Raw genomic sequence first — 69,882 nt, 5'->3', positions numbered from 1 at the left:
AAAGACCCTATTTCCAAATAAAGTCACGTTCACGAGGTCCAAGGGGCAGGACTTGGACATGTCTTTTGGGGAGCACAATTCAACTCGCAATATGGGCCATGTCCCATGTTTTGGTCCCCTGGCACACAAGACGCAGCCTCTCCAAGCCCCTCTCAGTGTCAAAGAGTAGGTGCTCAATAAACAGAAACACTATTTCCATCATGCCTGTCTGGAATTTCTGCCTTCTGCAAGTGCAGCCAAAAAATTTAAAAAGGAGATAGGAGTTCCTGTCATGGCACAGCAGAAACGAATCGGACTAGGAACCATGAGGTTGCGGGTTCGGTCCCTGGCCCTGCTCAGTGGGTTAAGGATGCAGCATTGCCGTAAGCTGTGGTGTATGTCACAGACATGGCTCGGATCTGGCATTGCTGTGGCTCTGGCATAGGCCGGCAGCTGTAGCTCCAGTTAGACCCCTAGCCTAGGAACCTCCATATGCCCTAAAAAGCAAAATAAATAAATAAATAAATAAATAAAATTAAAATGTGGTTCTTTGATCATATGGAATTTTTTAATGATTTTGATTTTTTTAAATATTGCATTGGAGTTCCCTGGTGGCTTAGCAGGTTAAGGATCCTGTCACTGCCATGGCTCTGGTTACTACTGAGGTGTGGGTTCAATCCCTGGCCCCAGGAATTTCCACATGCCACAGGCACAGCCAAAAAAAAAAATGGCATTAAACAGAGTGTAATCTATAAGAATATCAAATCACTATATTGTACACCTGAAAATAATATACTATTGTAAGTCAACTATACTCCAATTAAATATATAATTAAATATATATATAATGTCTGAGTTCCCATCGTGGCGCAGTGGTTGACGAATCCAACTAGGAACCATGAGGTTGCAGGTTCGATCCCTGGCCTCGCTCAGTGGGTTGAGGATCCGGCATTGCCGTGAGCTGTGGTGTAGGTTGCAGACTCGGCTTCGATCCCGAGTTGCTGTGGCTCTGGCTTAGGCCAGTGGCTATGGCTCTGATTAGACCCCTAGCCTGGGAATCTCCATATGCCATGGGAGTGGCCCTAGAAAAAGGCAAAAAGACAAAAGACCAAAATATATATATATATATATAATGCCATATATATATATATATATATATATATGTATATATGGCATTAAAATATTTATCCTGATGACCATGTTTCTTGACACTCCCTTAAATTTTATTCTTGAGGTCATTGCCTCACTCGCCTCACTTCGTCCCAGTCCCAGCACACGCACACACACACACACACGTGCACATCTACATGCATGCACATACAAGTCCACATATGTACGTGAACACACAGGTACATATCTGGTCACCCATATGCACTGCAACCCAGTAGAGGAGGTGAAATCAAATGAGTGCATTGGAACCATCACCTTCCACTGTCCCATCCACCATTTTATCAGTCACTATTTAGACACCAACTTTTTCTGGGGGCGGGGGGGGGGGTGGTCTGGCGACATCAACCAGAACCTTGGAGAGGAAAACATTGAGCTTATGAGAAAGGCCTCCTTTCAAATGGAACAAAGGAGAATAGAAAATATCAGAACCCACTGCACAGAGAAAGGATAAATGTCACTTGATAAAACTTTTGTTTCAGTTCTGAACCAAGTAGACTCCACTGCAGTGTGAAAAATTAATTCCTTGATTCTTGACCAAAATGCTTGAAATCTGTGGTTACACACAATGTTTTCCTTTTGTTTCTCACTGAATAGATTGCAGAGGTCACGTGCCGCCAGTAAATACAGGTTTGCTCATTTTCATTCTCTACTGTGCATTTGGGCAACCTGTTAATCACAGACACTTCCATTGTTACCCAGCTTTCTTAAAGGCTTTCACAATGATGATAATAATAGCAAGCCCCTACTATGTGCTTGGCAAGAGACTCTGAATCTTACACTCATTAACTCATGGAGTCTTCATGATACACCCATTGTACAGATAAGAAAATGGAGGCTCTATGGCATCAAACCATGTGCCTGAGGTCCCAAACCTTGCAGGTGGTGGAGCCAGGATTTGAACCAGGATTATCTGGCTCTGGGGCACTTAACCACTCTGCAGTAATCTTTATAGATCTTTGCATAACTCTAGAAATGGACATCTTGGGTCAGAGAGTTGACAAACCTAACTAAATGTTTAATACAAATATCTGCACTGCCCTCCAGTGTATCAGTTTACACACCCATGAAAGTGCATGAGTAGGTATTCCCAAAATTTCACACATGCTGGTTAGTTTGACAAGTAAAAGGGATTCTTTAGCTGATGTATCATCAGATGGCACATCTTTACAGAGGTTTTTTAAAATTTTTATCATTTCTTTGTGATCCCTGTGCCAATTTCACACTTGGGATGTTTGTCTTTTTCTTATTGATTCATATGGGCTCTTTGTATATGAAGGCTCTTAATGCTTTGTCTGCCATATATGTGGTCAACAAACTAATCTCTCTTGAGCAGGGAACATTTTGAAAGGCCAGACAAGCCTGCTTTTATTCCACTTCTGGCCTCAATGAAAATTTCTGTTCTGACAAGACTTCACTGCAGCCTGCCCTATATTGGTGGTGCCTCCGGAAGCAAAAGTGGAGACTGTGAGGTCTTATAAATCTCAGTCTTATCCAACCAACATTTTGAAGAATTCCTCAGCTATCCAAACAGCAAGAAAGTTCAGGCCTGGGAGTCAAGCTTTGTGTTCCAGTTCTGCAGCCTATTGCAATGCTTCAGCTTCCTCCAGATTCAAAGAGATTGGTAAATCTGACCACGTCATGGCCTATCTAGCCCCGCTCACTGCCCATAACGTCTCCCACTCAGCCACACCCACCTTGCCACCAGTCCACACCCACTGCCCATAGAGTCTCCCTATTCGGCCATGCCCATCTCCTCTAGTAGAGCAGAAGCAGCAGTTAGAGAGGAATGGTGGCTCCTCAAAGAAAGTCAGGGAAACTGGGTAAAGAGGAGGCAGGCAGGGGGTGCCTCTTGGCCTTGATGGCTGGCAGCCCCTTGGTGCCCCCAGAACCCACCTCGTTAAGGAAAGAAGCCAGCCCCTGGCTACATGAAGTGACCTTTTTTAACCTACTCTTTAATTAACTTTTTTCTAACCCACTCTTTAATATATTCCTCTAGGGGCCCATGGTTTCTCTGTGCCTCAGTTTTGCCATCTGTAAAATGGAGATCATTTTAAGGATTCCATTAGTTAACCTCTGTACAGGGGTTGGAACAGTGCCTAGCATAGAGTAGTTCTTCAATAAACAATACCACTGTCTCAGTTCCACTGTTTGCTTTATTATTATTGAGGATATGGTAGGTATGGGATGGAAAAGCAGGGTCTCTGGCACCTAGAACCAGCCCCAGGGAAGTGAGGCTCTGCACAGCATTGTTACTGATGCCAATGGGGAAGGAACTTCGGGGGAAACTGAGGCCCTGACAACACCCCTCTCCAGCTTCCAAGTCCTCCTCATCCACGTCCCTGTCCCAGCCCCTCAGAGAACCAGAAGGGGCCCCTGGGAAAGTGGCACCGTGGGGACCGCAGCGCTGCCCAGCACAATTACCGTTTTCATCCTCATTAAACCACATTTTCATTCTAATTAGAGTTTCACCGCCTCCCAGAGAGAAGGGCCGATTACTTTTCACATCATTACCAGCCTCTCCCTCCTTCCCTCTCTCCCTCGCCACTCTGCCCAGGTGCCTATTTCACACCGCTGGTCTCTCTCCCCATCTCTCCACGGACTCAAGAGTAGCGCAGAACATTTATCAGTCGCTTACAGGATGCCAGGCTCAGTGTTAGGAACCCTAGCCCACAGCATCTTTTGCCTTAGCTTTGCCCTGCTCTCACTCCCCTTTTTTCTCTAGCACGTACCCGCATGAACATGCCTTGTGATTTATTTCTTCTGGTATTGTCAGTCTCTCTTCCCCCAGAATGTCAGCGCCTACTTGTATTCCCAAGGCACTCCATTCCTGGGAACCCTGACCACACAGCTTCTGACAACCGGACCCCAGCTGCTGGACCATTCCCAGGGCAGGCAGGAAGGGCTAGAGAGCAAACACACCAATGGAGCAGTCTTTGCCCAATGACTGGGGTGGAGCGGAGAGGAGGGGCTAAATACCCCAGCTCCCTCGCCCCTTGGTGGGAAAACTCTGAGGGGCTGTGTTCTACTTAGAACCTCAGCATTTCTGCCTGCAGTGGAGACTCACTCATGAACACGATTTCCTCCACCGCCTTCCTTCCCCTCCCTCTCCCCAACCCATGCTTCCTGGGGTCACCTTCCAGGTCAACCACATCCTGGATCACCAAGCTTCCTTGGAGTCCTGAGAAACCCGATCTCTGAGAGGGTCACTTCAGTACTCAGCACCCAGGGGGATAGGTTAAGAAAGTTTCTGGAGCTCTGTCTGAAACAGAGGCTCCATTTCAACCAGAATGGAGCATCACTGGGCAGCTCTGTCCCACGTGAGAATTAAACTCTCCAGAAGCTTCTGTCTGAAGTGGGGGTAAACTGCCCAGCACTTTTGGAAAGCACCCTGACAGTATATATTAAAATGTAAAGTGAACAGGAGTTCCCGTTGTAGCTTAGCAGGTTAAGAATCTGGTTAGCGGAGGAGTTCCCGTCGTGGCGCAGTGGTTAACGAATCCGACTAGGAACCATGAGGTGGTGGGTTCGATCCCTGGCCTCATCCAGTGGGTTAAGGATCTGGCATTGCCATGAGCTGTGGTGTATGCAGGTCGCAGACGCGGCTTGGATCCTGCGTTGCTGTGGTTGTGGCTATGGCCGGCAGCTGTGGCTCCAATTGGACCCCTAGCCTGGGAATCTCCATATGCCGGGAGTGCAACCCTAAAAACCAAAAAAAAAAAAAAATCTGATTAGTATTCATGAGGATGTGTTTTCTAACCCTGGCCTTGCTCAGTGGATTAAGGATTCGGCGTTGCCACAAACTGTACCGTAAATCACAGATGTGGCTGGGGTATGGTGTTGCTATGGCTGTGGCATAGGCCAGCAGCTACAGCTCCCACAGATTCCTAGCCTGGGAACTTCCATATGCCTCACCTGTGGCCCTAAAAAAAAAAAAAAAAAAAAATTAAATGTAAAGTGCACAAATTCTTTTCTGGGTAGCGGGGAGTAACTGGTCTGGAGCATGGAAACAGGAGCCAGGAGGTTTGGGGCAGGCCTCTTTGTGACCATGTGAAACAGGAAATAATCCATGAGCCCATGCATAAAGGATGGAGAAATGACACTGTGGAATAATATAAAACTTCGAAAAAGGAGCTGGTTGCCTGTGTTACTGACCTGAGGCTGACAAAGTACAGCAAAGCAGGTGAATGGAAAAATAAGAATTTCTTCTTCCATGGTTATGGAAGCCAGAAATCCAAATTCAAGGTGTAGGCAGGGTTGATTCCTCCTGGAAGCTCCGAGGGTGGCTCCTGGCAATCCTTGGAGTACTTGGCTTGTGGCCACATCACTCCTTCTCTGCTTCAGTCTTCACGTGGCCTCTCTGTGTTTGTATCTTTGTGTTCTCTCCTCTTCTAACTGGACACCAGTCGTACTGAACTTAGGGCTAACCCTGATCGGATATGACACCATTTGAACTTAACTAATTACATCTACAAAGACCCTGTTTCCACATAAGGTCACATTCACAGGTACAGGGTGTTGGGACTTAAGAATATACATATATTTTTTTTGCCACACCCATGGCATGCAGAAATTCCAGGGCCAGGGATCGAACCTGCACCATAGCGACAGCAATGCCAGATCCTTAACCCACTGACTCACCAGGGAATTCCTTAAAGGTATCTTTTTTTTTGTCTTTTTTTAGGGCTGCACCCACGGTATATAGAAGTTCCTAAGCTAGGGTTCAAATTGGAGCTTTAGCTGCCGACCTACGCCACAACCACAGCAATGCCAGATCTGAGCTGCATCTGTGACCTACACTACAGCTCATGGCAACACCGGATCCTTAATCCACTGAACAGGGCCAGGGATCAAACCTGCATCCTCATGGATACTAGTCAGGTTGGTTACCAGTGAGCCACAACAGGGAACTCCACCTTAAGGATATCTTTTGAAGGGACACAACTCAAGCCACAACAGTGCCTGAGGGACCAACCTCAGCATGGCCCGATTCACTTTATGTGATCACAGTTGACCTTTATCACGAGGTTAATATTCTCCTCTTGACACCCATCCCCCCAAGCCTTAGCCCAATCCCAGCTGTTTCTTTCCACCCTTAGTTTAGCCAATATTCATCATGCACTTATAACATGTTCCGCACTGTCTTAAATATGTCAAGAGCATCTTTTTATTTAATTTTTTGCAACAATCCCATAAAGCCTATATTGTGTTGGCCCCATTTTACAGTTGGGGAAATGGATACCCCAGCATAATGAATCCCAATTTCCAGGTTCCTCAACTAGTGAGTGGTGGAGCTGACCCTAGCAGTCTTCTGTCACCACTGTGACTCTTCGTTACAGACTTTTCTGGTGACAGTGTGTACCTTCCACGAAACACACAGGGTCGTTTTGTTTTTGTTTTTGTTTTTGTTTTTTTCAGCAACTCTGCAAGGCAGAAATTATCCTCATGTAATAAATGAGGAAATGAGACAAGGAGAGAGAAAGCAACTTCCCTAGGGTCATGCAGCAGGTGCTAGAGAGGGGATGCCAGCCGAACATGTGAACTTTAGGGGGACCAAAAGCTCCCCCCCCTGGTTAATGGGGTGAGGGTCACCTCCAGCCCAAATGCAGATACAGGAAATCCCAAGGCCTGGGTCTTGGCCTCCCAGATTTGGGCTGAGGAGCAGCTGGACTGATTGAGGCCAAACAGTGGTGCCATCTGTGGGTCCTGCTCTCAGAGCATCCTGGGACTGGTAGCCCTTGTCCACTCCAGGCTCTGACTGCCATGCCCAGGGGCCCCAAGTCAGCTTCTCAGTCTCCCAACGTTTGGGGATCCATAGGTACCACCCTCACCCCACAGGTGGTTATTAATTAATGCTAATTAATATCTGTGTTCATAGAGCCAGCTAGGCCTGGAGCACTGAGGAAGGAAAGTATGAGAAAACTGGCACCCTGCCAAACAAGGATTGGTCAGACTCTTGTGCACTAGCTAGCCGAGAAGGGCTCCAGGTAGCCCAGGGTGGCGGGGAGAGACAGAGGCACAGGTGAGGACAAAGCAGCCCTGGGCAACTTCAAAAGCATTTGCCATTTGAAAGCACAAGAAGACCCAAACGCCTCTGGCTTCACATCAGCTCTGGGTCTCACTCATGAGCCTCAGTTTCTTCATCTGTAAATGGGCCGATAATTCTTTTTCTTCCATGTGTGGGGAAACCCATCAAGTTTTTATGCATGTCAAATGCTTTGCGTATCAAACTCTTTCCCTGGCTGCCTGCAGAGAGCTCTTCTGTAGCTACAGGCCTCAGTTTCCCTCTTACAAACCCAAGGAGCAGGCAGGACACCCCACCCCCCACCCCGCCATGTTCCCCCCTTTGGAAGCATCCCAGGGCCAGGCCGGACTTCACAGAAGGCTCTGAAAGATCATTTCTGATCGGCCTTAAATTCACATCGCCATCGCTAATGTGGCGATGAGACAGCTCCCTGGCCCCTGATTAAAAACAGAAGTTTCCCCCACGTTCGAGGAGACGGAGCAGAAGGGAAAACAAAGACGCGCACACTCGCGCCAGATAAATACAGACGCAAACACATGCACAGCAGATAAACACACACTGGCACAGCAAATATACACACAGCCGGCTGCAGAATTCGGAGTGGGCTGGCACAGCCTGACTCAGGCAGCCCAGAGACCCCCAGAATGGCCACACGGAAGGTAAGGAAACCCATGTCCCATTCCCACCCCCACTGCTGCACAGATGCTGCCAAGCCTGGACCACATCCGGGCCCTGACCACTGCCGTGCATGTGGCCAGGAGCCAGACTTGCAGGATGGAATGTCCCCAGGAGCAGTTCTTGGTGAAAGGTGGAAGGGACGTGATGGATAAGTACCACTGCTCCCTCTCCAGGCAGATGAACCGTCCATGAGTCATCCAAGGGCTCCTGGAAGGTCTGCAAGCCCTGCCTCCCCTTCCTGCTCCCCTCATACCCCCCATGTTTCTCCCATCATCTCCTGTTTTAGTCTGTTTTGGCTGCTGTAACAAATATATTATAGGAGTTCCCGTTGCATCTCAGAGGGCTAAGGACTGACATAGTGTCCATGAGGATGTGGATTAGATCTCTGGCCTTGCTGTGGCTGTGGTGTAGACCAGCATCTGCAGCTCTGATTCAACCCCTATCCTGGGAACTTCCTTATGCCACAGTTGTGGCCCTAAAAAGAAAAAAAAAAATACTGTAGATTGGGGTGGTTTCTAAACAACAGAAATTTATTTCTCACAGTTTGGGAGATTGGAAGTCTGATGTAGGGTTCTACTGAGAGCGCTCTTCCAGGTTCATAGAAGGCCACCTTCTCACTGTGTCCTCACATGGCAGGAAGAGGGTGAGGGACTTCTCTGGGGTTCCACTCCCCATTTTTTTAATGGCCACACCTGAGGCATATGAAACTTTCCAGTCCAGGGATTGAATCTAAGCCAAAGCTGCAACATACGCAGCAGCTGTGGCAACACCAGATTTTTTTTTCTTTTTTGTTTTTTTGCCTTTTCTAGGGCCACTCCCGCGGCATATGGAGGTTCCCAGGCTAGGGGTCGAATCAGAGCTGTAGCCGCCAGCCTATGCCAGAGCTACAGCAACACGGGATCTGAGCCGTGTCTGCAACCTACGCCACAGCTCACGGCAACGCTGGATCCTTAACCCACTGTGTAAGGCCAGGGATTGAACCCGCAACCTCATGGTTCCTAGTCGGACTCGTTAACCACTGAGCCATGACGGGAACTCCAACACCAGATTCTTTAACCCACTGCACCTGGCTGGGGATCAAACACGCACCTCCGAAGCAACCCAACTGCTTCAGTCAGATTCTTAACCCACTGTGCCACAGTGGGAACTCTTCCGGGCTTCCTTTTATAAGCCACTGATCCCATTCACAACAGCTCTACCCTCATGACCTAGTGACCTCCCAAAGGCCCCCTCTCCTAACACCATCACATTGAGGGTTAGGATTTCAACATAAGACATTGGGGGAGAGAATAAACATGCATTTTATCTCCTGAATAAGCCATGTGCCTGCCATCCTTGTGTCACAGTCTGCTTCTAGGGGGAAACCAAACCACGGTACCCATAGAGAAGCAGAAACGCATAAGTGTACACCTACCACGTGTGTACCTATCAGAAGGTTCTACACCTGCAGTTCTCAGTGAGGGTGACTTTGCCCCTCAGGGGATGTTTGGCAAGGTCTGCAGACACTTTTGGTTGTCACAATTGAGGATTGTGCTATTGGGATCTAGTGAGTCAAGGCAAGTGAGGCTGCTGAACACCTTACAGTGCATGGAACAGCTCCCCACAGCAAAGAATGATCTGGCCCCCAATGTAAAGGGTGCTGAGGTTGAGAAATGCTGGTCTACAGGAACCCCTCTGTCTCATACACCCAGGCACCCCAACTGACCCCTCCGTAGAAACAGCTGAGTACGTACACATCAAGTGCAGATAGGCAGTGGGGTTCACGGCAGCCTGAGACCCCAGAGATGACCAGTCCATCATACTAGGGAAAAAGCAGGAATGTTCAAGAGTGGTGTATTTCCCACCAGGATAGGCAGACTGATGGAGGAGGCCTGGATGGTCTGGGTGCAGCCAAGCTCTGCTCTGAGAGCTTTTCATGGGAATGATCCTTTGGATCCTCACAGCCATCTGGGGAAATGATTCAATGACCATTAAGCCCATTTTACAGATGAGAAAACTGAGGCCCAGAGAGAGGCATTTACGTCCAGTGACCCAGCTAGAAATCCAGGAGCCCCCAGTAGCATGTGTAGATGATAGTGAAGGCAGAAAAAAGCAGCCTGGATTGGGACCCTCCCCACCACCCTCCAGGGGCTGAGATGAGGAGGATCAGGGCTGACTTTGACTTTCCAAAGGGATTTCTCTATCACTTTGGGTGCTAAGAAATGGGGGGGGGATGTCATTTGGAGTTTTTGTTTGTTTGGAAAGGGGGGTTGGTCACATCCATGGCATATGGAAGTTCCCAGCAAGGGATCCAACCAACGCCACAGTAGGGATCTGAGGCACAGCTGTCACATTGCCAGATCCTTAACCTGCTGAATCACCAGGGAACTCCAACATCCAGCTGGGGTTTTTTGGTTTGTTTGTTTGTTTGTTTGTTTGTTTTTCCTGCTTTTTAGGGCAGCACTCACTGAATATGGAGGTTCCCAGGCTAGGGGTAGAATCAGAGCTACAGCTGCCAGCCACAGCCACAGCCACAGCAACGTGGGTTCCGAGCCACGTCTGCGACCTACACCACAGCTCACGGCAACACCGAATCCTTAACCCACTGAGCAAGGCCAGGGATCGAACATGCAACCTCATGGTTCCTAGTTGGATTTGTTTCCACAGCACCACAACAGGAACTCCCCAAATCCAGGTTGAATGTTCTTTAAAACAGTTCTGGAGTTGAGCACATCTAGAGCTCCAACCCCAGCCTCACTATTTAACAGCTCTGTGAACCTGGATGAGCCTTGTAGCCTCCCTGAGCCTCGGTTTCCCAATCCGTAAAATGGGGGTTCCTCCATTCACTACTTCACAAGTGTGCTGAGAGCCCACCAAGAGCAAGTGCCGTGCCAGCTCTAGTCCATGAAGGATTAAGGCAGAACACGTGCATATTAAGCGCTTTCCCGCACCACGTCCCCCTCCCCCAGGCATGGGGCTGCTTAGCTAGTTTTGTGTGCAGAGCGGGAGCAAACGGACTTGGTGAGAGAGGTGGAGGGTGGCGGGTACGAGAGGTAAGGCGGCAGAGGGGCGGAGCCCCCAGCTCCTCCCAGCCCTTAGCCCGTCAACTCTCGGATCCACAAAAGTTATGACCCCAAGTGCAGTCCAAATTGAGGCCAGGGGCTGGCCCCAGGAGGCAGAAAGAAGAGTGGGTTAAATCCGGTGCCTCCCCAGCCACCAAACGCTCCAGTTTTCCCACTTCTGCTTCCCGAAGCTGCAGCGCGCGGAGCGAGCGCCACCTGTCGGTCGCCGGAGGATGGTGCGTGAGACTCCCCGGAAAGTGGGTCGCCCTTCTCGGTTCTCCCCACCCAGGGCACCCACACACACACACCGAAAGGCGGGGAGGGGGGCTAAGCAGTTTGGGATGCAGTCCCCACCTACACAAGGTTCCTCCACGTTCCGCTTTTCCTAGCTGCTGTTTCTGCGCTATAATCTTGTCATCCATTCCCCCCACCAACAGTTATTGAGCACCTACTGTGTACCCGGCTCTGTTCTGGGCTCAAGGGACACAGAAGAAATATAACAGATAAAGCTCTCTGCTATTCTGGAGCATACAATCCGGGGGAAGACAGAAGAGAAAAGGGACAACAACCCAGGAGGCCATTGCTGGGTGAGATAAGTATTGTGAAGGAGAAAGTAAACAGAAGGATGTAATAGGACAAGGACACTCCGCTTTGGATAAGGTGAGTAGGGAGGACTCTCTGAGGAGGCAACGTTTGCACTGAGGCCTCAGCGGGATAAGGCAGCCATGCTGAGACCAGGGCAAGGTATCCTGTGGAGGGCACAGCAAGTGCAAAGGCCCTGGGGCAGAAAGGAGCTTGGGGTGTTCAACCACAAAAAAGGATCAGGATGGCCAAAGCTGAGGGATGGAGGGAGAGGTGGAGGGGGGATGTCAAGGTCCCTTTTGGGGACAAATCCAATCGTCACTCCCTGCTGAGGAGTCATCTCCTAAGAGCCTGAGAGGAAAAGAGTAAACCTCAGACTGAGCCCAAAGCATTCTGTCACCACTCAGCATCATCCAGATACCCTCCTGTCACACCCTCCCCACCTGCCATGAAGACCTGGGACCAAGTGTCCCCCACAGAGAAAAGCCCCAGATCATGTGCCCTGCCTCCCTCCCTGGGGCTTTGCCGATGACGATATTGACTCCAATTATTTGGCCAAGGGGCATTTGCAGAAGTGAAGAATGGACCTCTGTGACTGTCCAAGGGCTGGGGGGACCTAGAGTTGGCCTTAGAAGGCTCCTTGGGGGTACCAGGGGCTAGATTGATGGGGCAGAGGCAAAGCGGGGGAGGGGGGTGGCATGTGGAGCTGCATGTTCCAGGCTTCCTTGTGTGCCATCTGCTCTGGCTGTGGTGAACACCCCCACCCCCTGTCCTCTCTGAGTGCCTGCAGGACTGCCCCCATTTCCCTATGGCCAGCCTGCGTCCCTAATGTCCTCACCCCTTTGAGGCTGGAGTCTCTGCTTCAGCTGCCCTTGGCCAGAGAGAGAAGCCCTTAAGGGTTGTCGCCACCCCCGCCCAGCTCTATCTCCCTATCTTTGGTCCCTCCCTCCAAAAAAAAAGCAAAGTCCCCTGTGTCACCTGACAGTCCCAAAAAGGACTTTCAGGGAAATGCTTGGGTTCCATGAACCCTGTTCCCTGAGTCCCTCCCTTGGTGGGGGGAGGAGGGGGCTAAGGGAGGCTGTGGGTCACCCTCAGCCCTGTGGAGGGAACAGATCCCTGTCCCCAGTCCCAGCTGGCCTCAGCTTTGGGGACTGCCTGCCTCTTGGGGAGGGGGCGGAGCCTCCTGGAGCTTCTAATTACGGTTTCAGAGGCACAGACTTAATTACTGCCTTGCGAAGGGTTAATTACCCCTAATCGGTTGGGAATCAGGCAATTCTCAGTGTCTTCTGAGAACCAAAATATTTCCCCTCCCGGAAGCACCCCCTGCTTTGGATCTCCTCGAGTTCCCTGCGTGGAGGTGTGCGGTGGGCTGGGCAGAGTCAGGGGTTGGGGGCATCTGAAACCACCCGTCTACCAGCAGAAAATCCACTTTGTGGGCAGAGAGGAGACCCGGGTGGACCCAGAAGTGGCTCGCTCAGCAGAAGCTCACTCGCACCTGGGACCACACAGTTCCTCCCAGAGCCCTCTGCCTGGGCTCCTGGCCATGTGAGTGTCAGGAAATGCCCACCCACCTCCCGCAGGTGCTTCCTACCTCAGGCCCTCTGCTCTTGCAAAGGTCCCACCAAGTTCTCCCCGCCATGGTGCTATGTCTGGGAAGTTTTGGCTCTAAAGTGTCATCTCTTCCAGGGAGCCCTCCCTAACCACTGTTTCCCCAGACACCACTCCCTTCCTGGGAGTTCTCCGGCCTGTCATGCTTTTACTCCTCCGAGAAATTGCCTGGTTTCTACCCTGGCTAGGTGACCTGGGGTTCCGTTTCCTCATCTGTAAAGTAGGGGTGCTGTCAACAGTCCCATTAGAATCCTGGGCCCTGATTGTGGTGATCCCAGGGTTCAGGGTGAGTTGGGACCTTCTTCTGCAGGGTCCTGTGGGATGGACTTGAAGATGCTGAGCAAAGTTCAAGGGCCATGAGCCAGAGGGCAGGCAAGAGTGAAGTTCAGATGAGCAGTTCATCAGAACAGGTTAGACAGAATGCCAACCTGGGAACTGCGGTCAGGCTTCTTTTGCCTGACAGATGGGGAAACTGGGGCTCAGAGAGGTGAAGTCACTTAGGGCACAAAGTGGGAGATGTGGGATTCACACCCCCATTTGGTGGAGTCCCTTAGGCAGAGTGTGGAAGGGATAGTCTTGGGAGGCATCAATGGGAGGAGGGTTGTTTTCAGGGAAGGTGAAAAGTGACGTTTTGACTCGGCTAGGGGTGGGAGGAATGCTGGCTGAAGCCAGGATAGGGTAAGGATTACATTAAAGATAGGAAGAAGGAAGGGAGGGAAGAAGGGAGGAGGAAGAGAGAAAGAGAGAAGGAAGGATGGAAGGAGGGAAAGAGAGGGAGGAGGGAAAAAGGAGGAAGGAAAGAAAGGAAGGAAGAGAGAAGAGAGAGAGGAAGGAAGAAGAAAGAGGAGAGGAAAGGAAAGAGGGAGGGAGGGAGAAAGGAAGAATTAGTCAGGACTAGTTCAGCTGCAAGTAAAAATCCAAAGTCAAACTGTTTGAAGAAGAAATAATAATAGCAATAATTTATCGGTTCATGTAACTGAAAAGTCTAACATGAGTTGACTTCAGGTACAGCTGGATCCAGGGGCTCAAACAAAGTAATCTCCTCTCAACTGAGCTCTCCTCTAGGGAGCTTCTTGCTCAGGCAGCCATTTCCCATGGGAATTAAATGGCCTTACAAATCCCTGGCTTATATCTTATCAGCCCAGAAACTTCAGGGGAAATGGCCATTTTGCCAATAGCTCTGGCAAAAATCCTGTGCCTACCTCTCCCAGGACAGACTGGGATCCATGCCATTTAGGTACCAATCACCGTAGCCAGAAAATAGGCTGGCTGAAATGTGTCTCTTGGCCAGGCCTGGTCATGTGATCACTTCTGGTGATGGGGGTGGGGCTGGACAAAGGGTGAAACAAAAGGGGATAACTCATTCAATAAACATTTATTGAGCTCCTGTTGTGTTCCCCCTTCTGGTCTAGTTGCTGGAAATACAGCAGAGACATCCCTGCCCTTGTGGGGTTGATAATGTAGGTAAAGACGAGGATTACAATATCAGAAGGTGCTATAGAGAAAATTAAAACAGGGGGAAAGGGTAGAGACAGCCGGGGGAAGGAAGCTGCAATTTTTAAATAGGAGGTGATATCTGAGCAAGGACTTGAGGCAGAAAGAGTGGAAATATCTGGGAAAGAGTATTCCAGGTGTAGGGACAAGCCCGTGCAAAGGCTCTGAGGCCAGACTGTGTGTGGCGTGTTTGAGAGACAGCGAGCAGGCCTGCGTGGCTCAGGGGAGGGTGGAAGGTGATGAGGCAAATTGTTCAGGGCCTTGTAGGCCATGAAGAGTTTACCCTGAGTGAGGTGGGAGCCTCAGAGAGTTCAGAGCAGAGGAGGGATGGGACCTGACTGGACTCAGGTGTCCCCAGGAAGAGCAGCTGGTTAGACCAACAAGGCAGCTGCCATAGATACAGAGAGAGAAGCTGGGTCTCTACCTACCATGAGCTCCTCCACTCTCCCCACATCTCCCTGAGGTTCTGTTTGTTATTGTTTCCCATAACCAGTGAGGAGAAGGACAGGTGGGGTGAAGGGCTCAGAGGACAGGGTACCTCGAGTTTCCCCCTCCCAGGAGCCCCCAGCCCCACCCTGATCCAGGACTTGTGCTTGGGCAAGGCTGCTGGGGAATGTTTGTTTTTTTGCCTTCTCCAGCTTGGTGGGAACAGGCGTGGCTAGGGGCACGGGGAGGCATGACCTAGCTTGGCTGGGGAAGGGCTGTGGGGAAGGAAGCTGGGTCACTGAGAGGCCAACCCAACCCCAAAAGCCCTGTGGAGACCAGGGTTGCCCCCTCGGAGAAGGCGCAGGGGTCTGGAGATCAGTTGGGGCCTCGCAACTTGATCTGCTTGGATCTCGAGGCTCTTGCTCAAGCCAGGGACCGTAGGAAGGGGCCAGGGTGGGATGGCAGGCCCTGTGGTCGAGCTGTCGATGGCAGTGGCGATAAGGACCCTTGAGGTTGGATTTCAGCCCTGAGAGGGTTGAGCAACATCCTGTTTGGGCAGGCTCCTATGGTTTTCTCTCCTGAAGCCCTGCCCAGGCCTTGGTGGGAGAATTACAGGCAAGGGAACAGGAGCCAAGCACCAACTCGACCAGAACAGAAATAACCCCCCTTCAAATTTCCTAAGAATAGAATACACACATGCAAATGGAAGAGGAAGGAGAAGACGAAGGAGAGGAGGGGGAAGAACTTAGACCCTATTTCACGTGCTACACAAATAGTAACTCTAGGAGTTCCTGTTGTGGCTCAGCGGAAGCAAATCGGACTAGGAACTATGAGGTTGCGCGTTCGATCCTTGGCCTCGCTCAGTGGGTTAAGGATCTGGGATTGCCATGAGCTGTGGTATGGGTCTCAGACGCAACTCATATCTGGTGTGGCTGTGGCAGTGGTGTACGCCAGTCCCTGCAACTCCAATTCAACCCCTAGCCTGGAAATCTCCATGTGCCAAGGGTGCCGTCCTAAAAAGCAAAAAAAAAAAGCAAACAAACCCCCAAACAAATAGTGACTCTAGGAGTTCCCTGTTGCGCTGCAGGCTGGGGATCCAACACAGGTTCTATCCCCCAGCCCAGCACTGTGGGTTAAGGATCCAGCATTGCCACAGCTGTGGCATATGTCTCAGCTGTGTCTCAGATTCAGTCCTTGGCCCAGGAACTTCCATATACCAAGGGTTCAAGAAAAAAAAAAAAGTAACTCCAAATAGACAGTAGACCTATATGTAAAACCTAAAACTATAAAACTTTTGGGAGAAAACATACAAGGCAATCATCATGACCTTGGCTTAGGCAAAGATGTCTTAGATATGTCACTAGAAGTGTGATCTGTAAAAGAAAACATGATTAATTTGGACTTCATCAAAATGAACACTTTTGCTCTTCAAAAGACTTTAGGAAAATGAAAGAGGAGTTCCCTCTGTGGCACAATAGGTTAAGAATCCAACGACAGCAGGCGAGGTTGCTGTGGAGATGCAGGTTCAATCCCCAGCTTCGGAACTTCCATATGCCGTGGGTGCAGTCATAAAATAAACAAATAAATACAAAATAAAATAAAGCTTAACTTGGAGTTCCCGTTGTGGCTCAGTGGTTAACGAATCCGACTAGGAACCATGAGGTTGTGGGTTCGGTCCCTGGCCATGCTCGGTGGGTTAAGGATCCGGCATTGCCATGAGCTGTGGTGTGGGTTGCAGACGTGGCTCGGATCCCATGTTGCTGTGGCTCTGGCGTAGGCTGGCGGCTACAGCTCCGATTTGACCCCTAGCCTGGGAACCTCCATATGCCATGGGAGCAGCCCTAGAAAAGACAAAAAAAAAAGGACTTGCATTCAGATTATGTCGAAAGCTCTCAAAACCCAATGTCTCAATGCCCATTTATGTTTAAAACTCTAAGCAAGGTAGAAATAGAAGGGAATCTCTGAACTCTGATACAAGCTACCTCCCCAAAACCCTACAGCAGATATCAAACTTAATTGTGAAATAGTGACAGATTTCCCTGAGACTAGAACAAGAAAATGATAGCTGCTATAACCATTTGTCTTCAACATTGCACTGGAGGACCTAGCCAGGGCAACAAGGAAAGAAAAGGTAATAGAAGATTTAGTTAGGAGTTCCTGCTGTGGCGGGGCCGAAACGAATCCGACTAGGAACTATGAGGTTGTGGGTTCAATCCCTAGACTTGCTCAGAGGGCTAAGGATCCTGTGTTGCTGTGACTGTGGTGTAGGCTGGCAGCTGTAGCTCTGATTAGATCCCTAGTCTGGGAACCTCCATATGCCATGGGTATGGCCCTAAAAAGAAAAAAAAAAAAAGATAATAGAAGATTTAAAGATTGAAATGCAATAACTAGGAGTTCTGTAGTGGCTTGGCAGTTAAAGTTCCAGCATTGTCACTGCTGTGGCTCGGGTCACTGCTGTGGCGCAGTTTCCATCCCTAGCCTGTAACTTCCACTTACTGCAAGCCAGGCCAAAAAATGAAAAACAAATTAAAAAAAAAAACCCACATGAAATGCAATAGCTAAAACCTTTGCTATTAGTGAGTGACACTATTATGTACTAGAATATATAATTAAATCTACTGCTAAACGGATAGAACTGGAGTTCCTGTCGTTGCTCAGCGGCAACAAACCCAACTAGCATCCATGAGAATGTAGGTTCAATCCCAGGCCTTGCTCAGTGGGTTAAGGATCTGGCATTGCCATGAGCTGTGTTGCAGGTCATAGGCGAAGCTTGGGTCTGGCGTTATATTGGCTGTGGCATAGGCCAGCAGCTGCAGCTCTGATTCAACCCCTATGGAACTTCCACATGCCTTGGGTGTGGCCTTAAAAAACAAACAAACAAACAAAAGTTAAACTTATAGGTACTATACGGTACAGAAATGAAGCCTCCTCTACACAAAAACTTGTATGTGAGTGTTCACAGCAGCCTTATTTGTAATAGCCAAAAGGTGGCAATGACTCAAATGTCTGCCAGTGGATGAATGAATAAACGAATATGGTGGATCCATACCATGGAATACTACTCATCAGTGAAAAAGAGCAAAGAACTGATCAACACAGCAAGATTAATACTCAGTGAAAGAAGCCAGATACAAAATACTACATTTTATAGGATTCTATTTATGTGATATTTTTAGAAAAGGCAAAATTGGAAGTTCCTGTCGTTGTGTCTCAGTGGTTAATGAACCTGACTAGCATCCATGAGGCCTCGGGTTCATCCCTGGCCTTATTCAGTGGGTTAAGGATCCTGCGTTGCTGTGGCTATGGTGTAGGCCAGCAGCTATAGCTCTGATTAGACCCCTAGCCTGGGAACCTCCATGTGCTGTGGGCACAGCCCTAAAAAGACAAAAGACCAAAAAAAAAAAAAAATAGAAAAAGAAAAAGGAAAAAGAAAAGGCAAAGTTGGAGAGACCGAGGGCAGACCTGAGTGAGGAGGCAGGGGATATGGGCTACAAAGAGGAACATGGGAAATTTTGAGGTTTTAAAAGTGTCCCCAAACACCAGATTGTGGTGATGGTTGCACAGCTTGGTGAATTTACTCACCTGATTGTGCGCACACACCAGGTGAATTAAACAATATGTAAATTAACACCTCAATAAAGCTAAGAAAAAAGGTGCCCCAACAATCTTCAGATGGGGTTGTCCACATTCAGTCAATTAAGTCAACAAATACATGTTCCCTGAGCCCTGGGAACACAGGAATAAAACAGACAAAAAGCCCTGCCCATGGGATAGATATCCTCATGAGGAGACAGACAAGAGGCAAGCTCAGAAACTAAAATCTAGGAATTCCCATTATGGCTCAGTGGAAACGAATCCAACTAGCATCCATGAGGACGCAGGTTCCATTCCTGGCCTCACTCAGTGGGTAAAGGATCTGGGGTTGCCATGAGCTGTGGTGCATGTTGCAGATGAGGCTCAGATCTGGCAATGCTGTGGCTGTGGTGTAGGGCCTAAAAAGACAAAAAGGTGAGTTCCCATCTTGGTGCTGTGGAAATGAATCCGACTAGGAACAATGAGGTTGCGGGTTCAATCCCTAGACTTGCTCAGAGAGTTAATGATCCGGCATTGCCGTGGGCTGTGGTGTAGGTCTCAGACGAGGCACAGGTCTGGTGTTGCTGTGGCTGTGGTGTAAGCCGGCGGCTGTAGCTCTGATTAGACCCCTGGCCTGGGAACCTCCGCGTGCCATGGGTGTGGCCCTAAAAAAGACAAAAGAAAAAAAAAAGGGAAAGAAAAGAAACTAAATCTACAGAGTTGTCACATGGTGATATGTTTTGAAAAATTAAGCAGGGATGGGGAGAGTGCGATTTTAAGTCAGGGGTCAGGGAAGGCTCTCTGAAGAGGTGATATTTGAGGAAAGGCCAGAAGGAGGTGAAGAGAGTAGAGGAAGAGGGTCCCAGACAGAAGGAACAGCAAGTGCAAAGGCCCTGGGGTGGGAGCATGCCAGGATCACTGAGGAAGCCAGCGGGCAGAGGGAAGAGTGAAGGGGAGAGTGGGAGGAGGTGAGGGCAGAGTGTGTGGAGCCTTGTGGTCATGGGGTGGGGGGGGACTTTGACTTTTGCTCTGAGTGAGGTGGGAGCCAAGGAGGGTTCTTGAGCAGAGCAGGGCATTCAGGGGTGTCCTCTGGTTACTGTGGGGGGAAGCAGTCTGTAGAGGGGTGAGGAACAGGAGCTGGAAGGTCAGGAGCATGGGTCCAGGTGGGAGATGAGGGGCTGGTCCAGGTGGGGCTGGGAAGGAGATGACAAGTGGTTGGACTCTGGATAGATTCTGAAAGTAGAGTCCTCAGGGTTTGCTGATGAAGGAGGAGGGAAGGGGGAGAGAGGAGAGAGAGAGACAGAGGGGGAGGGAGGGAGAGGGAGAGAGAGGGAGGTAGGGAGAGAGAGAAAGAAGAGGAGAGAGTGAGCGAGAGAGAACAGCCAGAAGAGGCACTGACTCCAAGTATTTTGACCTGAGCTGAGCATCTCGGCCACCAGGAAGGAAACTGAGGCTCAGGGAGGTAGGCAGAGGTGTCAGGTTGCACGTGGGTCCATGGTGGCCCCCATCCCCAGCTGAGGCATGATCCTGATTCAAGAGCTCTGGGGCGTGGGTATTGCAAGGGGCAGAGGGGGTTCAGAGCCCGGCACCTCCTCCCCTCTGCCTCCCCAGATGGCATTCCAGTAGCCCCTCTGGCTCTGTTCTCTTCAATTTAGTCTTCTTTCCAGAATTTCTCCTCCCTCGGGAATCCAGCCCATGTGCTTCTGATTCCTTTGTCCTGAACTCATAAGGCACAAGCACCCCCCAAAAGCCTTATGTGGAAGCGTGCAGAGGCAGGGGAAGGGGAGGGGGCCACATTCCTCCCCTGGGGAGGCCAGGATTGTGTCCAGCAGCCCAGTAGCACGTCCAGGACAGCCAGCAACAAGACAGGCATCTTCCCAGGCCGGGCCAGACGGGCTGCCGTCCCACACAGACTTTCTTTGGGGCCTGGCCGGCATCCGCCCACAGACAGGGCTCCAGCTGCCCTGACCCCCCCGAAAGGCCTCCCACGCATTTCCTCCTAGGAGCCACGACTGTGGGATTTGGTTTCTACCACCCTCTCCTTCTCTACGTAGCTTGGCCACTCCCTCAGGTCACCTCCCTTGTGGCCACAGTGGCCTGGCTCCCCAGCCAGCTATAGATAGCTTGTGTGTGGCCAGAGCCACAAGGAAGGCATCAGACCCTCCTTGGCAACTCTCCCATCCTCTGGCTTCTGTGCTCCATCCTCCTCCCCATCATCCGGCCCCCTTCTGCCCCTCCAGGTCAAAGGCCTCAGAGGGGTCTCATTAATTCATTTGCTCTTTGCTAAGCACTGACCCTCCAGACCCTGCTCTTGCTGTTGGGGAGACAGAGTTACCAATGCTTAGAAGCTAGTACTCATAAGAGACCTCAAGTTCCCACTGTAGCTTAGTGGTAATGAACCCTACTAGTATCCATGAGGACACAGGTTGGATCCATGGCCTCACTCAGTGGGTTAAGGATCCGGCGTTGCCATGAGCTGTGGTGTAGGTTGAAGATGAGGCTCGGATCCCCCATTGCTGTGGCTGTGGTAACTCCAGTTCAATCCCTAGCCTGAGAACCTCCATATGCCACGGGTGAGGCCCTAAAAAGCAGAAACAAAAAGAAAAAAAAAAAGGAAATAGCGAGCAAGGCTATCATTCAGGGACAAGGCTGATGAAAATCTCTTAGAGGGTGGCTGGAGGGGATGGGGTTTTGAGTTGAGGATCCCCAAGACTTTCCCCTCTGGGTAAGTGATTCACTAGGACTCACAGGACTCAGAAAAGGCTGTTCTACTCACAGTTGTGGTTTATTACAGGAAAAGGATACAGATTAAAATCAAACCGAAGGACAACGGCACATGAGTCAGAGTCCCTGGAGCCAGGCACAGGCTTCCAGTGGTCCCCTCCCAGTCACGAACACAGCTCTGAATTCTCCCAATAACCATGTGTGACAATGCACAGGGAGTATTCCCAATCAGAGAAACTTACCCCAGCCTGGGAGTCCAGGGTTTTAGTGAGAGCCAGTCACATAGGCACTGCTGACAACCAGTGTCTGATCTCAGGCCCCAGCCCCTCCAGAGGCCCAGCTGACACTGCATGGTGGCCCAAGGCACCTGACATAAATCACAATGGGGGAGTTCCCATTGCAGTTCACCCAACTAGTAGCCATGAGGATGTGGGTTCAATCCTTGGCTCCGCTCAGTGGGTTAAGGATCCAGCTTTACTATGAGCTGTAGTGTTGGTCGCAGACTGTGCTCAGATCCTGTATTTCTGTGTCTGTGGGGTAGGCTGGCAGCTGAAGCTCCAATTTGACCCCTAACCTGGGAACTTCCATATGCCATGGGTGTGGCCTTTAAAAAAATAAATAGGAGTTCCTGTCGTGGCTCACTGTTTAACAAGTCCAACTAGGAACCATGAGGTGGGAGTTCAATCCCTGGCCTCGTTCAATGGGTTAGGGATTCAGCGTTGCCATGGGCTGTGGTGTAGGTCACAGACATGGCACGGATCCCAAGTTACTGTGGCTGTGGCATAGGCCAGTGGATACAGCTCCGATTGAGCCCCTCGCCTGGGAGCCTCCATGTGCCATGGGTGCAGCCCTAGAAAGAGACAAAAAGACAATCAATCAATCAATCAATCAATCACATTGGGAGCATTGGCTACTGGCAGTGGCTAAGGTCCTAGGTATACAGATGGCCTTAGCAGGCAGAACATTCCAGGAGCTTAAAGATGACATCCCAGGAGCAGGGCAGGCCAGTGCTGCAGACAGGTCTTTCTTTGAAATGTGCAGAATTGGAGCACCTCAAACCTGCTGAATTAACTCCTTATTGTGCAGGACTAAAGGTTACGGTGGACCAAAAATGCATCTTGAAGGAGTTCATGTTAAAGGTAAGGCCAGAAGGAAGTGGGTCCTTACCTGATTGAGCCTTCAGGTGATGCCACCACCCTAGCTCTTACTTGGATGGCAGGCTGGTGAGAGACCCTGAAGGAGGAGCCATGCCAATACCTCCAGGCAGAGAATTCCAGGCAGAGGGAACAGCAGGTGCAAAGGCCCTGAGGTGGGACTGAGCTTACAAGAAGAGAAGGAAGGTCAACATGGCCATCCCAAGGACTGGAAGGAGGTGAGGACAGAGGGGCCAACTGGAGCCAAGTTAGAGGGCCTCATGGACAGAATGACAGGAAGAGGGGAGTCCAGAAGGACACCCCCATTTGGGGCTTGAACAACTGAGCTGGAGTGGAGCCATACACTCAGAAGGGGAAGATCAGTGGACAGACTCCAAGATGGCTCCTATAGTCCTCACGTCCTGGTATCCACACCCTGTGTAATCCCTTCTCCTTGAGTATGGACAGGACTTTGTAACTTGCTTCTAACAACAGAATAAAACAGGACTTCCCATCATGGCTCAGAAGGTTAAGGACACCATATTGTCTCTGTGAGGATGTAGTTTTGAGCTCTGACCTAGCTCAGTGGGTTGAGGATCCGGTGTTTTCCACAAGCTGTAGTGTATGTTGCAGATGCAGCTCAGATCTGGAGTCGCTGTGGCTGTGGCATGGGCCCAAGTGCACCTCCCATTTGACCCCTATGCCAGGAATTTCCATATGCTGCCATTTAAAAGAGGGGGGGTGGTAGTTCCTTTTGTGGATCAATGGGTTAAGAACCTGACAGTATGCATGAAGGTGTGAGTTCAATCCCTGGCCTCACTCAATGGGTTAAAGGAACTGGTGATGCCATGAGCTGCTGTGTAGGTTGGAGGTGTGGCTCAGATCTGGCATTGCTGTGGCTGTGGCATAAGCTGACAGCTGCAGCTCTGATATGACCCCTAGCCTAGGAACTTCTATATGCTGCACATGCAGCCCCCTCCCCCCCCCAAAAAAAAAACAATGGGATGTCATTTCCAAAATTTGATTGCAAAAGATTGAGATCTCCACCTCTCTCTCTCAGTCATGTTATAACACATAGCAAGGAGCTGAAAGCCACCTCCTCCACAGCCTGTGAGGAACTGAATCCTTCCAAAAGCACGTGAGTGAGCTTAGGAGTGAATCTGTTTCTTATCTAGCCTTCAGATGACACTGCAGCCTCAGCTGACGTGTGGATGGCAGCCCATGAAAGACTCTGAAGCAGAAAACCTGGTGAAGCCACGTCTAATTCCTGACCCACAAAAACTGTGAGAACTGTTTGCTCTTCTTTTAAGCCCCTACATTTGGGGTAGCTTGTGACACAGCAATGGATCACTTATGCATAAGTTTTGTCAGAAGTCAAGAGGGGAATCAGGAGTTACAGTGTTGGCCATGCTAAAAAAAAAAGTTGTAGGGGGTTCCCATCCTGGCTCAGCGGTTAACGAATCCGACTAAGAACCATGAGGTTATGGGTTCGATCCCTGGCATTGCTCAGTGGGTTAAGGATCTGGCATTGCCATGAGCTGTGGTGGAGTCGCAGACGAGGCTCGGATCCCATGTTGCTGTGGCTGTGGCATAGGCTGGTGGCTACAGCTCGGATTAGACCCCTAGCTTGGGAACCTCCACATGCCACGGGAGCAGCCCTAGAAATGGCAAAAAGACAAAAAAAAAAAAAGAAAGAAAAAGTTTTAGGAGTTCCCGTCATGGCGCAGTGGTTAACAAATCTGACTAGGAACCATGAGGTTGAGAGTTCAGATCCCTGGCCTTGCTCAGTGGGTTGAGGATCTGGTGTTGCTGTGCGCTGTGGTGTGGGTTGCAGACTCAGCTCTGATCCCGTGTTGCTGTGGCTCTGATTCAACCCCTAGCCTGGGAACTTCCATATGCTGCAGGAGCGGCCCTAGAAAAGACAGAAAAAAGAAAAAAAAAGTTGTCATAAGCCTCTGCCTTGACTTCACTTCCCCCAGTCGGAGAGCCTGAGACAAGGATTTGAGTTCAGGTGCTTCATTAGAAGGGGAACCTGGAAGGCATGAGTAGAGAAGAAGGGAAGTGAAATAGGGAGGGGTGGGTAGCCAATACCTAGAATTTGAATGGGCACATTTCTGCTGTGAACATTTGGGACTCAGCCCCGTGGGGCATCTCCGAAAGAGTGGGTAGGACTCACACCTCAGTTATCCCACATGAAGGGTGAGGGAGCTGGGGTAGTGATTTACCAAAAGTGATGGGCAGTTATTCCCAGGGATGTTAACACCCCCTGTGTTTGGACCTGCGCCCACGTGGTCCATAGAAAGCCCCCAGGCACAGCATCTCGAGTGTTTACCAGGGCTGGGACTAGAGTGAAACACACAGATTGATTTTTCTTGGCACATCACTGTAACAGATCTCGTCTTCATTTAAAATTTTTCTTTTTTATTCACCATGAATATTTTGCATTCATTGTGATTATTTTAAACATTGCACTAGAATAATATTCATCCTGACTATTGAGTTCTTTGATGCCCCCTTACATTTTGCTCTCTGTGATGAATGCCTGGTTCTCACCCTAGTTCCTGCCCTTGGGGTTCACATTCCAAGGTCATCAGCACCCACAGGAGAAGACTCAGGCGCCCGTCGCCATTATAAGAGTCAGTGCAACCTCACTTTGCACTACTGTGAGCCTCAAATCGCAGGGGTTTAAACTATTAGAGATTTTACTTGCTCATTCGGCCACTGTCTGGCACATTGCAGGTGGCCTGTTGCAGAAAGAAAAGGAAACACAGTTGGGCCACCACTAGCTCTTAAAGCTTCCACCCAGAAGTGGCACATGTCATAACAACTCGCTTCTCATTGGCCAAAGCAAGTCATGTAGCCATACAAGTGGGTGGGGCACTGCCTTCTTACCTTTTGCCTGGAAGGTGAGAGAGCTGGAATGATAGTAACTAACCCCAGTGACCACTGAGCAGCCCCAGGTGAGGTTGAGTAGGGCCGGGTGTCTGAAACTAGATGGGAAGGTCCAGGTGGGGATGGAAGCATATGAGGGAGGCTTCAGGGTATAATTGGTATTAACTCCCTAGAGAGGCTGTCCTGCCTAGACTCTCACTTGACAGACCCATGGGGCTGGTGGGTTCAGCCTCAACTCTGTCTTAACCTTCCACCCTGGATTTTTCATTTTACTGTGGTGAAACACACATAATAAAATTGACATCTATACCATTTTAGAGGTCCCATTCGGTGGCATTAAGTACATTTGCATTGTTGTGCAACCATCACCACCATCTATCTCCAGAACTCTTTTCATCTTTCCAAACTGATTCTGTCTCCTTTTGATACTAATTTCTGGAGTTCCTGTCGTGGCTCAGTGGTTAACGAATCCCACTAGGAACCATAAGTTTGTGGGTTCAATCCCTGGCCTTGCTCAGTGGGTTAAGGATCCAGCGTTGCCGTGAGCTGTGGTGAAGGTCGCAGATGCGGCTCGGATCCCGCGTTGCTGTGGTGTAGGCCAGCAGCTACAGCTCCGATTCAACCCCTAGCCTGGGAACCTCCATATGCCGTGGGAGCAGCTCAAGAAATGGCAAAAAGACAAAAAAAAAAACAAAAAAAACAAAAAACAAACTAACTTCTTCCCTTCCCCAGCCCCTGGCAACCACCATTCTTTTTTCTGTCTCTATAATTCTAACTGTTCTCTGTGCCTCACATAAATGGAATCATTCAGTATTTGCCTTTTTGCAACAGGCTTATTTCACTCAGCCTCCTCAAGTTTCATCCAAGTTGTACTGTGTGTCAATTTCCTTCCCTTTTTAAAATTTTTAAGTGGTTACAAAAAACACGTAACATAAATTTTACAATCGTCACCATTTTCAGGCACAGTTCAGTAGTGTTAAGTATATTCACACTGTGGTGCAACCAACATCTAGAACTTTTTCATTTTGCAAAACTGAAACTCTGTACCCAGTAAACAACTTCCCTCCCCCACTCCCCTCAGTCCCTGGCAACCACGACTTTTTTTTTCTGTGAATTTGGTACTTTAGTTACATCACATGAGTAGAATCATGCAATATTTGTCCTTTTGTGACTGGCTTATTTCATTTAGCATAATGTCCTCAAAGTTGACGCATGCTGTACTGTGTATCATAATTTCCTTCCTTTTAAGGGCTGAATAATATTCCATTGCATGGATCTGCCACATTTGTTTATTCATTCGTCCCCTGATGGAAACTTGGGTTACTTCCACTTTGGGGCTATTGTAAATAGTACTTTTATGAGCATGGGCATGCAAATATCTCTTTGAGACCTTGCTTTCCATATTTAGTTAGTACTTACCCAGTAGTGGGATTCCTGGATCAGATGCTAATTTTTTAAGGACCTGCCATACTATTTTCCACAGCATCTACACCATTTTACGTTCCCGCTAATGGTGCACAAGGGTACCAATTTCCCCCCATTCTTGCCAACACGTGTTATTTTCTGTTTTCTTGGTAGTAGCCCTCCTAAAGAGTGGGAAGGGGCCTCTCATGGTAATTTTGATTGACATTTCCCTGATGACTTAGTGAAGTTGAGCATCATTTCATATGCTTATTGGCTGTTTGTCTCTCCAGGGATTTAAACAACTCGGTTTCAAAGAAAGTTCAGGACATGGGTACCAGTCTTCTTGTCAGTGCCAGGGCCTCCTGGCCTCCTGTGAGCCAGGTGGAAGCTAGGCATAAGAGGCAAGCTTGGTGGTGGCATATTCACAAAGGGCTTCATCACTTGGCACCAAGACCCACGCCAAGGGCCACAGAAAATCCCAGTGACATTCTTGCCCCCAAATAGGGGGGTGCTGACAGGAAATGGTTTCAGAGAAGTTATTCCTCCAACCACTCAGAAAAGACAATACTGTCTGCCCAGAGGGGCCCTCTCCCCCTCCCTCACCCTGCCTCCCAGTGGCATCACCTACAAGACACTTTTGGCCCAGGAGATGTCAGTCCTGCACACAGCACACAGGTCCACAGCCCCATCTCTGCCTCCTGCAGTGTGGAGTTGATTGACAGCTCACAAACATCATTCATTCCTCCCTCCATCGACCACAGGTTGTTCTTTTTTCAAGTAAATTTTCCTTTAAATTAATATATTGATTTTTTTCTTTCCTGGGGCATATGGACATTCCCAGGCTAGGGTCTGAATTGGAGCTGCAGCTGAGGCCTACAGCACAGCCACAGCAACACTGGATCTGAGCCACATCTGCAAACCTACACCGCAGCTTGTGGCAATGCCGAATCCTTAACCCACTGAGCTAAGCCAGGGACCAAACCTGCATCCTCATGGATACTAGTCAGGTTCTTAACCCACTGAGCCACAACAGGAACCCTTCCTTCTTAAAATTCTTTTTTTTTAAGTCATTGAAAGCTTTTATTTTATCTTGTTTTATTTTATCTTTTTAGAGCCGCACCCATGACATACGGAAGTTCCCAGGCTAGTGTCTGAATCGGAGCTGCAGCTGCTGGCCTACACCACAGCCACAGCAACAGGGGATCCCAGCCACGCCTGCAACACAGCTCATGGCTTAACGCACTGAGCAAGGTCAGGGATCGAACCCGAGTCTTCATGGATACTAGTCAAATTCTTTTTTTTTTTTGGTCTTTTTTTTTTTTTTTCCTGGCTGCACCCAAGGCACATGGAGGTTCCCAGGCTAGGGGTCAAATAGAAGCCATAGCCTCTGTTCACTGCCACAGCCACAGCAACGCCAGATCCGAGCCACATCTGCAACCTACACCACAGTTCAAGGCAATACCTGATCCTTAACCCACTGAGCAAGGCCAGGGATGGAACCTATGTCCTCATGAATGCCTTTCCACTGAGCCATAAATAGGAACTCCAACTTAAAATTCTTAAACGAGAAGTTCCTGCTGTGGGTCAGTGGGTTAAGAATCCAACTGCTGTGGCTCAAGTCACTGCGGAGGTACAGGTTCAATCCCTGGCTGGATGCAGTGGGTTAAAGGATCTGGCATTGCGTCAGTTGTGAGCTAAGTCGCAACTGCAGCTCAGTTCAGTCCCTGGCCTGGGAACTTTCATATGCCAAGGGTGTGGCCATTAAAAAAAATTCATAAATGAATTTATTCTGAAAGGAACCTTTGGGGTTTCCTGTTAAGGCTCATCAAGGTTAAGAACCTGACTAGTATCCATGAGGATGTGGGTTCAGTCCCTAGCCTAGCTCAGTGGGTTGAGGATATGGCATTGCCATGAGCTGTGGTGTAGGTCGCAGAGGTGGCTCAGATCTGCCATCGTTGTGGCTGTGGTGTAGGCCAGCAGCTACAGCTCCAATTGGACCCCTAGTCTGGGAACCTCCATATGCTGTGGGTGAGGCCATAAAAAGCAAAAAAATAAAAAGAAAAATAGAAAAGAGGAGTTCCCGTCATGGCGCAGTGGTTAACGAATCCGACTAGGAACCATGAGGTTGCGGGTTCGGTCCCTGCCCTTGCTCAGTGGGTTAACGATCCGGCGTTGCCGTGAGCTGTGGTGTAGGTTGCAGACGCGGCTCGGATCCCGCATTGCTGTGGCTCTGGCGTAGGCCGGTGGCTACAGCTCCGATTGGACCCCTAGCCTGGGAACCTCCATATGCCGCGGGAGCGGCCCAAGAAATAGCAACAACAACAACAACAACAAAGACAAAAGACAAAAAAAAAATAGAAAAAAAAGGAACCTTTATGCCACTACCACAAAAGGAAATCAGGGCCAGGCAAGAGGATCAGAAAAAAGAACTCCATTGGGAGGAGCAGAAAGTAGATGATATGAAAGTCAGTTCATGCCATTGTCATTGTTAGACTCAGAGCTGGGATTAGGGTGAGGAGAGTGAGGCATTCAGCAGCAGAATTTAGGGGGTGTCTTGCTTTCAGAGCAATGCCTACACTCCCAGGGCCCTGAGAGCCACAACCTCACAGTCTAGTCCAGCCATGGACTGTTTCTTTTGTTTAAAAAAAAAAAAAAGACAAGAAGAAAATGGAAAGAGATTACTGAGGTGTTGAAAGGTGTCAAAAACAGTTCACACAGCTCAAAAAAAAAAAAAAATCAGTCAAAAAATGGACAAAAGACCTAAATAGACATTTCTCCAAAGAAGACAGGCAGATGGCCAATCGGCATAAGAAAAATGCTCATCATTGCTAATTATTAGAGAAATCCGAACCAAAACTATAATCACCTAACATTGGTTCAAATGGTCATCATCAAAAGGCCTACAAATAATAAATGCTGGAGAGGGTGTGAAGAAAAGGGAATACTCCTACACTGCTGGTGGGAGTATAAATTGCTACAATCCCTATGGAGACACTGTGGAGGTTCCTTAAAAAACTAAGAGTAGAACTACCATATGACCTGCAATCCCACTCCTGGGCGTATATCTGAACAAAACTCTAATTCAAAAAGTTACATGCACCCCTATATTCATTGTAGCACTATTCACAATAGCCAAGACATGGAAACAACCTAAATGTCCATCAACAGAAGAATGGATAAAGAAGATGTGGGACATATATACAATGGAATATTACTCAGCCATAAAAGGGGACTAAATAATGCCATTTTCAGCAACATGGACGGACCTAGAGATTATCATCTAGTAAGTAAACCAAAGACAAATATCATATAATATTGCTTGCATGTAGACCCTTGAAAAAAAATGATACATGAGTTCCCATTGTGGCTCAATGGGCCAAGGACCTGATGTAGTCTCCCTGAGGGTGCGGGTTCAATCCCTGGCCTCACTCGGTGGGTTAAGGATCTAGTATTGCCACAGATCACAGATGTGATTGGATCCATTGTTGCTGTGGGGCTGTGGTGTAGGGCTGGAACTGCAGCTCTGATATCCCTAGCCTGGGAACTTCTTTGTACTGCAGGTGTGGCTGTAAAATTAATTAATTAAAAATTCAAAAATAAAATTAAATGGTTCCAACGAACTTATGTACAAAACAGAAATAGACCTACAGATATAGAAAACAAACTTACAGTTACAAAGGGGAAAGGAAGGAAGAGGAATAAATTAGGAGTTTAGGATAAACATATACACACTCTTACATATAAAAGAGATTACCTACAAGGACCTACTGTGTAACACAGGGAACTATACTCAATATTTCGTTATAACCTATAAGAGAAAAGAATCTGAAAAAGAATGCGTGTGTGTATAACTGAATCACTTTGCTGTTCATCTGAAACTAACACAACATTGTACATCAACTATATTTCAATTTTAAAAAAGAAAAAGAAAGGGGGGGAAGGAAGGTGTCAAAGATATAACCACAATAAACTCAGACTTTGACCTTTATCCATGCAACCATCACTGAGCACAGCTGTGGACTAGGCATTGTTGAAGGTACAGAGGACACAGCTTTGACCTCAGCAGGTGCACTGGAGGGATGCAGACAATGAACAATAGTACAACAAGCAGAGGACCCCAGTCCCCTAACCCCAGGCACTCAGAGGAGACCATCAGAGATTAGGGGAACAGGAGAGAATCCATGTGGGGCCAACACTGTTCTAGCTGGTCAGCCTCCACACCTTGCTGGGTGTTAAAAATATTTTTGAATGTCATTTCTGACTTTTTAGCTGCTGCACACAATATCACCCCGTGATCTCTCTGGTCTTCTCTCCTACTTCTCTCCCCGCTGCTCATTCAGCTTCAGCCACACAGGCCTCCTTGCTGTTTCACACCAGGCATGCTCCTGTCTCAGGCCCTTTGCACAGGGTGTTCCCTCTGCCTGGAAGGCTCTTCCCCAGATCTCTTCATGGCTCCTCCCTCCTCCCCTCCTTCAGGTCTTTCTACAAGCGTCATCTTCTCTGTGAGTCTTTCCCTTACCACCTTATTTGGTTCAGCCATCCCCAGAATCCCTCCTCCTTCATTAACCTGCTTAATTTTCCCATTCCTACCATTCTCCATAATGTTCTTTTTGTCACATTCTCAGTATTATCCTGTGATGAAATGTCAGCCCCACAGGGCAGGGGTTTGGGTCTGGCTTATTCACACTTGCTCCCCTCCCCCCAGTTCCCAGAATAGTGCCTGGCATTCTGTTTGTTGAGTGAATACATGACTATCAGATCTGTAAAAAGAAGGAAAGTAATGCCTAATTCATCTCAGGGCAGTGAAAAGATGAAATGAGGTTGTGACAGGAGAGATGTTCACGGTGGGGTTGGGAGGACACTACCACGACCCACTCAGGATTTTTTTTAAATTGGGGTCTGATTCATATGACGTAAAATTCACCATCAGAAAGTGAACAACCCAGTGGCATTTAGTACATTCAACAATGTTGTGCAAACACCACTTCTATCCATGTTGTGGCATGTATCAGAACTTCATTCCTTTTTAAGGCTGAATAATATTCCATGGTGTGGCTGGTTCACATTTTGTTTATCTGTCCATGGACACTGGATTGTTTCTATCTTTTAGCAATTTCTAATCACACTGTGAACATGCGTGTACAAGTGTGTGTTTGAGTCCATGCTTTCAATTCTTTCAGGTATCAATGACCTAAGTGTGGAATTGCTAGGTCATAAGGTAACTCTTTTCTTTTTGCTTTTTTTTTCTTCTGCTTTTTAGGGCTGCACCCACCCTCCAGCATATGGAGGTTCTGAATAGGACTGAATAGGACTGAAGAAGAGCTGTAGCTGCTGGCCTACACCACAGCCACAGCAACGCAGGATTCCAGCCACGTCTTCGACCTACACTACAGCTCATGGCAACACCGGATCCTTAACCCACTGAGCAAGGCCAGGGATCAAACCTGCGTCCTCATGGATGCTAGTCAGATTCGTTAACCGCTGAGCCACGACAGGAACTCCGGTAACTCTTGTTTAACTTTTTGAGGAGCCACCAGGCTGTTGACCCCTTGCTGATAGAGTCCTAGAGATGGGTTTATACCTCCCAAAGCCCCAGAATATATCACTTCTTTCCAGGACTGTTCCATTTTTGTTGTTGTTGTTTTTGTCTTTTTCTGCCACCTTCGAGGCATATGGAAGTTCCAGGGACCAAATCCTAGCCAAGGAGTTCCCTTTGTGGCTCAGCGGTTCTAGAGCCAGACATTGTGTCTGTGAGGATTTGGGTTTGATCCATGGCCTCGCTCAGTGGGTTAAGGATCTGGCGTTGCGGAAAGCTGCAGCACAGATCGCAGAGGCAGCTCGGATCCAGTGTTGCTGTGGATGTGGCATAGTCTTCGGCTGCAGCTCTGATTTAATCCCTAGCCTGGAAACTTCCATATGCTCCGAGTGTGGCCCTGAAAAGAAAAAAATAATTCTAGGCAGGAGCTGTGACCTATGCCACAGTTGTGCCCATACCAGACCCTTAACCCACTTCACTGGGCTGGAAATCCATTGGATGCCTCCGCAAAAAGGAACCGGATCATTAACCCACTGTACTATAGCGGGGACTCCATTCTGAGACTGGTCTTGACCGTCAGTGACATCCGCGACCTCATTGCCCACCACCCTGGAAACCCGTGACACGGGGGCCCAGATGGGGAAACTGAGGCACTGGGCGAGGTTGATGAGCCTAAAGCCCCTTCCTTCCCACGCCCACTCCCTACCCCACATTCTGGGACACCCCCGAAGTGCCCCTGGGAGGCCAGAGCCCACCCTCACTGGGCGTTGTCAGCCCACAGCCTCCGGCTCCCAGAAGCCCTTGCAGAATGGGGAAGAAGCAGAGAGCTGTGAGACAGCGGCGGAAACGCCTTCGAGAGAGTCGCTCCGGACTGCAGAGCTTCCTGTTGGCAGCAGCCAGTTCCCCCTCCCTGCCCACCACCACCCCCAGCTTTTCCCCTTCCCCAGCAGGGCCTAACCCCCTTGGCCAACTCTGGCCATCTCTCTTTCCCTCACACCTCTAACCGCTTCTCATTAAAGCCTTTAAACGTTTTTAAATTTCGCAGAAATTTTGCCCAGGGCCTGGTTTACAGAATGGATGAAACGTAATTCTCATGACCATGGGTCTGTCCGTGACCTGCTTCACTATTTCGTTCATTAATTTTTAAAATTTCTGTAAGGTCGACTTTGAAAAACATATGGTTACCAAAGGAGAAAAGTTGGAGTGTGGAGGGGAGATAGACTGGGGGTTTAGGATGGAAAAGTTCTAAAATTAGGCTATGGTGACGGTTGTACAACTATAAATATAATGAAATTCATTGAATTTTAAAAAATAAAATTATGTAAGGTATACCCACAAGCACCTAGATGCGCACGCGCGCACAAACACACGCACACACACATAAGAACTGGGAGATGACCCTGCTCCCTTCCTCTACCATCCTGAATTCTGTTTCTTATTTTCTAGCTCATTTTTTTTTAAGTTTTCTTATACATGTTGGTATGCTGAAACCTTATGCTTTCATTTTCCTGTGTCTGAGCTTCATGACTAGGAGTTCATAACTAGCTTCATGGCTTTCATATGAGTTTTGGGGGGACTTTTTTACTCAAGATTGACTATGACCAAATCAGGACGTCGTTACTATGTATAAAATACAATCTGGAGATTCTGCAATGGGATTGAGGTGTCTCTGCAGTGCCGGGACGCAAGTTTGATGCCCAGCCCTACCCAGTGGTTAAAGGATCTGGCATTGCCATGGCTGTGGTGTAGATTGCAACTGTGCCTCGGATCTGATCCCTGGCCGGGGGAAATTCCATATGCCGTGGGGCAGTCAAAAAAGGGAAGAAAAAAAAAAGATAGTCAACAAGGACCTACTGTATAATACAGGGAACTCTACTCAATATTCTGTAATAACCTACAGGGGAAAATAATCTGAAAAAGAATGGATATGTGTATGTACAAATGAATCACTTTGCGGCATTCCTGAAACTAACACAACATTGTAAATCAACTGTACTCCAATAATTTTTTTTTAATAACAAAAAATCATGGTGTTTCTGTTGTGGCTCAGTAGGTTGTAAGCCCGACTAGTATCCATAAGGGTGCCAGTTCAATCCCTGACCTGACTCAGTGGGTTAAGGATCCAGCGTTGCTGTTAGCTGTGGTGTAGGTCGCAGAAATGGCTTGGATATGGCATTGCTGGGGCTGTGGCTGGGGCGGTGGCCAGCAGCTATAGCTCCAATTTGATCCCTAGCCTGGGAACTTCCATATACCATGGGTGTGGCTCTATAAAAAAGCAGAAAAAAAAATCGTGACATTATAGACTTTAAATAGATTACAGTTTTGTCAGTTATACCTCAATAAAGCTGGAGGGGATAAAGATTCTACTATGAAATCAATCCAGCTGCAAATTAAGATTTTTGCACTGCACTCAATTTTTTAAATTAAGAAAGGAATGTGTTGCCAGGACCCAGCCGTTTGGCAGCCTATCTCCCTGGGTTCTTTTTCTCGGCCGTGTGATAGTCCGCTCCCCTTATCCAGTTGCTGCTGAGGAAGCATCAACGTTCCTTTAAAGTCTTAACAGCCATGAGCTGCCTTAAAGAATCCTTGTTCTTCCTTTTAAGTGACTTGCCCCTCTGGTCTCCCTTACTTCCCCAAATCTTGGGGACTGCCGGGAGATGAAGCTGGGGACAGTTCAGGGTCTAACTACCTCTGTGGAACCCTATCCTCTCTGGGGCCAACCTCTGGTGTCCCTGCAGCTGCTTATAAACAGGCTATTTATAGCCCCACCCCCCAGCCCATGGTCACCACCCCCTGCTGGGGCCAGCAGTGAGCTCAATGCTGATGAGAAAGGAGAAGTGGGTTGCTAGGTGCTGGGGTTTGTTTGGGGTTTGGGGGTGCCTCTGCAGCTTCCTGAAGGTTTTCATTTCCTAGAAGCTGAGAACACTGAGGTGAAAACTCAACCCACTTTTCTTAATTAACCTCAGTGGGTTGTGGGCTGAGGGAGGAGGTGGAACAAAAGCACAGGGACCTGGGCCCCTTCCTTGGCCCTAACTGTGCCCCTCTGAGGCATCCCAGACTCTCACTGGCTACATCCCTCTCTGTACCCCCATTCAGACAGAGTACAGCTTGCCCCTGAGACCTCCCCCTCAACTGCCCAGCCCTGGGAGACTAAGAGGCCTGGGCAGTGTTGGGGGCCTGGACTTAAAAGGCACACGTGCAGTGCCCCCCCTAACTCTGCCCCAGGGCCAAGGCCCCAAATAGCTCAGCTTCTATATTTAGGGGTTTTCTCAGCAGTGCCAGGGAACTAAAAATACGGCCCAGTTCAGCTGCTGCCTCCCAACTCTCAGGCTGGGCTGGGCCCCAGGGGTGGCGGGGAGAGGTTGCAGGGGTTAGGGAGGATGCCAGCTGGGGCTGGGCAGTGTCTGCCAGGAGCCCCTGCTCAGGTAGATTCTGGAGGCCTGGCCTCAAGGGAACCCAGGTGTCCAGCGTGCAGGAGGAGACAATGGGCCCATTGTTGGGCCTGTCCCAAGGGCGAGGGTCAGAGCTGGCCACCAGCCTTCAGCCTCCCACCCCCTTCCCTCACTCCCCAGGGCTTCCTGGCGCAGGGACAGCTGTCTGGCCTCACAATAGCTGTGCCGCCCTCCTGGAGCCGGCAGCTGGGCTCATCCGTGTGGGGGCTGGCCCGGCCCCTTCCTCTGCCATTGTCTCCCAACCAGGGGACTTCCTGTTATGCCCCTCCTCCCCAAGACCCCATCTGACCCCCCACCTCAGCCCTGGCTTGAGAGGGTGCTGGGAATGGACTGATGGCACAAAAAGCCAGGGGCCAGGACACTGGGGGGCGTCTCATCTCCCTCCCCACTGCAGAGGGCAATAAAGAGAAGTGGATCAGCCTAACAGCCATCCCTGCCATTCACCAAGTATCTACTTTTAGCTACATCCCTGAAGTTCATTCATTCCCTTATGACCCCCATGGCCCCCGCACCGCCAAGGTTCTGACCATTTCACAGATGGGGAAACTGAGGCCCAGAGAGGCCACATCACCTCTGGGTTTGCCTAGGATCTTGGATTTGAGATGGGAGTGCCCTGTGACTGGGCACATCATTTCACTACACGATGCCTTAGTTTTCCTATCTGCCAAATGGAAATCATTGCACCTGCCTTCCTAGGGTTCCTGGGAAGATAAGTGAGTTTAATCCCTGTGAAGTCCTTAGAAGGAGGCCAGGAGTACAGTAGGTGCTGGATGAATACTGTTCCTTCACTGTGATGATGTGTTACCATGGAAGCTATATTAATAAAAATAAAAAGGTAATGGATAAGGAGTTCCTGTTGTAGTTCTGCAGTTAACAAACCCGACTAGTGTCCATGAGGACTTGGGTTCGATCCCTGGCCTTGCTCAGATGGTTAAGGATCCAGCGTTGCCAAGAGCTATGGTGTAGGTCACAGATGTGGCTCAGATCTGGCATTGCTGTGGCTGTGGTGTAGGCCAGCAGCTACAGCTCCGATTCAGCCTCTACCCTGGGAACCTCCAAATGCTGAGAGTGAGGTCCTAAAAAGACAAAAAAATACAAATAAAAAAATGCAATGGATAAGCAATGAGGTCCTGCTGTAGAGCGAAGGGAACGGGAACTATATCCATTCTCTTGGGATAGACCATGATGGAAGAAAATATAAGAAAGGAATTGTATATCTATGTATGACTCCATCACTTTGCTGTACAGCAGAAATTGGCACAACACTGTAAATCAACTACAATTTTTTTTTTGTCTTTTCCAGGGCTGCACCTGCAGCAAATGGAGGTTCCCAGGCTAGGTGTCTAATTGGAGCTATAGCCACTGGCCTACGCCACAGCCACAGCAAATCAGGATCCAAGCCACATCTGCAACCTACACCACAGCTCTCAGCAACACTGGATCCGTAATCCACTGAGCGAGGCCAGCGATCGAACCCGCAACCTCATGGTTCCTAGTTGGATTCATTAACCACTGAGCTATGACAGGAACTCGCTCAACCATAATTTTTAAAATTTATTTATTTTTGTCTTCTTAGGGCTGCACCCATGGCATATGGAGGTTCCCAGGCTAGGGGTCAAATCTGAACTACAGCTGCTGGCCTACACCACAGCCATAGCAACACAGGATCTGAGCCATGTCTGCGACCTACGCCACAGCTGACAGCAATGCCGGATCCTCAACCCGCTGAGTGAGGCCAGGGATCTAACCTACATCCTCGTGGATGCTAGTCAGATTCTTTTTCGCTGAGCCACAACGGAACTCCATAAAAAATTATTTTTTAAAATATATACTAAATACTACTGTCATTATTATTGGTCGACTAGTCCTGAATCAGCTACTTCCCAGCTGAGGAATCTCAGGCCAGTGGCCCAACCACCCTGTGCTGGTTTCCCGTCTGGACAAACAGGGCTGGATCATGAAGCTTGTAGGAGGAGCGTCAGTGGAAGTTGGTATTACTAATTATGGAGCCCTACTGGATGCAGGCTCTGTGCTAGTTGTGCAGAGACACTGAGATCCTGCCCTCCTCGCTGACAGTCTAGTGGGGGCAGCGGCTAACAGGAAACAAGGTAAGTGGTAAGGAGGGGTAAATTCCATGATGGGGGTGAGGGTGAAGGGCTACAGAGAACTAGCAAGTAGGGACTGTGCGGGAGTGCTGAGGATGTGTGTGTGGGGGGGTTACATTTACAATGTGGGGGTTGAAGGGTAGGTCAGGGAATGTTTGGGCAAAAACCTGAAGAGCAGGAGGGAGAGAAACATGAAGTTATCTGGGAGGAAGAGTGATCTAGGCAGAGGCAGCAGCCTGTGCAAAGGCCCTGAGGTTAGATCATGCCTGGTGTTTTCCACATGGAACATTGTAGCCAAGTGATGGAGGGGTGAGGGCAGGGAGGGGACAAGTCAGCAGGCAGGGTTTTCAGGGCCGAAGGAGGACTTGGGGTTTTATTCTAGGTGAGGTGGGAGCCATGGAGGGTTCTTGAGCAGAGGAGAGCTGGGGACCCGAGTCATGTGTTCATTTCCAGGCACCCTTGGACCACTTGGAGCAGAAAGGAGTAAAAGGGGGAGGAGCCAGAGCACAAAGGCAGGAGATAATGGGGCTGGACCTGGGTGGGGGCCCCTGAGGAGGAGAAGTAGCTTGATTCTGGGTCTATCTGAAGTCAAAGCTGGGTAGGACTTGCTGACAGGCCAGAATCTGGGGGTGGGTGTGGGGGGCTTGGATGTCCCTCTTTGCGCCTTCCCCAAGCTTTCTCTCCTGTATCACTGCTTCCTTCCTTACCCAGCTCTCTGTGGCCAGAAGGCATAGCCTTATCATCTCACCAGAAAGGAAAACTGATTCCCAGGGAGGTCAGACCTGCTCCAAGGGCCCAAGACACATACCCAGGGAGGAAAACGCATGATGGCAACCCTGGGGCAGTGGCTTGCCCAGGCTGGAGCCCCCAACCCCCAGGTTTTCCAAGCACCAGCTCAGACCTGTGGACTTGCAGGGAGGGGTTGTCTTGCCCTGCAGGTTCCAGCTTTCCGAGGGAGGTGGGAGGGAAACCCAAACTCCACCCTGGACCTGGACTGGCCCCCTCCCCTTCCAGTCTCCTCCTGTGTCCACTCCCCTCCCCCAGGCCCCTCAGGCACCCTGGCAGGACCCCTTCCCATGCCCTGTCTAGGTCAAAGGGACAGCAAAGGCAGGAAGGGGTTAATTTTAGGAGTGGGGGTGCTCTATCAGGCCTGCAATAATGCTCCTCTGTCTTTGGCCATGGGTGACCTTTTTTCTCCATGGCCTCAATCGTCCCCTTTTAAACTACCATGCATTCAGTTAATTCTCTATGCTGTTGCCTCCTTGAATCTATTCATTTAAAAAAGAACCTTTAGGGGAGTTCCCATCATGGCTCAGTGGTTAACGAACCTGACTAGTAACCATGAGGTTGCAGGTTTGAATCCTGGCCTCGCTCAGTGGGTCAAGGATCTGGCGTTGTCGTGAGCTGTGGTGTAGGTCGAAGATGTGGCTTGGATCCCACGTTGCCGTGGCTGTGGTGTAGGCCGGCAGCTGTAGCTCCAATTTGACCCCTAGCCTGGGAACTTCCATATGCTGCGGGTGCGGCCCTAAAAAGACAAAGGACATAAATAAATAAATAAATAAATAAATAAATAAATAAATAACCTTTAGAAGGTCCCATAGTGGTGCAGCAGAAACAAATCTGACTAGTATCCATGAGGATGCAGGTTCAATCCCTGGCCTCACTCAGTGGGTTAAGGAACCAGCATTGCCATGAGCTGTAGTATAGGTGACAGACATGGGTCAGATCTGGCATTGCTGTGGCTGTGGTATAAGCCAGCGGCTACAGCTCCTATTCAACCCCTAGCTTGGGAACCTCCATATGCCATGGGTGCAGCCCTAAACAGACAAAAAAAAAAAACGAGAGAGAGAGAACAGTTATATGCATGTCCTAATTGGAAAACCCTTCTCATTGCCCGAAATAGTCTGTAAACTTAAAAATAAATAATAACACCAGGAACATAAAACCACGGATTCTAACTGGATATACCCCAGCGCCGCCAAGGTGTTAAAGACACATTCGCCCCCAATAGAGACTTTGTCCTGGGTCCTGGGCTCATCAGCAGGGGCCTGGGGACTGAGCTGCCTGCCTTATAGATCTCTGCTCAGCCACTTGTTAGCTGTGCCTCAACTTCCCCTTCTGCAAAATGGGAATCATAGCAACACCTGCCTTGAAAGTATTTCCAGGCGTAAATGAGTTAAAAATAGAGAACTTTAGGAGAATCAGGCCTGGCTCAGATAATAAGTGCTTTGTAAATAATAGAGTTTTTTTAAAAAAGAATTATTAAATAGCTTCAGAGATAAGCTGGTCACATGACTTATTTGAAAAGGAAACAACTCTCCTGTCATGTGATTCACTGTTGATTAATGCAGTACCCATGAACTGCCAAAATATGAGTTTCCCACCAGGCAAAAGCCTGGCCCAGAATGACCAGCTCCAGGAGCACAGTGGCCCTGGGGTCCTGCAGTTTTCTAGGTGCCTGCCTGGCATCCATGAAGGGTCCCTTTGTGCTCCCCTAGCTCCTGTCTGGACTCTGGCCTCTCTGTGCCTCAGTTTCCTCATCAAGAAAAAGAGGAGGAAGGTCCTGTTAGCTCCAGAGCTGGCCATGGAGAGCAAGCACAGAATAGTCCCCAACTTGGGTGCCCTAAGCTATGTCAGCAGTGACTCCGCCCTCCCCAGTCCAAATGCCTCCTGCCCAGAAAAGCCAAGCGGGTCCTGGGCCAGACTCCCCCTTTTGCCCCTGGGATCAGCCAGCTGTTGAACACAGGGGCCAGAGAGCTGGTCAGATGCTGCAAGGGCAGGCTGCACCTCAATACTGCATATGACTCGTGTGTGTGTGTGTGTGTGTGTGTGTGTGTGTGTGTGTGTGTGTGTGTGTGTGTGTGTGTGTGTGTGTGTGTGTGTGTGTGTGTGTGTGTGTGTGTGTGTGTGTGTGTGTGTGTGTGTGTGTGTGTGCGTGTGCGTGTGCGCGTGCGCGTGCGCGCGCGCGCGCGCAGCGTCCCTGGGTCTGTGTTTTTACTGCACTTTCCTGTTGGCTTCCCGCTGCCCCGCCAGTTCCGGGGAGGGCCCTGGGCCAGCGGCTGCCTCCCCACCCCCTCTTATAAAGGCCCGGCGGCCCTCGAGAAAGCCCGCACAGCTGCCCAGTCTGGGGAAACAGAGCAGCCCTGCCTTGTCACCTGCTCCCCTCACTGGCAGCTCAGACCATGGGAGGCCCCCACCACGGCGTCTTTCTCCTCTTTCATGGTGAGAATTTCGGGGCCCTGTTGTGGGGCGGGACAGGCAGCGAGGGAGCCCCTGGCAGCAGCTCTCGGTGTCCAGGCGTCCTCTTCCCCGTGGAGAAATGCGCCCCAGGTCGCTCTGGGGCCAGCCTCGGAGGAAGCCGCATGGCCAGGCGGGCACTGAGGGCACGTGGGGAAAGGGGCTGGCAGTGCCGGGCACCTGCACCCAGTGGCAGGATTCCCCAGACTGCTCTAAGAGCCTTCCCTCTCTCCCAGAGAAATCTCTGACCTCTTTACTGGAGCCACTTTGCGGGGCTGCCCCTGAAGTGGGGAAACTGAGGTTTGGGGAAAGGAGAGGGGCAAAAACTAAATGCGGGAGCCCCGCGGACAGCTGCTCTTAACATCGGGCATAAGGGGATGCTGGGGGGCTGGGAGGCTGGGGGGCTGGGAGGCCGGGGGGCGGGACTTCTCCACAGCAGAGGTACCCCCATCACGTCCCACACTGTCTCAGTGGCAGGGGCAGCCCCAGAGAAGACCCTCATTCTTGCTCTGGAGACCCAGCTGGGAGCCAGCTGTGGGTTGAAAGGATTTTTTGCCCTCTGCAGGTTTGAACCTGACTTTTACTATGACTTCCCCTGGGCCTCCCTTCCCGCCCCACCCAGGGTGGCTCTAACGGTTATCTGGGCAGCTCATTGCCTGAGCAACCAAACAACAAAGAGAATGAAGAAATGGCATTTGGGGTACCATCCAGAGTTTCCCCAGGCCACAAGGGCGGGGGTTCCCTGTGATGACCCAGCGGGCAGCAGGCGTGAACTCAGTGGCCCTGGGCGGGCTCTAAGCAAGGAATTGGTGTCTGTGTGGGGCACACTGAGCAGCTGGGGCGGGGGAAGGAGGGGGAAGACGGTGTGTTACTGGAGCCAAATCTCGGAGCCCCTGAGTCTCACTTTCCACCTCTGCAAAATGAGGCAAAACCGCTCTTTACTTTATAAGGTTGTGTTAAGGGTTAAGTGAGTGCGTATACAGGAACTATTCCTGGTTTGTAGGAAGAACTAAGTAAACACTATTATTGTTATTATTACTTCACTGGTGGGTCTGAGGGGTCCTTAGCCGGAGGAGCAAAGAGAGGACGACTGCCCCGCCCCCCACCCCAGGAATCTTACTGCTTGGGGCTGGGCAAGGGGAATGCAAACCAGATGGAACTGGGAGAAGACCAGCAGCTCCTCTCTCGGCTCCTGTTTGGGAGAATTCCAAGGACCCAGATGAAGAACTCCTGGTCTAGGAAGCCTCCGTGGTTGGAGAGCAGAGCCCAGCCTAGCCCTGGCAGAGGGCAAAGTGCACAAGGCACAAAAGAGCTCTCCCACCCACCCCACCCCCCCGCAGGGTCTGGGGACCTTGACCTGCTCCATTCCACCTTCTTCAGGCTAACTCTGTTCACTAGATTCTTCCTGAGCCTTTTCTGGGCTCCAGGCCACAATCTGTCCAGCTGCAGGATGGGCACAAACACAGCCAACCTCCTAGGGTAGTTGCGAGCACAAAAGTTGCTACTGGGGATTTTAGGGAGCTGGGGACGAATCAGCCCAGGTCCTCTCCTACCAGGCAGGAAAGGTCATTCCTGCAAAGAGGAACCAGGCCCTGGCTGAAAGGGATATGAACCAAGCCCTATGAAGAGGAAGAAGAAGAGAGAAATCCTTATGGGAGGAAGAGGAGGGCATGCCAGCCTCAGTTTACCCTGGCTGGGAGGGCTTCTGGGAGGGGCTCTCTGCTGTGCCAGCTTGAAGGGTATCAAGTTTGGACCTAGGGGCCGAGTGGGCAGAGGACCCTCCATTCTATACCCCCACAGCCCCTCAAGCCATGCTCACAATGACAGACCCCAGAATTCCCCTGGGAGATACCATCAGGGGCAACAGAGCATGAGTCATCCCTTCCCTTGGCCCAGGAAGTGACTCATTCCTGCCCTTCCTCCTGGCCCCCATCCCTCCGCCCACTGCCCCCTTTTGGGTCTCCCTGGATTATTGGGGTCAGTGCTGCTTCCCCACATTCCCACATGGGCAGGGACTGGATGCCTCCCCTCTCCACCTGCTGGGCTGCCCTCCTCCCTCCCTCCCTTCCCCTCTGTTTCCATCTCCCCGCCCCCATTGTTTTTCTTTATCAAGCTCTCAGTCTCCATATCTCTGTGTCTCTGTCCAATCTTTGCCACTTCTGTCTCTCTCTTTCTGAGTTCCCTATTTCTCTGTCCACCTCGCTGCACCACTGTCTTAACCTCTGCCTCTCTGTTTCTCTCTCTCCATTTATCTCTCCTTGTCTATCTCTGACTCTCTTTCTCCCTCTCTTCATCTCTATTTTCTCTCCATTTCTTGTCTTTTTTTTTTTTTTTTTTTTTGGCCATGCCTGCGACACATGGAAGTTCCTGGGCCAGGGATCAAACCCAAGCCACAGCAGTGACCCTAACCACTCCAGTGACAATGCCATATCCTTAACCCACTGAGCCACCAGCGAACTCCCTCCATCTCTTGTCCTCTTGTCTGTCTCTCTCTGGTGAACTGTGATAAGATCTCCATCTCTAAACCCTTTGATGACTTGAGGAGGACTCCCAAGACAGATCCTAAGAGTGGGGTGCCCCTGAGCTGCAGGAACAGCTAGGGAGGAGAAACCCATCCAGAAGCACCCCCAAGGAGAGTGTCTTCCTGTGTGCAAAGGGCCCAGAGTGAAATGTCACTACTGGGTGCCAAGACGGCCATCAAGGCTGACATGTTGTAGATGTGGTGCGCATGCATCTGTATCCCCGAGGAAGGTTGTGGGGGCCGGAGGAGCTTAGATTCAGAGGTGAATCTGAGAAAACTACCTGGTCTAACCACCTCATTGTCACCTAAAGAAATGATGATGACAGTAAACACATTGACACACGAGGCGATATTCGCAGATTTAATTCTCACACTGCTCTAGGAAATGGGTCCCGCCATCATCCCCATTCTACAGAAGGGGAAATTGAGGCTCTGAGAGGTGAGGTTACCAGATCACAGTCCAGGATTTGAACAGGCTCCACCTGGCTCCAGTCTGTTTACTGAAATGCTGCCTCCACAGCCCACAGGCCAGTGGGAACCAGGATCCCTTTGGCGCCTGGGCCCCTTCCCCATCCCTCAGTTTCTGAAACCCACCCCCAGGTGACAGGTGGCAGACACCCTGGCTGTGGGCATTGGATTCCAGGGAGATGCCACCTAATCACTCTATCCTTGAGCCGTGGACAGAGCCCAAGCCTGGGAGGGGCCAATAGCCCCCTTCTCTCAGTTGCTTCACTCTCTCCCTCTCTCTGTTCCAGTGCTGTGTGTCTCACTGACTCTGTTGGAAGTTGGAGTCCAGAGCACCAACGGTGAGTCTGCTGGGAGCCACTAGATCCACAGCCAGAGCTTGGGGAAGGATCCCTAGACCCTCACACCCAACCCTCAGTCCAAGCGGGAAAGAGGCCCCCAAACGGGGAAGGCCAGGGTCATGCCTCCCATCACCCACTTCTCTAGACATGACCCTGTCTCCCTCTCCAGCTCCTAGCTCAGCCCTCATGTTCTTTTCTTTTTATTTTATTTTATTTTATTTTGTCTTTTTAGGGCCATACCTGCAGTGTATGGAAGTTCCCAGGCTAGGGGTTCAGTCAAAGCTGCAGCTGCAAGCCTATGCCACAGCCACAGCAACGTGGGATCTGAGCCAAGTCTGCAATGTGCACTGCAGCTCACAACAACGCTGGATCCTTAACCCACTGGGCAAGGCCAGGGATCAAACCCATATCCTCATGGGTACTAGTTGAGTTTATTACTGAAAAGCCATGATGGGAGTTCCCAGCCATCATGTTCTGACCATGGTCTCTATCCCTACATCTGTCCCCACAGCCTGTGCTCGGTGGTGCCCTCCAAACTCCTCATGTGTCAACAGCACTGCCTGCCGCTGCCTTCCGGGATTCAGTGCTTCATCTGGGGAGGTCTTCACCAGCCCCTCGGACAGCTGTGATGGTACAGTGACCTAGGGGTGGTGGAGGGACAAGCAGAGATTATGGGGTACAGCCCAGTGCCCATGGGGGATATGGGTGTTGGTTGGGATCATTCAGCTTTTGTCCTCAGGACCATCATCAAGGACAGGAAAATAAAAGAGAAAGGAAAAGATACGAAGATGGAGAGATAAGAACTGAGTAAGCATGGCTTCCTGGAGAGAGAAGAGCTGGGTGTCCAGGAGTCTGGAGTCTGTGCCTCAGTTTGTGTTTACAGGACTGGGGAAGGGGATGCAGAGCTTCTACCCACCTCCCACTTTGGCACTTTCCACTGTGTCCAAATCTGGGGTATCAGCCAAAGGGCCAAAAAGAGCAGAGCTGATTGTACAAGCTTTAGGAATGGCTTGCTCCAGCTGCAGTTCAGCCTCAGCAGTATTGCCTGAGAGAAATTGTTTCTAAAAAGACACTGATTAAGCATCAGGGATGTTGGGGAGTCAGGTAGGAGGTGAGGATCTCTCCCTCGAAGGAACTCATGCCTTTGGGAGGTGACCCTTTCCCTGCTCTGTTTCAGATATCAATGAGTGTGCACCACCCTTGGCAGTGTCCTGTGGAAAATATGCAGATTGCCAGAACACGGAAGGAGGCTACCACTGCACATGCATCCCAGGATACGAGCTTGCTTCTGGGGCACCAACGTTCAGGAATGAGAGTGAGAACACCTGTAAAGGTAAGAATGACCCTGCATCTTCCATCTCTCCATGCATGAGGTTTAGGGTCACTAGAATCATTGCTGCAGCATCCAGGGGGTAGGGGCTTGCTTACAGGTGTCGCGCCCAGGTGTTGCGTCAGGTGTACCTGAGCCTGTCCCACCTGCACAGAGAGAGAGGGTGGCATAAGCCAAGAACGCAAATCCTGACTTTGCCACCTGATAGCTGTGTGTGTGACACTGGCCAGGATACTTATTCAGAAGTCACTGTTAACATGTGAGATGTGATATTATTGTGATTTTCTGGTTTTTTAAAAAAGAATCCCTATCTTTTACAAATAAAAAAACAAAAGTAGCTTTGCCTCTTATTAACTGTGTGACCTTGGACAAGTCACTTCACCTCTCTGTGCCTCAGTTTACCCATCTATAAAAAGGGGGTGACCAATGGTCCTTACCTCACAGAGCTGCTGGGTAAGCATATGAGATCACAAAGCACAAAACAGTGATGGCAGTTGGGTTTTTAAATTATAATCATTATGATCTAATGCACCTTCTCCAGGATGGTCATCCCTGGGGGAGGCTTAGTGAGCAGCTGTCCTGGTCCAGTCTCTCACCAGTGACTCAGGAGGAGCAAGGCCTCCACACATCACCAGGCTTTGCCCACTTTCTAGGGGGAGTAGATGGGCAGGGAAAGAGGCAGATGGAGCCTCTTTCCAGCAGTGGGGCAAATAGGAGCCACAACTCCAGTAAGGGGTCCAGAGGGGGGGGTGTAGAGCCGAATACTGAGGATGGGGATGGCAGGAGAGTGAAAGTGAGCTGAGGAGGAGGCTGAGCCCAGGGTCCAGAGGACTCTGAGGAGGGCCCACAAGCCCATCCTGCTGCAGAGAGATGAGCCTGAAACCTTGGTCCCAGCCCCTTCCCTCCTGCCCTGTGGAGGGAAGGCAGCAGAGCCTCCTGGTGGGAGTCAAGAGGGGACCTGGATCTGTGTGAGGCACTGCTGGTCCATGGGGGCCTCTGTGGGTGATTGTTGTACTTGAAACTTGCAGCCTGGGCAGAGCCTTCCCCTGAATTGCAAAAAGGTCCCTCATCTCCAGGTGAACATTGTATGTCTGGGGAATGGGGGGTGAGCTGCTTTTTCTCCCCCACTTGCCCTCTTGGCCAGACGCCCTTGTGCAGTGAGCAACCTGCACAACTGCCGAGGTCCAGCCCCAGCAGCCAGGGAGTGCCGAAGGAGAGGATGGGCTACAAACGGCGCGGAAAGAATTGGAGCCAACTCCTCAGCTGCATGCTGCAGATGACCCAATTTATTAAATGAAAAGCATCAGTTTTTATACCCTATCACAATCAGGTTTCGTGTAAGATTTGACATTAACATTTGATTTAAAGCCCTTTTGTTCCCTCCACCCGAGATACAAAAAAGGTTAGTTAAAACATGTTCCTTTCAACTTCAGATTTTCCTTCAAGATTACAAACTTAAAGTTTCACACTGTATTTTTCTTAAAAGGTCAACAACAGTAGCTATTCTATTCTATATAAAGAAAACAAAGCTTTAATAAGTAATAAACTATGATACCTAACATTCTTTAACTAAAGTTGTATGTGGTTAACAAAACGCATGAAAGCCTTGGGCTCATGGCATTCTTAAAACCACGATTTATTTGGCGCCAGCAAGCTAAGTGTATAACCTATTGTGCTGATTTACGTAAGTTCCAAACCACCAATTTCAATAGAAAGGAGTATTATACCCAAAAATTAGCAAATGCCTCCATAAGGGATAAAAGTTACAGGTGACACTGTTATTTGATAAAAAATATATCTATTATAGAAAATAGCAATTTATAGGCCAAACAACATTTTCCCAGCCCCAAACTTCTTTTTAAGTAAAGGGACTGAAATCACGTTACCCCTGTATACTCTCACAAAATAGGTGCCATAAATTGTTACTCCAAAACAAAGGCTTTTTCCATTACATTGTTTAAATAACTTCACTCTGTTTTGGTTCAAGTGTTTTATGTACCCAGGGCAAATCTTTAGCAGTAAGAAAGCTGTGAATAGAGATAGAAAAGGAAGGATAAACACAGAAAAATAGATTAACATATTTTTTAGGGGATATCATTTTTATTTTCCTGGAGCCGATGTCTTTCAAGGGATTGCTCTGCAATCCTTCTTCTTTCTTCAGCTTGTCTGTAGCTCTGCTAACCAGACAAGCCTCATGTATCCGCAATCCTTCTTCTTTCTTCAGCTTGTCTGTAGCTCTGCTAACCAGACAAGCCTCACGCAGGTGCCAACTGTGGCTTTGCTTTCTTTACTGGAGCAGCCTTATGGCTCCCGACACACAACCACACGTGGTGGTCATAGATCCCATGCAGGGTGCCTGGACTGGGGGTGCTGCCCATCCACTGTTGTGTTCCCCTGCAGAGACATGGATGAACAATAGGGAGGTGGGAGAGGAACCTCCCCGCATCTCAGGGTGCGTTACAGGGAGAGAGTAGCCTGCTGGTTTCCCACTTTCTCAGGCATCAGAGGAGTGTTCTGGCTACCTACCTAGTTTCCCAACCCTCTCTGAACCCTAAGGCTCAGAACCCTCTACAGAGGGTCACTTCCAAATGTTTAGAACACTTCCACTGCCACTTGGCATTTATTTGTATAAAACAAAAGAGGGTATCCACGAGGGTGCAGGTTCCATCCCTGGCCTTGCTCAGTGGGTTAAAGGATCCCACATTGCAATGAGCTGTGGTGTAGGTCACAGACGCAGCTTGGGTCCTGCATTGTTGTGGCTCTGGCACAGGAACTTAGCCTGGGAATTTCCATATGCCATGGGTACGGCCCTAAAAAGACAGAAGAAATAAAAGAGAGTGTCTCAGAGCCCCTGGGCCATGGGGGACTCTGGGACACTATCCTGAAACGTGGGATGAGGGAGGTTCAAGGGACCAGCAATCTGCCTGAAGAAGATGCCTCCTGGCATCCCAACCCCACTTCTCAGCTGTTCAGCTTTCCATATAGTCTCCCTATGCAAAACTCTGCCCTGACCCTCCCCAGTAATTTCAGTTCGTGGGTCTGAGGCAGCTCTGATGACTGGGGCCCGGGAGGACGCTGTATCAGAGGTGGAGGCAGTAACAAACATAACGTCAACCCCTCAACCTATTGGAAGAATCAGGTGAATTAAGAGGCTTCCATCTGGACCAGAGAGGCTGTCACTGGGGACCACTGCCCCTGGCCCGACCCTCTGCTGAGGAGATCAACCCAGGCCCCGCGATGACCCAGACCACCTGGGGACCGAAGATGGAGGCTGAGACCACTTGGCAGTGTCCACAGGTCTACATCCCTGGTGGCAGCCGAGATGACAAAAACTCCTGCCACCTATCACCCATGAATACCTGCTCCCTGTTCCAGCTACTCAGCCCTCACCCACCACACGCCTTGCTCGGATGTGGATTCTCACCACTTCCTGCCAGTCCAGGCGATGCCTTCATGGGAATCAGGAAAAAAAACCTTGGAGCTCCCATCGTGGCTCAGCAGGTTACAAACCTGACTAGGATCCATGAGGATGTGGGTTTGATCCCTGGCCTCGCTCAGTGAGTTAAGATCCGGCGTTGTCATGAGCTGTGGTGTGGGTCACAGATGCAGCTCCGATCTGGCATTGCTGTGGCTGTGGCAGAGACTGGCACCTGTAGCTCTAATTTGATGCCTAGCCTGCGAACTTCCATATGGCACAGTTATGGCCCTAAAAAAAAAAAAAAAAAAAAAAAAAAGAAAAGGAAAAGGCACCTTCACAGCCCTAAGGCTGCCTGGTCACATCAACCCCACCGTCCAGCATGGCTTGGTGCCCGCTATCTGGCAGCCCTGGCCTTTCATCCTCATTTTCCATGCCATTGCCCAAAAATCTCATCCTTGAGTGGCTTGGCTCAGGGTGGGTCTTGTTCCATCTTCATGGAGCTGGAGTCTCATTAGCATGGATGGGAGAGTGCTGTCACCAGGATCACCAGGACTCCAAGGAGAAGTCAGCTGGCAGACCTGGCCCTGCTGGAGTCAGGACAAAATCCATTACTGGGGTCCAAGATGTGCCCTGCTCAGGGTCCACAGCATTTCCCCTGCACTTGACTTGCAGAAAGGCATACCCTCGCCTTTGTCCAAATCCTCAGGCTGGGACACAGACAGCCGTGATGTCCCCACCCGAGCTGGGAGCTGCCCAGGGAGGCAGAGAGATAGAGCTGGCAGACAGGGAGGACTTGGGCCACTTCTGGACAACAGAACATCTGGGCCACTGTGCTCACCCGTGTGATTTAGAAAAGGCACCCACTCACCAGGGGAGAGAAAATGGGGCCTTCTGGATGCTTCTATGCCAGGAAACGTGGCCGACCCCCAGTTGGAAGGCTGTCCACAGCAGCAGGCATCCATCATCTTCTCCTTCCCCTTACAGACGTGGATGAATGTCAGCAGAAACCGAAAATCTGTAAAAGTCGCAGCATCTGCATCAACACCCAGGGCAGCTACACCTGCCAGTGCCTACCCGGCTTCAAGCTCAACCCAAGGGACCCAAAGCTGTGCACAGGTAGAGGCCCCAGGAAGCCAGTGAGGCCAGACTGGAACTGGGGAAGGAGCCAAGGCCGTTCCTGGAGCCAGAGGAGGAGGGAGAAGTACCTCAGGTTCCCGCAAGGCCAAGAGCCTGCTGAGGTCCTGCCCAAGGATTCGCCTCCCGGAAAAGTCCTGCCACAGGCCGGGGAGGTGGTGGAGCCTTCTGAGCCTGGAGTTCCTTTGTGGAATCCTCATGAGCACACTTTATTTTTATTTATTTATTTTTTTCCCACTGTACAGCAAGGGGATCAAGTTATCCTTACACATATACATTTTTCCCCCACCCTTTCTTCTGTTGCAATATGAGTATCTAGACATAGTTCTCAATGCTACTCAGCAGGATCTCCTTGTAAATCTATTCTAAGTTGTGTCTGATAACCCCAAGCTCCCTATCCCTCCCACTCCCTCCCTCTCCCATCAGGCAGCCACAAGTCTATTTTCCAAGTCCATGATTTTCTTTTCTGTGGAGATGTTCATTTGTGCTGGATATTAGATTCCAGTTATAAGTGATATCATATGGTATTTGTCTTTGTCTTTCTGGCTCATTTCACTCAGGATGAGATTCTCTAGTTCCATCCATGTTGCTGCAAATGGCATTATGTCATTCTTTTTTATGGCTGAGTAGTATTCCATTGTGTATATATACCACATCTTCCGAATCCAATCATCTGTTGATGGACATTTGGGTTGTTTCCGTGTCCTGGCTATTATGAATAGTGCTGCAATGAACATGCGGGTGCATGTGTCTCTTTTAAGTAGAATTTTGTCCGGATATATGCCCAAGAGTGGGATTGCGGGGTCATATGGAAGTTCTATGTATAGATTTCTAAGGTATCTCCAAACTGGTCTCCATAGTGGCTGTACCAGTTTACATTCCCATCAACAGTGCAGGAGGGTTTCCTTTTCTCCACACCCCCTCCAGCACTTGTTATTTGTGGATTTATTAATGATGGCCATTCTGACTGGTGTGAGGTGGTATCTCATGGTAGTTTTGATTTGCATTTCTCTTATAATCAGTGATGTTGAGCATTTTTTCATGTGTTTGCTGGCCATCTGTATATCTTCCTTGGAGAACAGTCTATTCAGGTCTTTTGCCCATTTTTCCATTGGTTGATTGGCTTTTTTGCTGTTGAGTTGTATAAGTTGCTTATATATTCTAGAGATTAAGCCCTTGTCCGTTGCATCATTTGAAACTATTTTCTCCCATTCTGTAAGTTGTATTTTTGTTTTCTTTTGGGTCATGAGCACACTTTAGACCTCACTTCTTCCTCATCTGTCACATTCTCGCAGAGGAAGCTGTCACTTCCTGTTCCCAGAAAGGGAACCTCCATCCAGGGCCCAGGAGGGAGCAGGCAAGGGTCCTTGGTGGGGAAGGCCAGCCCCCAGGACTCAGTTTCCCTCCTGGTCTCCCCCACATAAGCTGGGGACTCTGGTCCCTGTCTCACCCATCTTCCAGGGAGGCCACCATAAGGTGCCTTGAGGGTGAAGTTGAAGTTCACCAGGTGATGGCGCCTGCCATCACAGTGGGGTCCTTGACACTAGGCAGTGAGAAGTGGGTAACATGAGAAGTGGAAGGGAGGCCTGACCCTCTGGCTTTGTCCTCAGATGTGAATGAATGTACCGCGGGGTCAAACCCATGTCACAACTCCACCCACTGCTTCAACCTCGTGGGCAGATATGAATGCCGCTGTCGCCCTGGCTGGAAACCGATTCCTGGGTCCCCCAACGGCCCAAACAACACCATCTGCGAAGGTTCAGAGCTCAGATACCCTACTTCTGGAGACCCACACTCAAGATATCTCATCACATATTCAGTGGCACCCACACCAACCAGGCAGAATGAACACTGTAGGAGTCCTGCTGTGCCTGGCATTAATTCTTTTGAGGCTAAACATGGACAGAATTGGGGGTTCTCAGGGAAGGAGCTGGGGTACTAAAGAAGAAGGTTCCGAGGCAGCAGCTAATTACAAACCAGGATGAAGATAGTTCAACCTTTTCACAACCTGTATATCTGTATGGGGCTCACCTGCTGTGTGTCAGCACTCTGCACACTTCCCATAATTCACTTCAGCATCTGTCACTCAAGGATATGGAGTTACCAGCTGGCATCACCTCCTGGAGGGGGGAGGGGTGCTAATATAGGGAGAAGGGGGCAGGGCCAAGAGAGGGGCCTCGTCAGGGCTGACTCCCTTCTTTGTGTCTCCAGATAAGGATGAGTGCAGCTCCGGGGAGCATCATTGTCACAACTCCACCATCTGCACCAACACTGTGGGTTCATATGCGTGCCACTGCCGCCGAGGCTGGGTGCCCAAACCCGGGTTCCAGAATAAGAAAAATACCACCGTTTGCGAAGGTACTTGTCCTGACCTGACCCCAGACCCCGCCCACAACAAACACGACACTCCCACACCTAATGAATTGCTGTCCTGTCCCCTGCAGAGGTCTCCTTCCCCACCTGGACGCCACCCCCTGGAATCAAGAGCCAAGTGAGTGGCCCCCAGCAGAGACCAGGAGGCAGGAAATCCCTTCACCCAGCCCACCCTGTCCCCAAGTGCTCCCACCAGGATGAGGCTCTCTGACCCCCTACCTCCTTGCTTCTTTCTCCAGAGTCTCTCCCTTTTCTTTGAAAGAGTCCAGAATATGCGCAGAGACTTCAAGGCAGACTTGACCCAGAAAACCATGAAGGTAAGGGCAGGTGGTGTGCTTGGGGGATGCTTCAGTGTCAGCGGAGACAGCCAAGCATGGGGCTCTCGTCAGAGAAACAATGTGTCTGTGTGCAAAATATACACACACCATACATTACACAAACACAGACATACATCCATACCCCAGAATGTACATACACATACACACACTCATTTGAGAGGGATAAAATGGCAACAGACTGGAGCAGATGAGAATTTCACTGTAGACCCAGGCCACAGTGTTCAAATACGCCCCACCCTGCCTGCTGCCACTTCCTGCTGTGTGACCTCAGGTGAGTGACTCTCCCTCTCTGGGCCTCAGTCGCCTCACCTCGTAAAGAGTGCCTGCTGGATTTCCCATTGTGCCTCAGTGGGTTAAGACTCCAACATAGTGTCCAGGAGGATGTGGGTTTGATTCCTTGCCTCGCTCAGTGGGTTAAGGATCTGGCATTGCCCCAGGCTGCCAGCATAGGTCACAGATGTGTCTTGAATCTGATGTTGCCATGGCTGTGGCATAGACCTCAGCTGCAGCTCTGATTCGACCTCTATCCTGGGGAATTCCATATGCCTCAGGTGTGGCCATAAAAAATTTTTTTAAATAAATACATAATGCTTACTTCATACAGTTGGTGAAGAGGTTTAAATGAACTAACAGAAGTCAGGCTCAAAGAACAGTGCTTGGCGCACAGTGTAAGCGCTATATATAAGTTCTGGCATATGTGCTTAGCCTGGTGAATCCCTAAAAAATAATACATGAACCCCTAAAAGTAATAATAATATTTTTTCTTCTTTTTCCTAAAAAATAATAAAATTTTAAGCATAAAAATTAAGCAAAAATATGAGCCCTGGAGTTCCCGTTGTGGCTCAGTGGTTAACGGACCCAACCCATAAGGACAAGGGTTCGATCCCTGGCCTTGCTCAGTCAGTTAAGGATCCAGCATTGCTGTGAGCTATGGTGTAGGTTGCATATGCAGCTCAGATCCTGCATTGCTGTGGCTGTGGTATAGTCTGGCAGCTACAGCTCCAATTTGACTCCTACCTGGGAACCTCCATATGCCACAGCTGCGGCCCTTAAAAGACAAAAGGAAAAAAAGAAATATGAGCCTCTTATGTCATAAAATTTTCCGGTAGCTACAGTTTTTTTTTTTGGCGGTCCCAATGGAATTTCCTATACGAGGGATTGAACCTGCACCACAGCAGCATCCTGAGCCCCTCCGGTGGATACTTAATCAGTTCTTCCACAAGGGAACTCCTCCAGGAGCTACATTTTTTTTTTTTTTCTTTTTTGGCTGTCCCGCAGCATATAGAGTTCCTGGGCCAGGAATCAGATCCCAGCCACAGTTGCGACCTAAGCTACAGCTGCAACCTAAGCTATAGCTGCAGCAACGCTGGATCCTTAACCCGTTGTGCTGGGCCAAGACACTGCTGATCCTTTTGTGCCACAGTGGGAACTCCTACATTTTTTTAAATATAAAAGTAAAAGATAAATAAAAATTAAATTAAAAGGTAAAAGTAAAGAAGTGAAATTCATGTGAAAATTGCATTTAACCCAATAAATCCGAAATATTACCATTTCAACAGAGAGCGCATTTCAAGTGCTACCTGTGGCTTGTGGCAACTGTTCTGGGCAGCATAGACTTAGAACAGGGCCTGATGTAAAGCCTGTGCCTGATAAATGTAAAGTGCTGTTACATTATGCACACAGGCATAGATGCAATCCACTCAATCCCCTTACTTGTCTTCTGGCTACTGCAACATCAGAGTGATTGCCCTGTGTCTGTGCCCGAGGGAACCCAAGTGGTTTTCCGGTGTGTATCCCAGTAGTGGGGGCAAGATAGGGGGAGGTGAATTTGTTGTGCCATGACCCAGCAGCTGTCACCCATCACTCTCAGGACCTCATCATGTCACTGGATGACCTGCTGAAAACCCCCGGAGATCTGGAGGCCCTGAACCTATCTTCCAGGCACCAGACAGCCACCAGCCTTCTCACAGGCCTCGAAGAAATCCTGAGGACACTGGGAAAAGCCTTCTCTAATGACTCCTTCACCTTCTATTCCCCTGGGGGCACAGGTGAGACCTCGTCCTGCCCTACCCCCACTCCTGGCCCTGCCATACCCTGAACCCCCTGATCACCACCCCTCTCCCCTCAGTGCTGTCTCTGGTGGTCCAGGAGCCGGGGAGTGGAAACATCACCGTGGGCCAGAGCCATGCACGGATGCTGCTGGACTGGGCTGTGGCAGCTGGAGCTGGGAAGTCTGGTAATGGCGGGGATACAGAGCAAGCACCTGAGGGAGAGAGGAGGAGAAGCTGGGATGTAGCTGGGATGAGATACCATGGGGAGGGATTCCTGCATCACAGTGGACTAGTGAGCCTGAAAGAGATGATGGGGCCCTGGAAGAAGCAGAGCAAAAGGTAACCAGTGTGTCTGTCCCCCAGACCCCACCGTGGTAGGGATCCTCTCGATCCCGAACATGCAGAAACTGCTGTCCAACTCCTCCTTGGACCTGGACTTGGAGAAGAAAGCTAAGTTGGAAGAGTGCTATGAAAGTTCTGTCCACGGCGCCCAGCTCAGGCTTCTCTCCGCTGTGAACTCAGTCTTTCTGAGCAACACAAACACAGATAAACTCGACTCCCCTGTCACCTTCGCCTTCTCCCATCTTGTGAGTCCTAGGGTGGGGAGAGGACATTAGCCCTACTGCTCACCTATACTCAAGGTCACTGTGGTCCCTCTGTGGCCTTCATTCCCCCACCCACTCTGCTCCTTCCTTAAATGTATCTCAGGGCCTTCACACTTGTTGTGCCCTCTGCCTGGGACACCTTTCCCCTGCAAGATTCAGTCCTTTACTTCTTTCCAGTGTTTGTTCAAATGTCACCTTCTCTTCTAAGCCTTTCCTGATCTGTTTATATTATATTGCAATCTGTAGTCACACCACACATTTCCCCTTTGTTTGTTCTTTTTCTCTCTTCCTTTCTTTTGTTCGTTCTTTGCTTCTTTCACATCTTCTAACATATTATCTAGTTTGCTTATTTATTAGGGTCATTGTTTTCCATCTGTCTCCCCCACTACTATTATCAGCCCTGAAGGGCAGGACTTGTGTCTGCCCTGTTCACTCCCATGTCCCCTGGCCTGGCACACACAGAAACTGCTCAGTAGACAAACATCAAACGAAAAGCATCCTTCTTTGTGTTCAATTCAAGCCTGGGACTCAAGAGCAGAAAGAGCACGGGCCACGGGAGGAGCGGATCTGTGCCTTCTGGAAGCATGACGGCAGCAATGGTGGACACTGGGCCACCTCGGGCTGCAGGATTCTGGGCAACGGGAATGATAGCACCACCTGCCAATGCAATCACCTGAGCAGCTTTGCCATCCTCGTGGCTCACTACAACGTGGAGGTGAGCAGCCGAGGGGCCACATGCAAAAACCTACTGGTGGAATGGTTGGGTTAGGCAAGACAGGCAGGTTGTTCTTGGCGGTACTGTCCAACTTATGATTGGGCAGCCCAGGTAGCCCTACACCACACCTCCCAGTCCCTTCCCTTGGACTCCCAGACCTCCACATGACCAAGTAACTAAATAGAGTAGCCTAGCACTGCAGGCCCTCCTCTGGCCAATGGCCCTCTGACTGCCCACCCCTAACCAGTTGTTAAATATCGCTGAAAGCTTGTGAGGGAGCACAGCTTTCTGAATGTGGCCTCAGAGGGATCCATAGATACACTGGGCCATGTGAATAGCTGGAAAGGGCAGAGTAGAGGAAGCTGATGGTCCAGGGCAAAGGCCCAGGATGGACAAAAACGTGGGGTTTTGATGCACTCATAGGTGTGGCTGGGTGTAGGAGGGGCAGGAGATGAGATGAGGAAAAATAGGGTCAGAGAGGTGGGCCTTGGGAAAGAAGGTTGCAGCCATTGAGGCTTTCCTGGGGACTTTCTCAGGTGAGCAGTCTGGGTATGTAGTGGGGAGGCCCATCTGGAGGACCCCTGATGCACCCGTGGGTGTAGGGACGGTGGTATCTAGGATGAGAGTCATACAGCAGGTTTACTTAGGTCCTGGGTGGGTCTACATAGAGTGGCCCAAGAGGAAGGTAAGAAGGCCTCAGGGTGCTGATCAAGTCCCGCCCACCCCGTTCTGCATCTAGGACCCGAAGCTGGCCCTGATCACTAAGGTGGGCCTGTCGCTGTCGCTGGTTTGCCTGCTGCTGTGCATTCTCACCTTCCTGCTGGTGCGGCCCATTCAGGGCTCGCGCACAACCGTGCACCTGCACCTCTGCATCTGCCTCTTCGTGGGCTCTGCCATCTTCCTGGCGGGCATCGAGAATGAAGGCGGCCAGGTGAGACCCCGCCCGGTGGAGGGCCCCACTCTCACCTGAGCGCTAGGCCTTTGATGGCTCCCAGTAGCCCCGCTCACCCCCTGCTGGGTCCCGCTGCAAGGGCCGGGGAGGCAGATGGCCCCTCCCATCAGCTGGCATTACAGCCTACGCGGCCACACCCTGACTCCACCTGCCCTCTGGCCACAGACCAGCCCACTGACATGTCACACAACCCTCTGTCCCTCGCCCCCGCCCCGCAGGTGGGGCTGCGCTGCAGCCTGGTGGCCGGGCTGCTGCACTACTGGTTCCTGGCTGCCTTCTGCTGGATGAGCCTTGAGGGCATGGAGCTTTACTTCCTGGTGGTGCGTGTGTTCCAAGGCCAAGGCCTGAGAAAGCGCTGGCTCTGCCTCATCGGCTACGGCGTGCCCCTGGTCATCGTGGTTATCTCAGCCATTTTTGCAGCCATCTACAAGGAAGGCTATGGCAATGCCCTCTAGTGAGTTCGGAGGTGGTGGGGTAACAACAGGAGGGCCAGGGCCTTGGGGGGGACACCCTGAGCCCCTGCTCCCCTCTGGCTCCACTTTGGTTTTGCTGGGTACTAACCAGACTCCCCCTCTTCTCACTCAGCTGCTGGTTGTCCCACAAGCATGGCTTCCACTGGAGCTTCCAGGGACCTGTGACCTTCATCGTTTTGGTAACTGACCCATCTTCGGCCCCACCCTCCACCACACCCCCTCAAAACCTGAGGCCCTTGGCTCCACAGAGCCCCCCTACACTGGCTTTCTCCCTACAAGTTCCAAGGATGCCCCCTAACCTGAATTCTCTGCTCCCTGCCCAGTGCAATGCTGTCATCTTTGTGACTACTGTCTGGAAACTCACTCAGAAGTTTTCTGAAATCAACCCAGACATAAAGAAATTAAAGAAAGCCAGGTGAGAGCAGGGGCAGGGAAGGGGGCTGACAGAAGAAATGGGTGTGTGAGGAAGGGCCCCCACGCTGCAACTGCCTGCTTCCCCGCAGGGTGCTGACCATCACAGCCATTGCCCAGCTCTTCGTGTTGGGCTGCACCTGGGTCTTCGGCCTGTTACTCTTTGACCCACGGAGCTGGGTCCTGTCCTACATCTTCACTATCCTCAACTGCCTGCAGGGCTTCTTCCTCTTCCTGCTATACTGCCTGCTCAACAAGAAGGTAGGCTATGGGACAGGGCTACAGGCAGCGCCAGACCCCTAGTCCTGGGGCCCTTCTCCTCCCCTGACAGGTAACCTGTACCCCACAGGTGAGAGAGGAGTACCGGAAGTGGGCCTGCATGGTCACCAGGAACAAGTATTCAGAGTTTGCCACAACCACATCTGCTTCCAGCTCCAGCCACAGTCAGACTCGGGTAAAAGCTGAACCTGGGGTGGAGGTGCAGACCAAAAGGCACCTGGGCCCAGGCTCAGCTCTCACAGGGCTCCTTTCTCTCCAGGCACTCAGGCCGTCGCAGTCCGGCATGTGAAGGCATAGTTCTGGCCAGGACAGCAGCTCCTGTGGCCTCAGCAGCTTTTGCACATGCTGAAGACCGTCCTCTCCTCTCCCACTGTTCTGCTCCCTCTGCTCTCCTGCCTTGGTCCCCATATGCACCGTGGAAAGGAGGGTGACAACTGCCATGTGGCACCAAACCCCAGAATAGCTAGCAAGGATGGAAAAGCTGGATCTACTAGGCCTGCTTCTGGCTGCCTCTCTGCTCCAGCCCCGCCAGGACCCAGGGTAGGAGCAGAAACTGACCCACGGCCGCAGCCCCTTGCCCTGGGTACACCAGGCCCAGACTGAGGGCTCCTATGCCCAGCCTGGTCCTTTCCCTCCTGTGTCTTTGCTGCAGAACAAGAGGTCAGGGTGCTGGGACTCAGCTTCCCAGTTAAGCTAAGACTGAGGTCAGGGGTGGGAGAAGGGCAAGGCCCTTCCTGGCCCCTCACTGAGGCTCACGGTACAGAAGCCCACCTGTCCCCAAGACAGAGGGTTATCACTGTTGTGAAGGTTGTGGACATTGCATAATGTTTTTTTTTTTTTTTTATCTGTATAAACCTGTCGGTGTTGACACTTAAAATTAAATATCATGCTGATATTGAAGGTGGCACTGATTGCTGGCTAGGGGCTCGCTAACCAGGCCCTTGGTGTCCATGAAATACTGTGAGGTGACAGAACACAGACACGGTGGGAGCCTGGCTTCCATAATAAAAATTTATTCTTACACAAATCTACAGCTTTTAAACAGTAAAAAGAAAGGCCCACTGTTGCCTAGAAAGAGAACTTGAAGCAGCACGTGGGATGCAGGGTGGCTCCAGGCCATCAGGGCATGTGGTTACCGGCTCTGTTCAACTGTAAGACACACAAGGAGGCCAGTGAGGAGGGGTGGGGGAGAGAGGGCCCACCGCCATGGCCCCCCGGCCCTGTCTGAGCCACTTACTGTATGTGGAGATGTCAATTTCTTCTGGAAGCTCTGCCACATTCACTTCAAACCGATCCTGGACGTCATTGAGGATTTTGGCATCATTCTCATCAGACACGAAAGTAATGGCCAGGCCTTTGGTACCAAAGCGACCCGCACGGGCTACCTGCAGGAAGACAGGAGCAGGAGGTCAGGCCACAAAGACACAAACTGGGGAATGTGAAAACCAGCAGGGAGAGGTCCTCATCCAACTCCAACCGTGGGAAGGGGGCATTAGGGAGGGGACACCTCTGTCAGGCCACTCACCCGATGGAGGTAGGTGTCTGAGTCCTCGGGCATGTCATAATTGAAGACAATGTTGACGCGCTCAATGTCCATCCCTCGGCCAAACAGATTGGTGGCTACCAGGATCCGCCGCTGGAAGTCCTTGAACTGCTGATAGCGTGACAGGCTGGGTGCAGGAGGAACAAGGGTTGGCCATCAGATACAAGGATCCCAGATGCTGCTCCCTTCCTAGGGGCCTGCCTGTGGCTTTGTAGGCGACAGGAACTCACCGCTCCTCCTGGGCCATGCCCCTGTGGATAGCAATGGCTGGGAAGTTCTGTTCCACAAGGAGCTGGGCCAGAGCCATGCAGCGCTGCACAGACTTCACAAATATCACCACCTGCGAGGGAGGGAGTGACAGTCAGAGCCAGAATCCCTCCCAAAGGCCCAGAGCCCCGGGACAGGCCAAGGAAGCAGGGAAGTGTCACCTGGTTAAACTCCAACACATCCAGGAGGTCGAAAAGCTTGCGGTTCTTCTCACTGTCCTTCAGTTTGACATAGTATTGCTGCAGTCCATGTAGCGTGAGCTTGGTTTCGTCGTCCACAAACACTTCCATGGGCTGTGCGGGAAGAGGAGCAGGAAGGGGCAGGCAGGGCTTATTTCTTGGCATCCTGCCTGCCCAGAAGCTTCCAGGAGCAGACTCCTCTCTGCTCTACTTCCAGAGGACCTGCTGTACCCCAGTAAATACTTCTCTAACAGCTGGACCTAAGGACTGGTCTGGCTCAGGTATAGACCAAGCTCTCAGCTCCCATTCTGACAAGAGAAGAGGAGGGCTCTGTTGGCCTCCCAGCATTCTTGTGTCATGAAGACAGCGTAGCTGTCAGAGCAGCAAGAGCTTGGACCCAAAGAATGCCAAAGCTGAGGTCCTGGCCACTACTCACATCTTGCATGAACTTCCTGCAGACGGGCCGGATCTCCTTGCTCAGGGTAGCGCTGAACATCATGCACTGCTTCTCATGGGGCGTCAGGCGGAAGATCTCCTGCACATCCCGCCTCATGTCTGGGGGAGGGGGAGGCAAGAAACAGGTGGGTGTGAGCGCCCACCAGACCACAAACCCCACCCGAGACCAGATCAGGCCCCTCCCAACCTGTGCCAGGGAGCTGTTGGCACTGTGACGTTGGCACCATGACGAGGGCGGGTGAGCGAGGACTGGCGGGAGGGGAGAGTCCCCGGGGCCTGAGGGCCCGGACTCGGGGTGAGCACAGGCGCAGGAGGAGCGGCAATCCACTTACACGCTGCCAGAGCGGAGCAGCCGTGCCAGCGCGCCTCGAGCCACGCTTCAGGGAAGGGAGCCTGAGGCAGAGACAGCCGCTGGGGTGAGAGCTGCAGCTGCCTCCCAGGACACAAGCCCCATCTCCCACAGCCCTGTCAGGCCTCACTGAGGGCAGGCAGGGGCCTAGAACTAACCCAACAGGCGGTGAAACCATAGCACTCTGGGGACAATGTTGACGTGTGCCTATACATGTTCCTTTGGGCCCCAGGGTCCCACTCAGCTTGAGGGGCAGAAGCAGCAACAGGTCACTCTGCCAACACCAGAACTTTCCCAAAAATTGTTTACAGGAGACCTGAGTGCCAGCCACCCACTTGACCCCACTGTGGGGAAACCTTCAGGCTGTCCTGTCAGGGCCCACCTAGCTCTGAAATGTGGGGATGCTTGCAAGGGTGGGGAAGGAGCGGCTGCGCAGGCCTTTTCAGCCCCCAAGGCGCAGCCAGGACACTCACCCAACTGCTCCAGCATCTTGTCACACTCATCCAACACAAAGTGTTTGACATTCTTCAGGTTGAGGCTCCTGTTCCGCACAAGTGCCAGGATCCGACCCGGCGTCCCCACCACGACATGGGGACAATTCTTCTTCAAAACCTCTTCATCCTTCTTGATAGAAAGGCCCCCAAAGAACACAGACACCTATGCAGGTGGAAAGTTGCTTTCAACCATCTGGTGGCCAAAAGTTCACCCCTACTTGGTGCCAACAGCCACTCAGCTAACAGCCCAGCCACCTCGGGCCTCAGCAGCCCCTCAACACCCCAGGCCTGATGCCCGAGGACAAAAGGCCTGACAGCCTGGCCCCAGCTCCACTGAAAAGCAGCCCCAGGGCTGGGACTGGCACAGGCCTCTGGGGGCCATACATAATTCATCAGGCTTTTAAGGAACATAAAACACCACAAACCTCAAAGGCAGCCGCTGGAGCCAAGCTTGGTTAACAATGGCTGGGCCAAAGCCAAGGCCAGTAAGGCTCCAGAGGACCACACCACACCCAACCCAGCCTGAAGGGACTCACCTTGACACTAGGCATGTACTTGGAGAAGCGCTCGTACTCCTTGCTAATCTGGAAGGCCAGCTCCCGAGTGTGGCACATTACTAGGACTGTCACCTGTGGGGTAGGTGGGGGAGAGGCACTCAAGGCAATGTCCTAAGTCCTTACCTGGCCAGAGTCCACATTAGTGCTTGTCCCTTCACAGCCCCTACCCTTCGGGCCACTGTAAGGCCCAGTCCAAATGCCTCCATCTTCTCACAGTCTTCACCTGTCACTCACTCCCTACACCTTCTCACAGCTACTCAGGTCTGTCCCCCATGCCAGGTCCTGCACTGATACCTTGATAAAAGAAGTTAGCCCAACCCAGCTAATGACATGTCCCGTGCTAACAGCTTCCTGAGTCTGCCCTCTGGTTGACCTGTGACCACCAAGGGGAAGGCTGCCCCTGCCTCCTGGCCCACAATGCCAACCCTGTCCTCCTTCAAAACCCTGCTCTCCTTGACCATCTACTCTAAGATCAGTAACAAGGGCTCACACACCCACACACAACCAAGGAGGTGTGCCGAGCATGTCAAGAACAGAACACCAGCATCCACCTAAATTATCCCCCAAAATAGTGGACTACAGTGTTCATGACGAGAGAGGATAGCTATGGCCCATCAGCAATAACAGCAGGAACACAACCATGTTCAGTGCAATCCCACCTTCATAGGTGTGTACAATCTAGAAAAGCACATACGGAAATGACAACCATCTTGCTGGATGGTAAAATTGTGGGCACCTTTCAGTTTTTTTCTCTTGGCTTATCATTTTGGGGGGGATTTTGTTACAGCTAAGTACTGTACTTAATTTAAAAGTCCACAAAGAGGTGCTCCCATCATGGCTCAGTAGAAACAAATCTAATATCCATGAAGATGCAGGTTCGGTCCATGGCCTCACTCTCAGTGGGTTAAGGATTCGGCATTGCCATGAGCTGTGGTGTAGGTGGAAGACACAGCTCAGATGTGGTTTTGCTGTGGCTGTAGTGTAGGCTGGTACTACAGATCTGATTTGATCCCTAGCCTGCCTGGTCTTTAATCTTGGGATAGAACACGGAACTTCCATATGCCTTAGGTCCAGCCCTAAAAAGACAAAAAAAGGTACAGAAAAAGAACTTAGGGACAGGAATTTTTAACAAGAAGAGCCATGATTCCTGCTGCCTCAGTAGCTTGGGCCTAGGAGGGAGGGTGTCCACCCACCTGTCCATTGACGGGCTCAATCTGCTGCAGGGTGGCCAGTACAAAAACTGCAGTCTTGCCCATGCCTGACTTGGCCTGGCATAGGACGTCCATGCCCAGGATGGCTTGTGGAATACATTCGTGCTGGACTGAAGAGAGAGCACATGAGCAATGAGAAATTGGATGTTCCCTCTGCACAGGCCCCTCACCAGGTTGGGGAAGGGACCACAGTGAGGATGGTCAGAGGACGGCTTGGCGGGGAGGACCAGGGAGGCGTACCCTCAGATGGATGCTCGAAGCCACAGTCCACTATGGCCCTCAGGAGCTCTGGCTTCAGTAGAAAGTCCCGGAAGCCAGAGCTGTGGATAGAAACATAGGAACCCTTGACATCTTTCTTGGGGGGAGCTGGAGCATTCTCTGGAGGAGCCTGGGGCTCTTCATCTTCTTCATAATCCAGAAGCTCATTTTCCACATCCTGTTCCGCCATGACACTGAGAACAGAGGAAGGAAGAAGAGCTGAAGGAAGCAACTAACACTGAGATGCATGCAGGAAAACTCACAGAGGCTGCAGGCCCTCAACACAGGTCTGAGAGGGGTAAGGTGCTAGGGTCAGGTCTTAGAGCTAGCATGGAAAGCCACCCTGCCAAGTGAGGCTAAGACTGGACGTAATCCTCCAATCCTGCCTTAGCTCACCCCCGACGCTGACTCTGACTCCCACTCCCGCCGCTGATTCCAACAGCAGGTCCCACCACTCCATCTGTGTAGCACCTCCCAGCTTCAGCCTGTTGTGGCTACATCTCCACCACCCTCTGTCAAGCTACTTCACATTTCCCAGTGCCCTGCCAGCCACACCCACATGGGCTCTCACATCTGTCACCTCCAAGGGCCTCCCAATGCTCTAACTGAAATCCCAATTCCTCTTCACTTTCAACCCTCCTCACTGGCCCCACCCACCTCCCTCATTCCACTCCACCCTTTTTCAGCTTCACCCGTAGCATGTGGAAGTTCCCAGACATGTGGATTGAACCCACACCACAGCAGCAATCCTAGCTGCTACAGTGACAATGCCAGATCCTTAACCCACTGCACCACAAGGGAACTTCCACACCACCCCTTTCAACCCACTTCCAGCCTTTGTTTTGCTGCTGATATTTATTCATCAAGACCCTACCCCAGCTCAGGTTGCCCACCCACATCACCAGGAATGCACTGCTGCACTGCTTTCAGGTCTCTGCACAAATGCTTCCTTCTCAGAATCAAGGTCTCAATTCTGAAGAATAGCCTCAAACCACCAAGCCTCAAGGAGTCCCCCTCTCCTTCACTCACCTGAACTATATTGGGTGGGACACCCCAACCCCCCAGACCTGGAGATGTGGCTGCCAGGATTCTGGAGAGACAAGAGTTTGTGAGAGAGCAGTATCTGCTCAGGCCCAGCTGCTCCTGCTATTTGTTGCCTGCACAGGGGAATAATTAAGTGCTCTCATGAAAAGACCTCCCTTTGGGCCTGCAACCAATAAGAATACAGCTGAGATGGTAAATGGAATTAATACAAAGCTTGCTCACCTCCTGGCTTCATTTAATCCAGTATGTACAGAGCACCTACTGGGTACAGCCTAAAAGGGACCCAAACATGAGAATCCTGTCTTTTGAAGCTCCTCTTGTGGCTCGGCGGGTTAAGGACCCAACATAGTGTCGTGAGGATGAAGGTTCTATCCCTGGCCTCGCTCAGTGGGTGAAGGATCTGGTACAAAGCTTTAGCTGCAGATGTGGCTATGATCTGGCATGGCTGTGGCACAGGCTGGCAGCTCCAGTTCTGATTCCACCCCTGGTCCCCCAGCCCAGGAAGTTCCATATGTCACAAGTGTGGCCATTAAAAACAAAAAAAAAAAAAAAAAAAAAGGAAAAAAAAATAGAAAAAAGGAATACTGTCTTTTTTCCTCCTTGCTGCAGCCTAGCCTCCAGTGCAGGGGGTAGAAGTGCTAAAGAAGTCCCTCTTCTTGAGCTGGATGTTGGGGGTCCCAGGCCCAATTTCTAGCCCTTCTGCCACTCATTCTGTGTGACCATCCAGCCCCAGGGCCTTAACCACCTGTCTCTCTATGGACAATCTCTCCTCTCAACTCCAGAATCTAATATCTAGTTGCTTCTTTCACCTCTCCCCTTGTAGTTGAACTCAAAATGCCCAGAGCAAAACCCTCCATTTCTCCCTGCAGGCCTGTGTCCTCCATCTCAGAAAAGACAATTCCATTCTCCAAAATGGAATTCATCTCTCTCTTGTCTCCCTCCCATCCAACTAGCCAACAGATTCCACCAGGTTGATCTGCCCACTTCTCACCCCTGCTACCTTGCAGGTCTCAGGCCGCCATCACTTCTCAGATTGGAAAGGCTTTACCGAGATACTGATATACAATACAAGTCACCATTTAAAAGGTATAATTCACTGGCTTTCTATAGTCAGAGACAGGTGAAATCACTGCCACAATCAGCTTTAGCACCTTTCCTCATGTCAGAAAGATTGTATCCTTTAGCTACCATCCTATGCTCCCAACTCCCTCTCACAACCATTAATCTTTCTTTTCTATGAATTTGCCTGTCTCGGATATTTCATATAATGGAATCATACTATATATGACCCCTTGACTTTTTTCCACTCACATAGTGTTTTCGAGGTTCATCTACCTTATAGCCGTGTATCATTACATGTATCATTACGCCATTCCTTTTCAGGACTATGCAATATTCCTTTGTACTGCAACACCACAGTTGTTTATCCATTGTCAGCTGAATGCATTTGGGCACCATGATCTCCTCTGGATAATGCCAATAGCCTCTCATTGGTCTCCCTGATTTCCCTCCCCCACTCCCCGGCACCATAACCCCCTCATGCCCCTTCCCAGTAGCTACAGGAAGCCTATAAAAGCTAAGTCAAATACTGTCACTGCTCTGCTCAAAACCCCCAAAGATTCCCACTGTGTTCAAAATAAAATTCAGAGTCCTCACCATAGCCTGTCAGGCCCCATACAATCTGACTCCCTCTACACTCAGACCTTTTCTCCCCCACTGCCCTCATTCACTAGCCTTGCTGCTGTGCCTCAAACATGCTTCAGCACCTTTGCACTTGCTGTTCCTACTGCCTAGAACAGGCCAGAACCATAATTCAGACCTCTGTTGCTCCAAAAAGGCATTTCCTGTTGACCCAAGTAAAAAAGGGCCCCCTTCCAGTCATACCACCCCCCTACCCAGCCCAGCACTTAGGACAGGGCCTGGCACATATCAGATAAGCAATACCCAGGGTTGAATGAATGGAACTAGAACCAAGGCCTCAAGGCAGAACTTAGGGGCTAAAATTAAAGCATTTATCCTTATCTGATTCATGAAAGAGCAATCTGACACCAGCACTGAGGAGTGGCAGATAGGATGGAGTCAGTCCCCAAGTAGCAGAGAGAATAAGAGCCAGGAAAGGCCAGTCCAAAAACCACCAGACCCTTCCTGAGAATGGACAGTAAGACTGGCTGCTTGAAGTAGAGGCAGAAGACAAAGCTGAAAGAGCTGGTCAGGCCCAGAGCATTTACATCTAATTTGCTAAGCAATAGGGAATCACTGATTAGTGATTTGAGTTTTGACTTGAATCAAGATTTGCTCAAGAGCAAGGTTATTCCAGAGAAGATGACGAGATCAGCAGGAGGGAAAACCTGACACCAAAAGAAAGAGGATCAATTGGGGTGGGGGCACTGTTAAGCAGGGGAAAAGAGGGTGGAACACTAGTGGGCAGGCCCAGCCCCTAGAAGATCCTAGGACAGAAATGTGCAAGAGTCACCTACTCTGGGCTTCAAACCTGAGTGACCAAGAGAAGATGGTGTATTTAAAAAAGAAAGAAAGAAAGAAACAACAACAACAGCAGCAAAAAAGACAGTTTTTTGGAGTTCAAAGCCGTTTTGTTTTGATGGGGAGACAGGATTTTCTAATGGTGAGGAGACAAGATCTAAAAGCTCAACGTAAAATAGATCAGGAGAAGATTTAGCGGTGTAGTTATGCCCAAAAAGAGCGGTTAGGACAGCTGAGACCCCAGAAGCTGAAGAAGTTGAAAGCTGACACCAGGAAAAGTAACAACTCAGACTCGCGTGTGTGCCCTTTCAACCTCAAGTGCCCCCGGAGAGAATTTGTCCCCAACTGTAACATCTTTTTTGCCCTAAATCTCTGGACCCACGAAGCCGCCCTCTAAAGGGAAAGCAAAAAAGTAGACTTGGGGAGAAGGGAACTTCTCCTCGGCTTGGAAGACCATCTACAACCTCCAGCTTCTCCCACCGCTATCCCAGACCCGGGCGTCGCCCCCTGACCCCCTCGCCGAAATGCTCCGGGTCTCCTCCAACAGGGAGACTCTAGACTCTCCTCCAAGTCGGCCTCCGACTGAGGGCAGCCATGACGGCACCTTCCGGAAGCTAGCCCCTCACTCCGGGTGGCTAACGGCCGGTCCGCCCCTCGCGCATGCGCCCCAACGCCTAACGGCCGCCCACGCGCTCGCCGGACACCCCTCAACCGCCCCGCCCCGCCTTGTCTCGCGCCCCCTCCTCCTCCTTCTTCCCTCAATCCTTGGGGTCTCCCCTCGCCCGCTCGCCCGCCCGCAGGCCCGACGTCTCCGCACAGCGACCCCGCGCCTGGACCTGCCGCTCACCTGATTTCTCGTTCGCCTCCGCGTGCTGCGAGGAGTCTCCAGACTCTGGTTACGGGTCGCGCGGCCCGACTCCAGCGGTTCGCGCTTCCTGTCTCCGACGTCCGACTGCGGCTCTGGTCACTGGACTGCTGGCTTTTCATTCAAAAGAGGCGGAAGCGATGATTGGATTCTACGGGAGGCATCTGGAGGCTATTGGTGGAGAGAGGAAAGAGGGCGTGCCCCGAATTCATTGGTCAATCTAAAAGTAGGCGCCGGAGTGGGTGAGGCCGGCATCTGCAAGCGCGCTGTCACCTGACAGGGGTTGTGATCGCTGTGTGTAGTCGCCATATTTAGTACTGGCAACCCCAAGCCAAGATGACGGCTCCGGGGTGTGTGTGTCTCACCTGTAAGAAATGTGGCTCATGCGCCGAGCACAGAACTCAGTTTTTGAAGTGGAAATCGATCCATGGGCCTCCTGGTCCACTGGAGTGGAGGTTTTGGAAAGGTTCTGAGTAGACTTGAGAGCTTGGAGTGAGTCCCATGTGGAGAAGATATTTTGCACAAGCAGTGGAGAAGGGGCCCCCTCAGAGGCGTGGGTGTCAGAAATGGTCATAAGCCATAGCTCCTTGCTGAGAGTCATGTCCTTGGTCAGAGACTGCTTGTGGCCATGCAAGTTCAGGCCAAAAAACCGAAACCAGGATGTTTTTGTCATAAAACTTTTTTGTGTTAATTTTGCTTGTCCTTGTATTAAAATTCCTCAACCTTTTTCTCCCACCAGTACCTTACTGAAATAATGTTTATAGGAAAAAGAACAGGTCCAATAGTTTTGACAGTTGACATCCTAATGACAGTTTCCTCCTGAAGATGTGGAATATTTGCCATCAGCCCAGAAATTTTTGTTATGCCTCTCTCAAATCAGCCACACCTCTTCTACACACTCCCATCAGGCAACCACTATGTGGATTTCTATCACTGTAGTTTTGTCTGTTCCTGACTTTCTTCTAAATGGAATCATGCAATAGACTTGATACTGAATCCAAATTTGCTCTGCTTGCCACACAACAGGCTAATAAATTCCTTGCTGGGGCAAGGAATAGCGACTTTATTCAAAAAACTAGCAGCCTGAGATGATGGCAGACCAGTGTCTCAAAAAACCATCTTGTCTCAGTCCAAATTCAGGCTCCTTTTATACAGAGGAAAGAGAGGGGAGGGGCCAATGGTCACTCACTAACTGTCACCTGTTTGGGGGAAGGGCTCATTGCAAAGCTGACCAGTGGCTGAGCTCGGCTACTAAAGGTTTCTCACTTACAGACTGTATATTTTGTGTCTGGCTTCTTTTACTCAACAAAATGTTTTGAGATTTTCCCCGTTGCTGCACATAGGGATACTTCCTTCTTTTTCATTCCTGAGTAGTAGTCCACTGTGTGGCTATACCACAAGATAGCTAAAATAGTTTCTCCAGTCACCTATAGATGGACATTTTTTTCCCCAGTGTTTAGCCACTATTAATAAAACTTGCATAAGTTGGTTGGTTTGTTTGTTTTTAGGGCAGCACCTGTGGCATGTGTCTGTTCCCAGGCTAGGGGTCAAATCTGAATTGCAGCTGCCAGCATACACTACAGCCACAGCAATGCGGGATCCAAGTTGCATCTGTGACCTACACTGCAGCTCACAGCAGTGCCAGATCCTTAACCCACTGAATGGGGCCAGGGATCACACCCACATCCTCGTGGATACTAGTCAGGTTAGCCCACT

The 69,882-nt window shown here is 50.4% G+C and overlaps 2 protein-coding genes across 7 annotated transcripts; one reads left to right on the top strand and one right to left on the bottom strand.

The window, feature by feature from the left end:
- Positions 1–40,858: 40,858 nt before the first annotated feature.
- On the top strand, positions 40,859–59,362 carry ADGRE5 (adhesion G protein-coupled receptor E5). Of its 3 annotated transcripts, XM_047776820.1 has the most exons (20): positions 40,859–41,041; positions 44,333–44,383; positions 44,895–45,014; positions 45,561–45,716; positions 50,116–50,247; positions 51,876–52,022; positions 52,477–52,623; positions 52,710–52,756; positions 52,878–52,955; positions 54,847–55,024; positions 55,105–55,212; positions 55,391–55,614; positions 56,153–56,347; positions 57,087–57,278; positions 57,518–57,753; positions 57,885–57,951; positions 58,096–58,187; positions 58,276–58,444; positions 58,533–58,637; positions 58,722–59,362. In XM_047776820.1, exons 1-20 carry the CDS (start codon positions 41,002–41,004, stop codon positions 58,749–58,751), a joined length of 2,514 nt encoding a protein of 837 aa, XP_047632776.1. In that variant the 5' UTR covers positions 40,859–41,001; the 3' UTR covers positions 58,752–59,362. The 3 variants fall into 3 exon arrangements, with proteins under 3 accessions (XP_047632776.1, XP_047632777.1, XP_047632778.1); XM_047776821.1 differs by lacking the exon at positions 50,116–50,247 and having other exon boundaries at positions 40,860–41,041; XM_047776822.1 differs by lacking the exons at positions 50,116–50,247; positions 51,876–52,022 and having other exon boundaries at positions 40,862–41,041.
- Positions 59,363–59,459: 97 nt separating this feature from the next.
- DDX39A (DExD-box helicase 39A) lies at positions 59,460–68,287 on the bottom strand. Of its 4 annotated transcripts, XM_047776826.1 has the most exons (12): positions 65,043–65,194; positions 64,806–64,933; positions 63,759–63,970; positions 63,501–63,628; positions 62,287–62,379; positions 61,730–61,913; positions 60,888–61,006; positions 60,434–60,565; positions 60,236–60,345; positions 59,988–60,132; positions 59,700–59,847; positions 59,460–59,611 (listed from the first exon to the last, which is right to left on the bottom strand). In XM_047776826.1, exons 3-12 carry the CDS (start codon positions 63,964–63,966, stop codon positions 59,595–59,597), a joined length of 1,284 nt encoding a protein of 427 aa, XP_047632782.1. In that variant the 5' UTR covers positions 63,967–63,970; positions 64,806–64,933; positions 65,043–65,194; the 3' UTR covers positions 59,460–59,594. The 4 variants fall into 4 exon arrangements, with proteins under 4 accessions (XP_047632782.1, XP_047632779.1, XP_047632780.1 ...); XM_047776823.1 differs by lacking the exons at positions 64,806–64,933; positions 65,043–65,194 and adding an exon at positions 68,149–68,287; XM_047776824.1 differs by lacking the exon at positions 64,806–64,933.
- Positions 68,288–69,882: the final 1,595 nt, after the last annotated feature.

This window comes from Phacochoerus africanus, chromosome 4, assembly GCF_016906955.1.
Source record: "Phacochoerus africanus isolate WHEZ1 chromosome 4, ROS_Pafr_v1, whole genome shotgun sequence".
Taxonomy (NCBI): Eukaryota; Metazoa; Chordata; class Mammalia; order Artiodactyla; family Suidae; genus Phacochoerus; species Phacochoerus africanus.
The sequence above is the reverse complement of the archived record's forward strand: the minus strand, read 5'-3'. Positions and strand labels throughout refer to the sequence as shown.

Excerpts from the sequence above, each read along its gene's own strand:
- ADGRE5 (XM_047776820.1), top strand. The coding sequence starts at position 41,002 with ATGGGAGGCCCCCACCACGGCGTCTTTCTCCTCTTTCATG. Across the intron at positions 55,615-56,152 it reads CCTTCGCCTTCTCCCATCTT|CCTGGGACTCAAGAGCAGAA; the intron begins GTGAGTCCTAGG and ends GTTCAATTCAAG. Across the intron at positions 58,188-58,275 it reads AAGAAATTAAAGAAAGCCAG|GGTGCTGACCATCACAGCCA; the intron begins GTGAGAGCAGGG and ends GCTTCCCCGCAG.
- DDX39A (XM_047776823.1), bottom strand. The coding sequence starts at position 63,966 with ATGGCGGAACAGGATGTGGAAAATGAGCTTCTGGATTATGAAGAAGAT. Across the intron at positions 61,914-62,286 it reads AGTACATGCCTAGTGTCAAG|GTGTCTGTGTTCTTTGGGGG; the intron begins GTGAGTCCCTTC and ends CCACCTGCATAG. Across the intron at positions 60,133-60,235 it reads GGCATGGCCCAGGAGGAGCG|CCTGTCACGCTATCAGCAGT; the intron begins GTGAGTTCCTGT and ends TCCTGCACCCAG.